This window comes from Nipponia nippon, unplaced genomic scaffold (assembly GCF_047370975.1).
Source record: "Nipponia nippon isolate SJK-2023a ecotype South Korea unplaced genomic scaffold, ASM4737097v1 scaffold_4, whole genome shotgun sequence".
In the NCBI taxonomy this organism is placed as follows: Eukaryota; Metazoa; Chordata; class Aves; order Pelecaniformes; family Threskiornithidae; genus Nipponia; species Nipponia nippon.
Window position 1 is genome coordinate 52,134,486 of NW_028262358.1, and position 68,790 is coordinate 52,203,275.

General features: G+C 45.2%; 5 protein-coding genes and 1 non-coding gene across 17 annotated transcripts; 2 read left to right on the plus strand and 4 right to left on the minus strand.

Annotated features, from left to right (window-relative positions):
• Positions 1–387: 387 nt before the first annotated feature.
• On the minus strand, positions 388–1,387 carry MAS1 (MAS1 proto-oncogene, G protein-coupled receptor). Its single transcript, XM_009466331.2, has one exon. The coding sequence runs from the start codon at positions 1,385–1,387 to the stop codon at positions 398–400; it is 990 nt and encodes a 329-aa protein (XP_009464606.1). The 3' UTR covers positions 388–397.
• A 24,025-nt stretch (positions 1,388–25,412) lies between these two features.
• Positions 25,413–37,714, minus strand: PNLDC1 (PARN like ribonuclease domain containing exonuclease 1). 11 transcript variants are annotated; one of them, XM_087776594.1, is made up of 19 exons: positions 37,593–37,714; positions 37,088–37,145; positions 36,898–36,971; positions 35,899–35,932; positions 35,651–35,774; positions 34,842–34,930; positions 34,451–34,551; positions 33,113–33,192; positions 31,973–32,110; positions 30,968–31,037; positions 30,627–30,712; positions 30,344–30,399; positions 29,194–29,258; positions 28,012–28,065; positions 27,752–27,794; positions 27,080–27,179; positions 26,415–26,590; positions 26,144–26,242; positions 25,413–25,573 (listed from the first exon to the last, which is right to left on the minus strand). In XM_087776594.1, exons 1-19 carry the CDS (start codon positions 37,666–37,668, stop codon positions 25,501–25,503), a joined length of 1,596 nt encoding a protein of 531 aa, XP_087632720.1. In that variant the 5' UTR covers positions 37,669–37,714; the 3' UTR covers positions 25,413–25,500. The 11 variants fall into 11 exon arrangements, 9 of the variants coding, with proteins under 9 accessions (XP_087632720.1, XP_087632719.1, XP_087632718.1 ...); XM_087776593.1 differs by having other exon boundaries at positions 29,194–29,261; XM_087776592.1 differs by having other exon boundaries at positions 36,898–36,989.
• A 761-nt stretch (positions 37,715–38,475) lies between these two features.
• Positions 38,476–41,504, minus strand: MRPL18 (mitochondrial ribosomal protein L18). The gene is made up of 4 exons (XM_087774981.1): positions 41,128–41,504; positions 40,234–40,414; positions 38,945–39,179; positions 38,476–38,678 (listed from the first exon to the last, which is right to left on the minus strand). Exons 1-4 carry the CDS (start codon positions 41,192–41,194, stop codon positions 38,607–38,609), a joined length of 555 nt encoding a protein of 184 aa, XP_087631107.1. The 5' UTR covers positions 41,195–41,504; the 3' UTR covers positions 38,476–38,606.
• Positions 41,505–42,024: 520 nt separating this feature from the next.
• Positions 42,025–51,444, plus strand: TCP1 (t-complex 1). 2 transcript variants are annotated; one of them, XM_087774978.1, is made up of 12 exons: positions 42,025–42,336; positions 43,912–43,997; positions 44,775–44,903; positions 45,493–45,590; positions 45,946–46,056; positions 46,737–46,918; positions 47,555–47,681; positions 48,003–48,178; positions 48,913–49,036; positions 50,227–50,419; positions 50,733–50,896; positions 51,143–51,444. In XM_087774978.1, exons 1-12 carry the CDS (start codon positions 42,045–42,047, stop codon positions 51,354–51,356), a joined length of 1,896 nt encoding a protein of 631 aa, XP_087631104.1. In that variant the 5' UTR covers positions 42,025–42,044; the 3' UTR covers positions 51,357–51,444. The 2 variants fall into 2 exon arrangements, with proteins under 2 accessions (XP_087631104.1, XP_087631105.1); XM_087774979.1 differs by lacking the exons at positions 42,025–42,336; positions 43,912–43,997; positions 44,775–44,903 and having other exon boundaries at positions 45,493–45,631.
• LOC148053301 (small nucleolar RNA SNORA29) lies at positions 43,199–43,334 on the plus strand. The gene has a single exon (XR_015709045.1). It is a non-coding gene; the product is annotated as a small nucleolar RNA SNORA29 (small nucleolar RNA).
• A 180-nt stretch (positions 51,445–51,624) lies between the features above and the next one.
• Positions 51,625–60,252, minus strand: ACAT2 (acetyl-CoA acetyltransferase 2). Its single transcript, XM_087774980.1, has 9 exons — positions 60,098–60,252; positions 59,861–59,995; positions 58,472–58,653; positions 57,378–57,495; positions 56,462–56,605; positions 55,347–55,469; positions 54,455–54,609; positions 52,403–52,513; positions 51,625–51,866 (listed from the first exon to the last, which is right to left on the minus strand). The coding sequence occupies exons 1-9, from the start codon at positions 60,144–60,146 to the stop codon at positions 51,699–51,701; spliced, it is 1,185 nt and encodes a 394-aa protein (XP_087631106.1). The 5' UTR covers positions 60,147–60,252; the 3' UTR covers positions 51,625–51,698.
• Positions 60,253–68,790: the final 8,538 nt, after the last annotated feature.

Below are 68,790 nucleotides of genomic sequence, written 5' to 3' on the forward strand. Positions count from 1 at the left end.
TAGTGGGTTTGACTTTTAAAAATGTGAATACACACAGGCCCTGATGACTTCAATAGCATTTATGGGTGCTCAGTGCTTGTATAAATGTCACACTATTTATAACATATTTCTGTGTCCTTTTTTTATATTCTCTGTTGGCCTGTCTCTTTTCCACTGTGGTATCTTTGACTGACATAGTCACATCAGGATGTAGCATGTGTTTGAATAATTAAGAAAATACAAATAAAAGTTATCTTTATTCTAGTCCATATTTTTCCATTGCTCAACCACCAAAGATAACAGTACCATTTCACCACTGCTTTTTACATTCTATGGAAGAAAAATACTTTTAGTTTTGCAGTGGTTTATTAAACCTTCCAAGTCCAATTATTTGCCCCTAGAGTTTCCCCTCTAAGCTTTAGAAAATTGTTTCAGCTATATCCAAACTCATGCCAACTTCCTGGCTTCTCGGCCGCAACCCATCAGCGAGTGCTCTACTAAGAACCACTTTGAGGCTCTCCTTGAACCTCTTCTTCTTGCTGCTTCCTACGAAGAAGTAAACGAGGGGGTTGATGCTACTGTTAACGGTGGAGAGAACAACGGTGACGTGGTTCTGCTGGCTGAGCAAAGATGACCAGTGGTGGTAATTCAGAAGATACAGCAGCCTCATAGGCATGGCAAAGATGAGGAAGACAATGACTGTGGCCACAATGATGATGTAGAGCTTTGACGAATGAGGTCTCAGGGAGTTACGATGAATCCTGATAACCAAGATCAGGCTGGACAGAATCATTAGAGGAATGAAGATCATGAAAGTCAGGATCCACGTGAAGATGAGCAGTGCTTGGCAATGGTTGCCATCATCGAATTGTTCCTTTGTTGAATCATCTTTGCATGTTAAGTATTCAGCTACTGTCATCAGAAAAGACAGAGTCCACAGAATTGCACACACAATTGCCGATTGGTGCTGTGACCGGTGGCATCGGTACCAGATGGGATAAACAATAGACAAACACCTCTCAATACTGATGGCTGTCAGGAGATAGAGACCAGTATTATATCCAAGAAGGAAGACAATAGATAGTGTGGTGGTTATATAATAGTAAAAACCATATGCGAATCCAAAACCAGCAATGTACTCAATTGACAGAATAAATGTACAAAGCAGTAAGGAGATGTCAGCAATGGACAGGTGTGTGATGTACGCAGTGAATGGGTTTCTTTTGATCTGGAAGCAGAGGCACCAGAGGACAATTCCATTTTCACAAAAACCCAGGAAGGAGATGATCATAATTACCCAAAGTGGGGTCAATATCTCCCAGACCCTTTCCTGTGTAGAAATGTTTCTGTGCATTGAGATGTTCTCTGTGCCTTCGCTGGGATGAAACGTTATGTTTGACCCATCCATGGGGAAAGCTCAAGTTTGGATAGCACAGCTCTTCCTTCTGTAAATATGTATAAAAATATACTGTGAGCATTGTGTGCTCCTCCCCTCCCCTTTTTCTTTCTGTTTTGTGGACCCTATTTTCTGGTCATATCTGAAAGCCTTAGCAAAAAGAAAACCAGCTTTGATGTACTGATGCTAGCTGAAACCCACTTGGGACTACTCTTGGCAATGTTAAAGATTGCTAAGCCCATCATGCTAGCAGAAATCCCGAGCTTTCTTCTCTACGGGGTTCAGCATATGAGTACTAAACCACAGCTAAAGAGATACCCTCAAAGAGCTCTTGAACAAGCAACGTCTCCATCACATTGCAATGTTTCATGATATAGTGGTCACAGATAGCATTGGCTGTTCTTGTTAGAGCTCTAGATTGTTCCCAGACAGGTCTATTCAGCTCCTGTTGAAGCTAATGACATTAATTTTAAGTTAAACATATGTATTTCAAGTTAATTTGGCTCATAAGTTTTTTGTTTAAAAAAAAAAATTGATACCAACATCTCTTGTCCAGGAAGGGCTTTAATTAAGTAAGTAATAATAGTATGTAGTTACTCAGCATTGTATTCCCTCTGAGTACAGAGCTGGAGGGAAAGCAAAATGCCACTGTTATGAGACAGTCATTTTTGACCACCGTTAACTGCCATTTATCCTAGCATAACATAATTTAACCATGTTTACACACTCTGAACACTTAGCGCAACTGCAATATCCTGCAAACATTACAAATCGAACCCATCACAAAGAGAAGTAGTTGTTCAGGTTCCCTGTCATGGTTATAATGGTTATAACTGTAGTTTTGCTGAGTTATGGAACAACTTCTCCTTTTGTATGTCTTCTATCTCATAACAGAGAATTAGCAGCATTGGTTTCAGCAGATTTTCATATGAATATTTCATGCCCCCTTCCCTGTTAACTTCCCGGCTGCCCCTGTGATAATACAGAGTCACATTCAGGACCCTTGCTGATTTACTGATGTTAACAGAGACTAACTGTTGGCAGTAAGCTTGCCCAGCTGACTTGGTTCATCCATATAAGCAGCCTTGTTCATTAGCATGCCATAATGGGAGTTTACCAGTATCCTCAAGCAGTTCAGAACATCAAATGCAAAGTAAAGAAGTTTTACTGGGGCTGACTTTTGCAATGATTATTTAAACAGAGCCATTCACCCCAGTCATAAATTTTCTCTCATGAGCCCTGGGTTTCCTGGGTTCAAAATAGCTTCTTAAGGCACAATATCACAGTCTAAAAAAGAGCATTCAGTAAACAACCTGGGAAGCCTCAGGGCTTTCTGGCATTTAAATCTGCACAAAAATGTTAATGATGATCCGACCTGGATGTTGACCATGCCACCGTCTGACACTCAGTCGGAGGGAACAAACAGCATAGCTGGAAATGTGGTAGAGAAGTGAGTGTAAATGCAACAAGTAAATTCAGTGACCAGAATGAGCGGCAAGCCTCCCAAAAGCAGTGTTCTGCAAAAACTGCAGAGGGAAGGTGCTCAAACACTGTGCTGCTGGAAGTGTAGTAAAGCTCCACAGGAGAAAAACAGAGGAGAAGCTGTCTACTTCAAGTGTTAAAACAAATAGGAAAGGAAAAGAACAGTTCAAAAAGACTCAAGAAAGTTCTTCATTGATATCTCTGTATAAATGTAGTATTTCTTTCCGGAGAGTAAAACGAAGAGGAAAAAGTTCTGGACTTACTAAGGTCATTCCCACGTGAGAGCATTCAGAGATGAGAATGGAAAGAGTCCTCTCCTTCCAGATACATCCATGGTCTGTTCAGATTTCCCTGAAGCTGTTGAAGAACTTCCTTGAAGAAGCTGGAGGTTACCTTCTCCAACCATTTGCCTTTGGTAAGGAGGGGGAGCAAATAGTGACTCCGACCATGACTCTCTCAAAAAGAAGTGTGCGGTTCTCCCATTGCTCCAAATGTCTGAGGCATGCCAAGCAAAGGGCCCCAGGCTCATCATCTGAGGCTGTGCTTCAAATGGCATCACTCAGCAACTGACAAGTCATCTAGCTGAAAGCCTGGGAGTTAACTCGTGTGGGAACTGAATGGCAGTATATGGAAAGTTGTCCTGAGCTGCTACAATACCAAGAGACATAGTTTAAACAAACAAACATGAAGTGAGTAGGAAATCTATTTGGGGATGATAAGATCTGAAGAAGGAAAAATCTCAAATGTAGAACTGTGCCACCAAATGCCATCTATAATAATACAAGTCGATTCGTAAATTTGTCTTATATTTTTTAACATGAGAAAACAAGAAAGCAAGAAAGACTGAGAGGGGGAATGAAACAAAAGAAAGAAAGAGAGAAAAAAAGAGAAAAAAGATAGAAGGTGAGAAAACAAGAAAGAGAAGGAAAGAGAAAGAAAAGAAAGAGGAAGGAAAGAAAACTAATTCACAGCACAAAGAAAACAGACAGAAAGAAAAAAACCACAGAGCAAAGAAAATAGCCACATCATTGTGTTAGTCTCATACATCCATTCCTCTTGGTAAAAACTGTATCATGAGATTATTCTACCAAAAGACCCCAGTCATGCGAAGTGAAAATCTGTTCTTGAGATTTAAACAGTCTCCCCTGAAAAGTTCAAACAGGCCTAGGAACAGATAAACTCTTTGAAAAGTCCCCTGAGGATGTCCCCTGCTTTTGCCCCAAGTATTAGGTTGTTTTTATATTCAGATATTAGCAGAACAAACATTCTTAGCCAAAAAAGGAGAGAGTTTGCTTGGTCTTCTCCTTTAGATGTTTCACTAGAACTACCAAATCCCCAAACGGGAGAAACTACTAACTAATGTGAGAAATAAATGACCCCAAAGGGAGGGTCAGAATAAAGTTAGGAAAGAAACAGAGTGAAATAAAAACAACTTCTAATTGCTTTTGTTGGCTTAAGAGGTAATCCACCTTACGTTCAACAGCTATGGGACCAAAAATTTCAAGCTACCTCTGAAAAAGAAAAAAACTTGTTCCTTTCCCATAAATGCATATGAGATATGCATATGAGTAATGAGAAGCATCATTGTTGGAACACGTTAACATTTCAAGATTGACCAGGCACTTGGGTTCGTAGTCCACTCAGTCTGCTGTGCAAACACAATCCAAAATCAGGGATGCCCTGGCCCATGAACCACAGGACGGGTGGTTCATGACACCTCTCACACACACACAGCATCTCCTTCATGACTGGTCCCTGGGGCACCATCAGTCATCATCTGCGTGGCCAGGGCAGCAGAGCGAAGCCTGGTTTTGAGGGGAACAGTTCACAAACATGGCTTATCCTTGGTGACTTCAGGAGTAACAGGAAGGTTGAACAGCACAGGGGGACCCTGCGCCTGCTGACCATTGGAGTGTTTACATCAGATGCTGCCAAGAGACGGAGTGGCTATTTCTGAATCAGTTTAACTATTCAGACATTGAACAAGAGGACTACAATAACGAAGCGTGGAACCTCAACAGATCTTGGGACTAGAAATTAGTATCGACAATAAAGACATAATGGACGATAAAGATACTCTGTTAATTTCAATCTAAACCAAATATACAGCAAGATGTGACATGAATGATAATTTACCCTAAAAAATTTCTCTCATACACTAACATGGTGGGACAGAGCAGCCTTGCTCTGTAAATTGAATGTACTACCACTTTTCAAATATCCTGTATGGATGAAGCTAGCAGTGTTACCTTTTTATCATTTTGCTTTGAGCCTTTGAATAATTTCGTGTTCTTTTATCTCCAATTCCTGGAAGCAGAAGGCAACCTGTAAAGAACTTACAATTCATTCATTAAACAAAACTCAACAACCTAGGATTTATAAACCAAATTAGAGGGGTTTACATGGTTGATGCAGGTGCCAGTATTTAAAAGAACCTCTGTGTACCTGAGAGTCAGATCTCCTAATTATATGCTTACATGAGCCATGACAAAAACGCCTAAGGGGTGAGCTTTGGCAGCACTTTCAGGCAGTGCAATTTTTTCCTGATGGTGATTCAGTCATTACCACTTTCCAGCTGAAATTCATTCCATAATTACTCAGCTCAAACAAAGGTTAGGAGTTGGGCCTAGGTTTCAGAGGAGTGTGAACTGAAGAGCTGGGCTCAAACAACTAACAGAGGGCTGAGGGGCACACTGGAAAACTGAGAGGTTGTAAGATGACCAAAGCCCAAACAGAGGGCTCTAGGGTGCCATGGAGAGCCAACAGAGGACTCTGGGGCACACGGGGGACAAACACACGGGTCCTAAGTGTCTTAAGATCCATTAAGGCTCGCAGATACTACAAGAGCCAGAATGACTTATGGTTACTCCTCAATAGGTGATATGAGAATATCATTAAAGGAGGAGTTAAGCTTAGGGTTAAGGTTACCCTAACCCAAAACGCACTACAGAACTTGCTAGACAAGAACTTGCTAGACATCTTTTATCCTAGTCATATCAGCCATCCTCCTAGTGTATGCCCAGTTCCCTAAAGGGTGGTAATTGATGGATTGTTTTACAGGCAACAGGCATGAGAGCTGGATTTATTGTTGGCTTCTGCAAAGCAAGGTGAAAGTATGTGTCACCAGCAAGGGATGATCTGTTCATAGTTAAAAGTAAGGTTATGGTAGGAGTTAAGATTAAAGAAAACAGAAGATAAAGGCTAAGAAGACTTAAGTCCAGAATCAGGGTTAGGATGAAGACTCCTTGGTGGCTCCTCAGTTGTTATAAGGCCAGTTGTAAAATCCTGTTAATGGCAATCACAGGATTGTGTTTTTATGAGAACGGTATGGAATAGCAGGCTCCAAAAGCAAGGATTACTGCTTAATCCTGAAATCCTACTGAGAGATTTTGGCAACTAAAGTTTCTAGGCGTGAATTAATCAATCATATTTTTTCTGGGTGGTTAAGACCCACTGCAATGAAAGTGGATTCAGGGCCTATGGCAGAGGGCCTGAAAACTAGGTGTACTCTGAGAACCTGTGAAGAACATTATCTGAGGTAAGAATAAGGGTGGCTAGTGCAAGATGGGCGGTTTATGGTTACCGGTGGGACCATATGGGCCCCTAAAATAGTTTGGTAAAGCTATTTTCAGATTACTTTTCTATTCTTTGTCAGAGATGGTTTTGGATGATTCATGTATTTTAGGTTCTGCTCTGAAATGGCTGATGAGAAAAGGGTAGTTAAGAGCAAACAGAAAGCTAGGGGTAGACGGGCACAGAAATGGTGTGCAGGGCTCTGGAAATCTCTGGAAGCAAAGTGAGGTGTCTGGCTCATTACCGCGTGGCCCAGACTGGTGGCAGGTTAGAGGCATTGTTTACATGTAACTTCACGGCCCGACTGTCACATGAGCATGGGAGGATTTGGAGATGTTCCTGCTCCTGGCTTGAGCCGCAGCTTCATTTTTCCCACCCACCCAGCTCCGGGTGGCATGCCGGGGCTCGGCACTCGGGGCGATGCCATGCGGCAGGAGGAGCGGAGCTCCGGCTCCGCAGCACCGGGGTGAGGTGTGTGCTGCCCGGGCACGTTTCTGCCAGGGCGGGAGGACAACTCCAAGCTGGCTCCATTTGTGCAACCCCACAAGCAGAGGGGAAATCGGCCAGTCTGTGTGTATGTTCCTGCTCTCTGCCTGCCTCCCGCCAAGTCATGGAGAGGGGGAACCTGGGCCTTAATGAAGTACAGAGCAGCTATCTTCTTTCTTCAAAAACCAGCCTCACATCTTCCTGTACTCCGATCCGCTCTTGGTTACACTTCGCCTATCTGAGTCTTCAGTCATTAGCAGTCAGTCCCCTGCAAAGCCTCACCAACATTTTGTTCCCTATCTCCCTCTTCATGAGAAATCGCCATGAGTCCTTCACAAAACCTTGCTTATTCAGAGAGCTCCTATCTTCAGCCACACTGAATGTGAGGAGGTCTCCTCTATCCTTGGGTTTCAGAGGCTCTTCAACTGTCTGCAGATCTACCCTTTAGTCCTAACATGCGTAGCAGGTGGCAGCTCTTACCTGGGGGACAGTGGGGTCTGTCCGCAGCAGAAATCTACCCTTGCTAAAGTCATTTTGAGTCTTATTTCCCTCTGGGGCCAGCCACCGATGGCACAAATGCTAGCACCAAACCCAGCATCGTCACACATCAGAAGAGAAAATACACTGCACCTGCCTGCTGGCAGCCCCACCAGCTACCAAGCATTAGGGCCACCACTGCTAGGTAGCGTAAGAAAATACAGGAAACAGTATTTTTATTCTACATTTTCATTTTATACATGTAAGACAATACAGGAAACCATTGGCGAGAGAATAGGATAAGAATGGAAGTAATAAATTGGCATATATGATTAACTAGTATAGGCAGTTTAGACCATTTTAGCTTTAGTTGTGCAAAGCAGAAGTTACAGGATTAGAAAATGAGAGACGCATGACAGAGATGAGTCAGAGGTTTCCATGATAAAAGGTTAGACGAAAAAGTTTGAGTGCCAAGTAGCCAGTAAATTTAGGTTTTACTTTGTTTAGGTTGAGATAAGATGGTGTGGTTATATCCAGTTACCTCATATAGACTAAGACATTTTGTATTACTGGTAAAGATAATGAGAGAAGGGTCTGGTACCATTGTGCTCTATCCTTCAACCTGTGTTGTTTCTGGAGGTTCCAATCAACAGATGTCCAAATCCTTCTTGAAACAGAGTTGCTGGTCAGACTAAGTTATGTGAAGTGCCTGCACTAGTAAGAAAGACTGCCCTGAAATAATCTTTACTCCTGATTCTACTAATCTGCCTGTCTTCTTTCTTTTACCCCTCTTTTTATTTTTATTCTATATCACATATTCATCATTTACATGCATTTTCAACCTATCACAGAAGTTAGCCATTATTCTTTATTTGCTCTCTGCACTGCAGGAACAGGTGGTTAAGTAAAATCCTTGATGCTTGTTACTGTGAAACCTTAGTCTCTTTGGTTGCGTTCACTGAACACTCATGATTTTTCAGCTGAAGTCTGGTGGTCCACCTATCTCCCTGCGCTCTGCTCCTACACAGAAGAGAAATATCTACGGTGCTGAGGATCCCTTGCATTGGAAAATTATTTAAAAGGATGATAACTGCTGTATGGAGGCACCAGTACTTCAAAAAAACAAGGTAGATGACATACATAGGAATTGTTGACAGCCTTTTCTGAACACTCTTGGGACTCAGCCAGGATAGATCCGTGACTCCTTAGGGCAACACCTTTACAAGTAATCTAATGGCATGCTTGCAAATGTAACTACTGTGTATGGATGTAATTAGATAATAAGCAGTAAACAAACAGAGCTTTGTAGTGACGTGACTGAAAGAGCTGTGTATTGCTATATGATGCTGGGATTTAATAAAGGAATTTCCATCTGAACTGTGAAAGTGGTCTAAAAGTCCATGGATTAATTCAGTATTTTAAAATAAAAATTTCATTGTGGATATCACATTGTGGCTCTGCAGGGAAACTGTAGCCCAGTTTTCTCACGTCTCATTTCTTCTTTATTGGATTGAACCTCCCACAGTGCATGGTGGAATAGGACTCTGTAATACAACCCTCTTCTCTCTTGCTGTCCGATTGGGAGCCTGACTGACAGAGATGAACCAGAGCACAGTACATAAAAACATCATTTCAGAAGGGAAATAATTCTTTCTACTTCAGGATTTTTCCCAAATGTTGAATTTTTAAAATGAATAATCTCAAGTAGCCAAACATTTTCCTTTGAGTAAACTTTTTCTATTATTTTAAAACGCCTCTAATACTAGTCTCTTTCCAAAGACAAAATATAGACTCAGAGATAATTTGTATTTTTCAAGGTGATCCAGCTTGAACACAAGTGCAAAACAAGCTTATGCAGTAGGTTTACTGCATAAAGCCAGAAGGTCACTGAATGAAAACACTGAACTGTCTGTCTCTTCTGTCAAGCGTAAATACCTGGAGTGGATCTAGAATCCTAAAATATCAAAAAAAAAGCCATTATATTTTCTGCAAAAGGGTATTTTTAAAGTGTAGCAAGAGTACAAAACAATGATTCTGAGGGTCGAAATTATGAGGCCTGTGTTTATTCTGTCTCAGACTTCCTCATCCTCGTCAAAATTCCTCCTCTGCAAAATGGGAGTAACATGGGAGCGCTGGGAGGATAACTTCAAATCTGAGATGCTTAGCTAGCATAGTAATATAAATATTAAAAAATACAAGGAATTCACCTACTACTTCAACCTCACTAACACAATAAGAAGAGAGTTTGATTCTATTACAGTAAAAACAAGTGGTCTTGGCTTTTTTTATTTTTCCACCTTTTCCAACTTTCTCTTTTGTACCTGTGACAGAAATGGGATGAGATGCTTAGCTGTGGTAAGTCATCACAAAGCCATGGAAATCGGTGTCAGTAAACCAGGTAACAGTTCAGCCCCTGCACATGAACATGAACAGCACATGCTCTTGAGGACTCCAGGTTCAGGATTTCTAGCTCCCACAGTGATGTGCTGGCAGATCTTGCCAAAGCTTCAGCACGAACATCTATATTGGCTGTGTCATCAGTTTGCTTCCAGGAACAGTATTGACTTGTCCCCTTCTATTCGTAGGTTGGTTTGGTAACAGCATTGCTCTGCAGAGTTGAGATAGCACAAAATAAGTTAGGTAGTGAACAACAACCAACTGAATTGCAGCTGGAGATAAAGAAACTGAAGTTCTGCATTTTTTAGGAATTCCACTTCTTCCTGCATCAAAACGTCAGGTTCCTTCTTCCTCTGAGGTGGAGAGGTTAAAGACACCACCGCATTCTCCCTCCCCTTAACAGAGACTTCCAGCAAGAAAAATGTGTTCAGACTCACTTGAAGTCTCAGTCTTTTGTTAAGAAAAAATATTTTCCTCAGAATTTACATGCTCCAGGGACTATTGCTGCCTCTATTCCCTGCTGAACACATTTCCTAGGACTATGGTTTTTCTTCCTTGTCATGCTTTCCGTTTATTTTTTGATGTCAAGGACACATGATTTTTCTTGCCTTCTGAGGAACACACCAGCATTTCTATGTGGCTCTTGGCCATGCAATATGTGCTGCTGGCCACAGTGGAGCCAGCCGCAGGAAGGGCTTCAGGGCATGTCCCAGGTGGGCAGTCGTGTCTGCTTCTGCACCCATGGTGGGATGGAGTGGGGCTGAGCTGGCTGTGCAAAGGAGAGCCAGGGTAGCACAGAGATGTTCAGGTTACCACCAGCCCCCTAGCCAACACAGTCCCAGGAAAAACCGTGGGATATAGCCCTGGCAAGGAAGCACTTAACTGCACTTTAACTGCTCACGAGGCACTTGGGTTAGAAAGCTAGAGGGTTGGCAGTGCTGTATCATCTGTCCTGTTTCTCTGCCTCACTGTCCTATATTTTTTTCTCCCAGTTCCTGGCCTAATCTTTTAATACCTTGTTGTGGTTTACATGCACCCACGTTCCCGCTGATAGGAATATACATTCTCATTTAGGAGCAGAGTTTACATGCGTGACTCAAGGCACACTTAATACCCATAACAGATTCAGTTTTCTCCACCTACGTTGTCATGCAGACTGTTCTGCTGTGGTACAAAGAAATCAGACTCTGATCTGAGAGATATTCTCAGCAAAGCTATTTCCTTAATACTCCTCCATATATGGATAGATGGAAGGAGATAACGAGGTGTCAGTCACAGAGCTAGACAGCACCTCCTCGTCAGGCTGAATGTACCAATACTCCAGATGACTGTATAGTATATCATATGCATAATATTTATACACATACACATATCTTGCCAAAATTAAACTCATTACTTTCCCGGGTGAAGAAAGGCTTAGATTCTGGTGTTGTTTTTTTGGGGACAGGGATGGGGGAAGAAAGAATCAGTAGGAGACTAGAATATAGCTGATGGAGTAGAAACCATATTAGTCCAAAGAAAAAAAGCAAGTGAAGAGATTAGTAAAATAACTAGATGGACTGTATCTCTTTCTTTCACTGGAAAGTTTTGGAGACATTGTGATGGCCAAAGACTAAAACCAGAGCTGTCTTTTGACACCATGTGGAGATCGAGTGCCATCCTTCAGAGCTGCCCGGTGACTCCAGGGACAGAGTCCTGAAACAGCGCCAGAGGGGTGATAGGCTGCCCCCTCCTTTTCACATAAATGCTATACTGGAATTAATAGGGGAGGAGCAGAACTGCAAAAGCACAGAGCAAGGAAATGGTCTCAAAGCGGTCAGCCGCCAGCAGGTCACCCCTGTTCTGGGCCAGCAGTGCCCCGTTGGCCCTGCAGACGAGGCGCAGACATCCAGCGCCAGCGCTGAGCCGCCGTGGCATCCTTGGTGTTCAGTACCTGCCCTGCCTGCTACCGCCGCGGCTTGCCTTGGTGCCGGGGACCATGCAGATGAATGAATTTCTGAAGCTGGTGCTAAAGGGTCTACCAGCAGTCATACCCCTTCACAATGATGATGAGGGAGGTCATGGCACTCACCCTCTCCTGCCTCCATATGCTGGCGATGATCTGTGCATGATGGGGAGCTCCAGGAGAGCCATGGAGACAGTGGCTGGTTACCCCAAGAGCCACACACATGTCAGGACAACGAGGCAGTGGAGTTCATCCCTCACGTGGCCGAGGAGTCACTGGAGTCCGTGTCTCTTGGATCACGATGGTTGGTTTGATGACTGCGCTGTGACAGAGGAGGCAATATGGGAGGATGCTGGCGAGGACCTGTAAACATGCATGTTTTGATCCTATCACCTGTGATAGTCTCCATGTGCATCTACTAATCCTGTTTTGGCGGAGTTGAACTACAATACAGAATTTGTTAGTCCAACAACAGGGAATGAGCCCTGGGCTATAGGGTGCTTCCGGATGCCAGCTAACTAGTTTTACAGGGGTTTCTTGCATCTTCTCAGCTACTTAAGCAAGCTGGTATGTGTACCTGAGGATAGGATCAGGGTGGAGCCTCTGAATAGGAAGGCTTTGTATGGTGTCCAAACCACTAACTCTTCTGAAAGGCAAGCTCAATTGGCATGAGTGCATGGCTTAAATCACATCACCTAGATTCAAGCCTGTGTTCAGGCACTTTATTCAATCAAGGCTTAAATGCCTCAGTCTTCAAATTTTCATCAGCTGGGAAGAAACAGCTGAGGGGGTGGCACTGTCTGTCCCATAATTGCAAATGCAAATCTTTCTCGTGATGATCATTAAACAGTAGGTGTGGGTTTCCTGAAAGCATGTCGTGCCAGGCAAAACAAGGCCAGGCTTTTCAAGCATTCATCCCTTTGTGTCAGTGGTGAAACAGACTTCCCCAGTGAAAACATGTGATTGAGTAAGCCTGATTATACCTCCTGGCTTCCAAAAACAGGCCTTTATGTTAATGCAACAGGAGATACATTCTCTGCCCTAATTCACAGCCGAGAGCACTCCCTGACTGCAGTAACCGGCACGATCTTCCAGAGTGACAACACTCATATTTTCGCTTGTTCCTCACATATGTTAAATAAACCCATGTATCACAAGCAGATCAGCCCCTTGTATCACTCTCGGACATGGCCATTGTAGCACCATGGGGCGAATTACGTGTTTGTGCTTTGAAAAGCGTTTCTTTCCATACAAAACATTGCATAAGAGTCAAAATCCTTCTGGAATAGGCACAGGTGGCCCCTCCCTTCCAGGGTCATTTCTTTCTCACATGCCAAAGCCAAGCTGTTTCTCTCAGATGAGGATTTGGAAACACTTCTGGGGAAAGGAAGGGAAGCATTTCCTTTTTGGGCCTCTGCCCTGGTCCCTTCTACTCTTGGATAACTTCACAATCTGATGGATGTAGAAGCCAGAGATACCCTCCTGGGGCTAGGCAAAGGCCTGAGCTGCCAAATCATCTGTTTGACAGCTGATTTGAAAACAAACAGACCTTAAAATAGTATTTCTGCCATTGCATTGGCTTCAAACTTTCAGCCGTGCGTTGAATTGGACCAGGCAAAGGGAGCAGAATAAGCAGTGCTAAAATGACTGTTGTGCCTCCTTTGTCTCCATATTACTCCAATGTCCACAGCTCTTTTTTTTTATTTCCTCTCTTCTTCCTTTATGCCTGTGTCTTGATTATTTTTTTCGCTCTGCCCTTTCTCTCATCACCTATGTGCTCTGCAGCTCTTGCTTGAGATGTTAACTTCCTTCTTGTGACCACTTGAAGTGCCAGACAAGGCTTGAGAGACTGGGAAAATGAAAAGAGAAGAACGATGGAAAGCAAAAAAGCTCTAAGGAACGAAGTCATGTGGCTTTTTCCTTTACTTCAGTGCCGACAGAGCCCTCGAAGAATGAGTAAAACTAGTATGGAGAGCGCGCATCTTCAGTATCTCCCTGTGACATCCCATCATTGCATTTCTACCCAGCAGGTCTCCATGCTCAGTCTAATCATAACCTGCTTCATGCCTTTCTCCTGTCACACCACCAGCAATAAAAGCTCTTCTTTCTCTACGCACTCATTCCAAAACCACCCGCTGGCTCCAGGGGGCTGCCTTCACCCCCTCTTACAGTGTGCTCCTTCTACCTCAACCAGACGATTTATTTTTGTCCAATTGTTTACATGAAGTCTTTATTTGGTACAGGTCTTCCAGGACACAGACATACACGAAACAGGGAATCTCAGAAGTTTCTTCACTTTCCTAACTTAGGCAGAAAAGAAAACCTTCTCTTTCATCTTAACCCTTTAGATTCACTGAGCATTGAGGAAATGCTGCCTTTTTGGAGGCTTTGTGCTGTCCCTCCGGTTAAGACATCAACCCTGGAGCTTGTCCGAGCGCCCACGGTGACCTGCCTTGGCTTTGCCTTTCGCTCTTCCTCCCACACGGCTCATCTACAGACCGTGGGACATCGCTAACCCTCTTGGCGAAGGAGTCATGAGCTGGATTAGCCGGCGTTCCCCTTGCCACCAGCACGGTGGCTGCCACTGAACGTGTGCAATTCTTCACATGCACAACTACCCATTTTCCACAAAAATTAGAATGCTGGCATTATTCAAGATAAATGTAATTATTTTTAAGCAGGTATCTTAAACATTTTAATTACCGCAGGAGCTCCCATTGAAAACTCCAACAAAGCTCGCCCCTTGGCTTGACTGGGAACAGGACCCAGCCTGAAACTTGCTTGAATCTTGACTTAGTTTTTTGTTCTGAAAAACTGAGGAAAACTGCCTGTGAAGCACATTTTTTTCCCTCCAGTTAGGAAACGACATGGTTACTTATGCCAGACATTATCTAAAAGTGTCAGACTGCCTTGGCCTGGCTGACAAGACTGTACCACCTCTAGCATGACAGTGTATCTGGGCTGGAAACTGATCTGGTTGGCAGAGGACCACAGTTTCTGGACAAGCTGGGAGAAGAATGGGCAGAAAATCTCAAATACTTCTAGGAAGGAGTATGGTCAGCTTAAATATGGGATTTTTTTTTTTTAATGTAATAACAAGAAATTGGGCTTTGGAAAGTAAAAGCTCCCTTCTAGTCCTGCGTTCCCAGTTACTTCAGCACACTAATGATCTCACTTCAGTTTAGTGCGAAAAAAAATCTGTATATTCTGCTTTGCATCTGTTCTGCTCTTGGGAATTCTGGATTCGAGCACTGTGTCTGCAGCAGTGGTACTAATAAAGTCTGCTTATTTAGCTTCAATCTAGTTCATGGGTATGTCTGGGACTTTCCATTCCTGTATGACCAGTGGAGCCTTCAGCATCCCATTTGCTTTGTTTTGCAAGTCTTGCAAGCAAGAGAATTGTCTGAGAAGGAAGGCAGCCATCTCCTGCGATTCCCTGGAGGCCAGGGCAGCCTTAAACAATTGCAATAGCAAGTGTACACCCTTGTGCTCACGGTTCCTCCTTCAAGGGAGCCGAAAAAGCATGTGAGGCTGCCACAAGGCTCACGTTGTGCCACAGCAAGGATGACATGGGGATGGTAGGTGTGGGCGCTGTAAGCGTAAAACAAGAGTCTTAGCAAATGCCTCCTGGCCTGCTTTGCTTACGAAAGAAGAAAAGTAATTTAATTGTAATAGTGGTTGGCTTATTGTTTTAAATCAATGACATATAATAGTCAAATTTTTCTGAGTCTTTTTAGTTAATGGAGTATACAAAGAAGTATTTAAACAGCCTAAAGAGTTTTTGCCATTTCATTCAAAACTCAGAGATCAAATGCACCAGAATAAAGATTTCATCCCAAACTTAAAAATCTTTTTTTTTTCCAGTTTTCATAGTCTCATTTTTAAAGAGCAATGGTAGGCTTTTATTCTTATTTATATACTTTTAAAAAACCCCTGGGCATTCCCTGTTAGCTCTCTAAAAGCAGACTGATAAGGCGGTGCTTCGCCTTTGTTGACAGGAGATAACTCAGGGCGCACTGGGGAGGGTCACGGTGACAGAGCTGAGTACCCAGCCCTTCCTTACAACAGCCGTATTGAGGCTGTGTCTCGAGGCAAGGAGACGCAGCCTCAGGGAGCACCAGCCTATAAAACAAACAAGTTCTCCCCTTTTCTGTTGGATATAGAGAATGATTGATATCAGCACACCAGAGCTGGAGGGATCAGTGTTGCATCCCCGGTTAGATCCTTGGAGACAAATTACAACAAAGAAGTTCATGACTCATGGAAAATGTAGGCCCTAGTCCCACAAACCGTTGAACATTATCAGCTGTTATTACCGTGTATGGGGTAGAAGATGCTTGGTACTTTGTGCTTAGTACTGTTACTTGGTACTTTTTTCCCAAGCGTATATAAATATGAGAAAACTACACGAGGTAGCAAAAGGCTCAAGATCAAATGATACCATGAGTTATGTATATATACTTGTATATATTTAGGTATTAACACAATGCATTAATTGCCATTTTAACACAGAGGGACACAAATAATTTTGATCAATGACTTTGTGTGCTCTGAAGAATTACAAACTTTTCAGTTACATAAACAAGACTTTATCTAGCTGTGGTGATTTTTTTCTTTGATGATAGTTATGATTTTATCAGATTGGTTTCCATGAAAAGTACTTAGTAGCTGACGAAGCGCATTATAATACAGATAATTTGCTAACATGGTCACATTTGCTAGGTCTTTATCACAAGAGGAGAAGCATCCTTCGTTGCTTTGGGGCTCTGGATTCCTAATACTTATCTGCAAAAATAAGATCAGTAGGCCCATAGCATATTTTTTTTCTAGTGATTTCTTTGCATGCAGTAGTATTTAGAAGAGAATCTCTGTTGTGCCATCAGCTCAATACTGTCAGCTTGCACATTTGCATAACTTGCAGAATTTTATTTATAACCTTTGCACAAGTCCTCTCCAACGAGCAACTTTCTCTCTGCAAGAAACTATTTTTCCCTTCCCATTTTCCTGCCTGAGCTGAGATCCTTGTAACCCTGCTGTAACGGGGAACACGAAATCACTCAGTAAAACAGCTGTGATAGAATATGCAGTACAAAATACATATTGGCTTTAACTCTGAGGTGTTTGATAAACCCATTTCTCCTTTGGTGAAGTAATTTGTCTAATTAAAGTAACACTCAGAGACTATTCTGTTCCTAATATGTTGGACTCATGAGAAATTAAGTTGTTTGCGATCTCCCTGAATTATAATACCTATGAACTTTTGAACTATTTGATAATAAGATGATGATATTTTTCCATCAGCTTCAGTAATGTGGACTGATGGCAGAACATCCCCCGCTTGCTGAGAAAACAGCTCTCTGTTCAAGTGACACCACGACAGAGTTAAACACTGTGTTGTCCCTCATTACAGACCCATCAAAGCCTAATGAGACCGAATCCAAGGGCTGAAAAGACAGCATGTTATTTCTGAAGGCAGTCTTTGTCAGGTGAGTGCTTCCCACCACCACTTTGGGATTCAGTGGGAATGGTATCATCCTCAGGTTTCTGTGCTCCAGGATGAAGAGGAGCAAATTTACCCTGTATGTCCTAAGTCTGGCCATCGCTGATGTGACCTCCGTGCCAACACTAATGGACCTGCAGTCACCTGCAGTTTCAGGGGAGCTTCTCAGCTATCTTGACTAGGTGCTGCACATCGTTTTCTCTGCTGGGTACAATGCTGGTCCCTTCCTTTTGACAGCTGCCAGTGCAGTGCGATGCCTGAGGGTCCTGTCCCCCACACAGCACTGGCACAGTCAGCCTGAGCCCCTCTCATCCCACATATGTGCTCTTCTTCGGGGCCTGTCCTGCCTGCTCAGTGGGGTGGGGGATTTCCCTAAATGAAAGACCCACAAGCTCTGCTCACTGAGGGCTCTGGGAGGAGCAATGCAATAATTATCTTCACTTCGGTCATTAATTGCCTCATTTTCACCCCTCTCGTGGTTCTCCCCCGTTTGATCTTGTTCATCACTGTCCAAAAGAGGCCTCCACAGCAGGGTCCCCGAGTGAGGCTTGTCCCCACCATTGTTGTCACCGTCACGGCATTCCTCATCTTTGCCGTGCCTGTCAGACTCGCAAGCACTGTGAAATGCAGCCTTCCTACATTGCTATTCTTTGGGCTCATTTACATTTCTGCTTCATTTAACATCACCAACAGAGTGCAAACCCCCCGGTCTCCTCCTGTGTCGAGGGACAGAGGAGATGAGACTCAGAGAAGCCATTCAGAGAGCACTTCAGAGAGCCTTAAAGGATGGGAGCGGGAGGGCAAGGTGAGAGCAGAAAGAGAGACAGGACGGGTTGGAAACCCAGTTCAGTTACAAGACCCTCTTGAGGGGATGCACTCTGTAGGTGGACGAGTTTTTCAGACTTGTGAACACTGTAAAGACAGCGAGTCACTACGTGAGATTACCGAGGAAGACTTTGCAGTCTTCAGCACAAGCAGATTTGAAGGGGAGGTGAAACAAGCAGCAGGCAGTGGGGTCAGACCTGTGGTGTGACAAAAACAGAACATTTTTCCATTGGCAAAGAAAAGCAGGTTTTGAAAAGTAAAGTGAACTCTCCATACTTTTTTCCCCAAAATTGCCCAATTTTTGTGGTGAAAACTCCATTTGTAGGTGAATTTGGGATTTCTTGAAAAAAACCCCACTAAATCCTCAAAACTTTAATGAGACAGAGCATTTCACATCTCAAAAAATGGAATGCAAGAGGCTACAGGATGGGAAGCTGCCACTCGGGTATTGCAGGAGTAAGGAGTGAAGGAAGCAAAAAAACGTTCAAACAACCACCCTACCGGGTAGGCACCCTTCCCCTGACTAGAAAATTAAAATCACACAGGGTCCCTGCCAGAGTGATTCGAGGGAAATTTTCTCTCAGCCCCCCGACTGAACAAGCGCCTGAGCAGACTCAAGGGGGCAGGGAAACCAGCTGCAGCGCAGAGGGCCGCGGATGGGCAGGCTGCCCAACGCCGGGGCACCGGCACGGGTCCAGGCTGGCTCTGGTGCCCGTGGAGAGCTGGGTGCAGAAGGGGGCAACCGTGGCTGTATTCAGCTGGCCCGGGACACCTGCCTGGAGAGTAGCAGGAAAGAAACACTGACACTTGGTGCAGGTTGCCAGCTCCTCACATTGGCTGCTGCAGCCCTCTTGCCCATCTCTGGCAAGGTGGGCTGGGTGGGCTTTGTGCTGGTGTGGCAGATTAGAGGGCGAATGTGCAAAACCCTGAGAGAAGTGGTAACCTTCAGCGAGGAGGAAATGACGTGCAGGTGACGGTGCCAAAATCTCCGGCCTTGGGCTGGAGCCGTTTCACCGTGCAGATCAGCAGTAGCAAACCCTTTCACATCACCTCCAGCTCCCAGTCACCTATTCCTGCGCGTCTTCTCCAAATCCAACTTCTCCCAGCCCCTCTCCCCTGCTGAGGAGAGGCAAAGCCCGTCTCTCTCCCGTGCTTGCTGACCCTGGGACCTGGTAGGGGCCAACAACTGGGAGGAAAGGGTGGGACCAGGGTCCTCTTGTACTCTTGCCTTGCCAGCAGTGAGGCTGCTAAACCTGGCACATGTGCCAGGAGTTCATGACCACTGCTCTAGCACAAATACTAGTAAAAATAGCTGACAGGCAAGCACATCCTCCTTGGGAACTGCCTTCAGCAAGGGGATGGAGCGGTGCTTTGTGCAGCAGCAGCCCTGCCTCCTGCTCGATGTGACCCCACCATGGGCCAGCAGCCGCCAACAGGCACGATTTGTTCCTCACGGTGCCTCCTCCAGCAGTAACACCACTGGAAGCACGCAGGTGAAGGAGGCTAAGCTCAGTAGGGAGTGGGTGAGGAATCAGAGGTGCCAGTCAGACTGTACAAGTATTTGGGAGTCTAAAGATAGCCACAGGTGCCTATGGGATTAGGAAGAGCTCTGGTTGTGTTTCTGTTCCCCATCGCCTTGCTCTTCTCTTGTCCTAAGTTATGGTACATGTAGGATATTCATCGATTCAAGCTGTGGACCAAGAGCATCCCCCCTCCACAGGGATTCCTCTGGCTGCAGCCAGCCCCAGGACACCCCTCGCTGAGCAGCCAGCCCCAGCCCATCCCCTGGAGGCTGCCCAGCTGCTGGAGGCTGCAGGACCACAGGGGAGGCCCAGGAGCCCAGCACGTCTCCTATGGCATCGGTTCCCATGACCCAGAGGCCCTACGGAACAATTGCATCAAGCTGCTTCAGTCCTGCATCCCAGGGGAGGGGGCAAGTATCGAGCACTGCAGGCAGCTGTGGGAGCCTGTGGGTTTGCAAATCCTCATATTTATGTAGGAATGGCAAAGTCCGTTGTACGCGTTTCATGCACAGGACAGATGAGTTCCAGTGGGTGAGTGAATGACTGCCTGTTTTGGTCACGCTGGCTGCACTTGTAAGCAAACAGTTTGTTAAACAATGAGAAATTATAGACAGCGTGACCTTTGGTAACCAAAAGCTGAAGGCAAAGCAGAAATTTCTAGCAGCATCTTTTAGAGCAAGCTCAAAACATGCCACAGCTCTGTCTGATCACTAGTGCCAAGTTTTATGGGACAAATAAAATAGTTTGCATTACTTCAAAATACAGAATGAGGATTGCCAGTTACTCTTCCGCTGCTTAGAAACCCAGGTGAACTCCAGGGGTGTCAGTGGGTTGGACCAGGTCCAGACTTAGAACTACTTTAGGATTTCCTCAATTTGTGTGTGCCTAGGTGGTATTGATAACCCATTTTCATGTTTTAAACAGCGCTTTTTTTTTTCATTTTAACTGGATGTGTTTCTGCCAGGACACCATGTGTTTCTCCTGCATCATAACCATTACCTCTTGCAGATTTCCATCTCATAGGTGTTTTAAAAGTAAGCCTAACTTACGGCACTGGCATTAGGTTCTTTGCCAACAGACTTGCTTTTGCCATTTTCTTTTAAAGCTTGGCTGCAGAAGGTCTTGTATAGGTCTATGGGTTCACACGCTTGCTCCAGAAACAGGAGACCCAGTGTCAATCACTCCTGTGTCTGGAGGGGGCCCTTGGCTGTCCTACGCAGGGTGGAGGGGGTGCAGGAGCCCCATCTCCATCTTGCCTTTGGTGAAACATTTGTCTGTTCATCTCTACATGCTCACCTGGCTGGCGAGAAGTTGCAAGAGGATTTGACTGCTCACCTGTTTGTTAGGATGCCGATAGAAAAGGTACATTTGAATCCCCCCATGCCAAGGATCCGGGTCTCATTCCCCTGCGCAAGCTGCAGCACAGGGGCCTGAATGCCAGGCAGGAGCACTGCTGCGTGCAGTACCTGTGCTTAAAAGCGAGCAACCCTGGCCCAGGTATCCCTCAGAGCTGGGGCTGCCCCGTGCTCTTTCCCTGAAAGTGAGCCCGAAGGTGGGCACAGAATACTTGAAGTACTGGTTTTGTTAAAACTGGTTAAAACCACAAACTTGAACAAGGTAGTTTCTGCAGCAAGAGAAAGCATAGATGAGCTGGGTGAGACACTGGGCATAAACTCTCCCTCATCCCCCATGCAACCTGACAGTACAACTCTTCTTCACTTTTCATGGCCTCCTGCCTTGCAACGAACTCGCAGCTCCTCAGGGACTTCTGGAAGAAAATCTTCCTTTCCATCACCTCTGCCTGCATATGTTCTTCTTCCAGTCTCCATCCTGGCTGAGCCTCCCCTTTCTGCCTGCCCCAGCCTGTGCCCCACAGCCACCCCCGGCCATCTTCTGTCCCATGAGCTCCACATGTCTCTGGGGGCACAGGTAGGGCTTGGAGGCGGCTTGCCTCCCTCCCCGCTGCTCAGCCACAGCCTTTGTAACAAAATAGGCAGTGCTTACAGACACCCGCATGGGTAGCTCTCCACCAGCGCTCCTGGGGATGCGTGGGCTAGCCCCGATGGCAGCTCTGCGAGCCAGCCATCTCAGCTGCAGCTGTTCCCACCACAAGGCATGTCACACCTCCAGCACAGCTCTAATCCCTCGCTTTTGGGCTCCTCCAGCAAACCAAGAGATACAGAGATTTGTGCTCTCCCCAGCATGGCCGGTCTGTATCTCCTAACACACCTGCCTTACAGATGGCACTGGGCCCACACAACGCTTCCCTTCCGAGGGTCCCTTGTGTCAGGCTGGGTATAATCACCCCCTTCCCTTAAGCATAAGGGCTGTTGGAAGAAGTATGGCCACGGCATTTCATGCACTGCCCCCTCAATTACTCTTCTGGGGGGGATTCTCCAGTGGTGGAGACTACAGCAACCAGTGGAGAGGGGCTGTTGGAAAAAGCTGTGGGAAAATGAGAGATAAAACCAGAAAAGAAAAGTCAGATCTGCTGCTGCATATGGAGAACACCACAAAAATATGTTAATGGAGCAGTTGTACAGCAGGGTTTTCCTGTGTTTAAGGCATACAGAAATTTCCTCAGTCACTACATCAGCACACAAAGCTCTGACCCAGCTGCGGTGCTGCGGTACAGGCAGAGCCGTTCTGGCTTGTTGGGCTGCCGCGCATCACGGGGGTGCGCGATGCTGGCACTTAGCACCGGGCTGCTTCACTTGATTCGTCCAGCAAGACTTTTGCAACCTCACCATTCCAAGATGCACCAAGGTTTTCAGCTATGATGTATTTTGAATGAATGCATAATATTAAGAAGAATCATTGATTCACACCATTAGAAAATATAGGAGTATATAAAATTTTCTTCTATATAAAAAGAATACCTTGACTTTTAAGAGAGGTAAATCCTGCTCTCCTCCAATGGCAGTGTATATCTGTCATATCACCACTGAAGCCACTAGCAGTAAGAACGATGTTTTAAGGAATATTTAGAGGTAGTTTTGCCTTTTCCGTGTAATAAACCATAGGCATTTTCGCACAATTGAACAGTGTTGGTTTGTTTTTTTTTTTTCAAAATTAATGATAAAAATAAAATTTCTCAGCAACAGTCTGGTGTGACAGTATTTTAATCTGAAAGAATGCTGAGCTTCTCCATTGCAAGGCTTCCACTCTGGGTGTTGAGCAACAGGAGGTGCCTTGAGAGGCTTCCCACCAGTGTAGAGATGTTATCTCGAAAAACACATATTTAATCTTGAACATGTTAAAAAAAAAAAAAGTCAATGTATCAAAAATCAAATTGTTCCTGGAAATAGCATATTCTGATCTGCAATGCTCCATTTGCAGGGCTATACTTTTAATGCGCACCTTCACAACTTGGCTTCTAACATCTTGTTTCATTGAGGGATGGAATTGTCCTTTCAAGCCTTAGCGCTGAAGTACAACTTTCTGATAGCGCTGAGAAGCAGGTGTGCTGTAACTGCTGCTAGGGACTTTGCTGTGGTTTTACCACTGTCTTAGGGAGAGGGGTTTGATTTTCCGAGCTGCCAGCCCCCAGAGCCCCTCAGCCACGTGCCTCTTCAGAGCCAGAGTTACGAGGCAGGTTGCACCACCTTGAATTGGCTTCACAAGAATCAAAAGTACCCCCCGCTTCTTGCGGAAGACACGCAGGAACAGGCATAACCTGAGCTACTTCTGATACTTCCAACTTCACTTACTAACACTGCCCTAGTCTGGAGCAAAAGGGACAGCTGAGGTGGGAACGGCCAGATTGGCATGGGCAGGGAGATTTTGTCTTGACCTACAGCCGCTCCGAAAAGCTCGTAAATCTGTTCCCACAGCTAAAAGTTGCTGCTCTGATTTGTTAGACTAGCCCCCAGCTAACTCATTTCATGGGAATTGACTGCTAGTACATCTGATTGATGTCTTTAAAAGGCTCTGAGCAGCGAGTGACCCTAGGTTATTACAGACAGGCAACTTGCTTCTGTAAATTCTCCCCTAAGAGGGAGATCGGAATATACTCAACCTGCTCTCATTTCTTCCTCATGTAGTTACCCTGCATGTAAACTTAACTGATTTATAGGAGGAATATCTAGTAGATCTGCAGCAATTGTTATTTATAATGCAGGAAAGCCAAATCTCTTGATTCACTACACGATGTTGCTGCGCGAGGCATGTCTGTCCCTTGGAAAGGGAGAAGGCATGGTCAGACCCGTGGGCTATTTCTCAAAAATGGGTGAAAGTATCTCTGCTTTCTTCCATGGGAAAGCGTGTTTCTCTAGAGGGTGAACCAAGAGAGAGAATAGTACTGCAGTGAACTTATTCAGTATTTGTCCGTGGGCCACTCGGAAAAGAAAATGGGAGGAAGGGAACAAAATTTAAAGATGGAACAATTTCTTTGTTCCTTCAGAGTGCGTGCTCCCTTAAAAACTGCTGTGCTTCTGAAAGGTAACAGCATCTACATCTTCGTGATCCCCAAACCGTAAAGATTAGACGCAAGTGAGGCGGCACCTCCTCACGTTTAAGTAGCTAGCTGAATCCGGACCCCAGAGAACAAGGGCACTATCCAGATCATAAGCCAAGAAGAGTGTTTTTATGGGAAAATACATGCTACTGCAGGTAACACCCAGTGAAAATTTTCCCAAGCCTACCCAACGCACACAGCCTGTGCTCTCCTTGACACAAGGAGGGTGTCTAATGACACTGAAAGACAAAAACAACAGTACAGATTAAACAAGGAGATACTTACACTGGTATTTGATACTTACACTGTGACAGAGAACCCCGTCACTGAAAGGGTTACCAAAAAAAGTCATCAAGAAGTCAGTTACTTGCCTGGCTAGGAGCTGGCTTATGAAACAAGAGCTGCAAACCACAGGCTGCGCAGAAGAGAACCACATCTGACGATGCACTGCCCTTTCCCCCCGCAGAGCCGCGAAGCCGCAGGCTGTTAGTAGCGGAGGGCGCATGATCCTCAGGCCCACCGCAACACCGTGCTGCTGCGCTGAGGTCCCCTGCAGCGACTCCCATTTCGGAGTCAATTACAGGCAGGTTCTACCTATTAGATGATCGTGGGCCCCATCCAGGTAGGTCTGGCTGATGAAATCCAGGGACCATTATTTGGAAACCATGGATCAACAGGTTGTTTTTAAGAAGAGAAGGAAATGAATGAAGAAAAATTTCTGAGACCACAGTCCCTGGCCTGGCAAACACTCCAGCTATATCAGAGAAACTGATCAACAAAGCATGCCTCATGATATTTCTGGATAAAGGACTGCTCACGTGCTGCGCGCTGGAAGCAAACAAACGCTTGCCAACTCGCCTGACCCGTGTGTATTCTACAAATTGGAAGCTGATAAATTCCACCTATCTGTGCCTATCCTCAGCTCCGCTGCCTCTGAAAAGACGCCTGCACGACACTGACAGCACAGCAAATTATTTACTGTTCCCCAGAATCCTTCATGAGCCCCAAGAGTGGTTTCGCCATCAACTCTGCCCATTCTCATTTGGTAAACAGTGACATTTCCCCAGCTTTACAACTGAAGCTAAAAATAGCCTCTTTCATTTCGTAACTTCCCAAACTTCATCAGAAATGTGTTCTATGCAGCAGCACAAGCACTGGGAACAAACTGGGTTTATGAATAGCTGTGAAGAACCAACAGAGGATCCAAGTAAATTAGGCATCGAAACAACCGTCTCTCTCTCTTCAGGAGGGAACTGTGCTTTGGACAGATTACAAAATACCACAAATGGGAAACCAACACATCCCCTTTAAAAACACATTTCCAAGAAAGCAATTAAAAACACTATTCATAGCTTTTTTTTTTTTTGCTCAGTTTATTGAATGAAATGAAACAAAACAAAACATAGACAAACACAAAAAATAAGGTCTGCATTCCTCGTGTCTCATCGGGAAGGCAGTCCTTTAGAATGAACAGCAAGGCGCTCCTCCGAGTACAAAGGCCAAGAGAGACCACAGTGCCACAATACCGGAGACTCTAAAGGGCGAGAATAATAAAACGCTGTTAGGCTACTTATATTCAGGGCTTAATTTTCTCCTTATTGAGCACTGAGGTTCTTTTCCAAACTGTGTCAGGCCAGAAATTCGCCCTTCATGAGCATTGCTGTCACAGCCTCGAGAGAGCGGTGCGCTTTGAATCTGGAATTCTCTCCTACTACAGAGCTTTCGACTCTGCTGTAGGAAAAAAACCCACATCCATCCCACGCCTTGGAGACTCTGCCTCTCTCTCCTCAAGCTTATTAGAGCTATCACTACAGCTCATCAAGATAACCCTCTGCCTGTTATGATAGCACATACGTAGTTTTGTGCTCTCCATGGGGTAACATTCCCCAGTTAATGGGGATCACGGCTAAAGTCCCGTTGCCCAGGGCGGAAAGCTCACAAGTAGCCACCCAGCAGCTGGCAAGCGAACCTGCTTCTGCAGCCCTTGTTCTCCTGGAGGGCCGGCAGACAGAGGCGGCCGAAGCGCGGCAGACTGCCGCCGGGACAGGCCCGCACCCCCAGAGGAACGCCTTTCCCCTTCCCGTTCCCCATCTCCCCGACTCACTGCAGCAGGCAGTTCACTCGCGGGGAGTGCCTCCAGTGGCGATAGAGGGAAACCCGCAGGTGAGGGTGGTGCTTGTAATCTCGCAGAACGCGCCTGACGCTGTAAGGAAAGCCGACGTCATGAGCCCCGGCTGGCGGGCTGCTTACAGCATCCCACAGCTCGGGGCAGGAATCTCTTTATCTAAGAGCTGTCACAGCAGAGGGGGCGTGGGGTGAAGACTTGGATCAAAGAGGATCAAGGGACAAAAAAGTAAGACTTTCCGGTCACTTACTGCTTGTATTTATTGGAGAGCAGAATGAACTGGTTCTTTGAAAGCCATCTGACGTCAAAGCGACAGAGCGCTTTAAACTCTTGGTAAATCTGCCTTTCATTCAGCCCTGGCCAGCCTCGGACATGGACAACCAAGAGAGGGGGACGTTGGCAGGGAGCATCTTCCCCAGAAAAATTCTGGAAAACGTACAATACCGAGACATATCTGAGTTCGGAAATACTACAGAAGAACTACTAACATCATCAGAAAATATGCAAAACGTGACACATAAATAAGACAGGTTGTACAACACAACTGTTGGTGTAAAATTATTTTTCTTTTGTCCCAAGATTCTTCTAAAAATGAATCATAAAAGCAAACTGTCACGATTACCATGGAGAAGCCACCAGAGAAACAGCAAGCTCTCTTGCAGAGCAGAGAGAAATAGGGCAACATACACTGACTAATGCCATCTTACAGGATAACAACATTAAGACATTTCACAAAGTAGAAATTCAATTCATTTGCTATTTTGAAAGGTCAATTGTGTCATTTGTACGATGGCAACTTCTGCCAAGGTGGGCCCAGGCACTGGTGGATTTTTCTCCTCTAATGAAACCATCATCAACTAGGCTACTGACCTACGCACCCCACAAACTGGTCACAGACCTGCAATTCATACGCACAATGCTTGAAACACCACCTCGGATGAAATTCACTTTGTTCACATACTCGGCTAACACGGTGAGATACTGAGAGAAAGAAGGATGAGCCTCCACTGCATCGCTACATCAGAAAACAAAATGGAACAAAGTTTTGTTTCTCCAGCACTCCACTGCTGCACAGTGCCTCTGGAGCACAGAGCTCCTGAAGAAGCTCTTTAACTAGTGACAAAATAGGTATTTCAGATCTTGGTATTTTCTACAGCAGTCGAAAAGCTGCAAGCAAAAGGAAGGGATTTGAACAGTTGCCTCTTAGGAACTTAACTGAAGGCACTGAATCACAGAGATTTCAAAAATGGAAACTAATGGAAAATGATTTGACCCTTACCCAAGTGAACTGAACTTGAGAGAGCTTGTTCAAGGATAAAGGAGTCACAATGCCATTTCCCAACCTCTGAGCCATCGCATGGCCCCTGATTTCATTTTTAAAATGTCAGCTTTGACATAAAGCTACTACTTTCAGATTTATAAAATAAAAATCTAATTAGAACAGTGACATTTCCAATAACACTTTCTCTTATCCAAAAGGAAGGCCAGCCTGCAAAACAAAAAGTCAGCCAGAGCAAACTGACGACTGTTTTCCATAGGATCCATCCATGTAATGCAATTTTCAGTAAACATTTAAACATCACTCACTCTGTGGATCTGCACAGTAGCAAATGAGCTGACTTCAGAAGAACTAGAAGGAGGAATAATGAGGTGGCATTAGAACAAAGCTAAAGAAACATAAACTAAACAAATGGAAAGCAAAAACTCACTAAAGTGCAGCTAAGTTACTAAGAGCAACAGACTGTATAGAAACAAACATTTCTTAGCATCAGATAGAGCTACAGAGCAGGAGAGGAATTGCCAAGTCCCTATGCAAACTCTGAAGAAGTGTTTAAGAAGCATTTTACCTGAACCACAGAGAAATGCATCATAGCCTGCCTCGTGAGGAGATTTCTTCTCAGCTGTAGGTGTCCGAGAAAATCAAAAAGGAGTAAACACCTTTAGCATGCTGTGGAAACTGCTCCACTGCAGAATCCTAACATTCATAAGAACCATTGTTCTGTTTTGGAGTTTTCCCCCTCCCCAGTCAGCTCTGTTTCCTTCCTCACCCTGAAACCTTTAGACCCTACAGGAATGCCTATGCTTCTACCATGCATTTTAAAACGATACCAACAAAAACAGTGATAGGTTAACGGTTGGACTTTCATTACTTAAGTAATTAATTCTAATTAATTCTGAAATTCTAATTCTGTTAGAACAGGCTGCCCAGGGAAGTGGTTGAGTCTCCATCCCTGGAGGTATTTAAAAGACGGGTAGAGGTGGTGCTTAAGGACATGGTTTAGTGGTGGACTTGGCAGTGCTAAGGTTAACAGTTGGACTCAATGATCTTAAGGGTCTTTTCCAACCTTAACGATTCTATGATTCTAAAAAGGCAGCAGTTATACAAATGGCTGAAAAGCTTAGCGAGATTCACGTTAAAAAATTTTAACTTTCATGAGGATCTAAACCAAACTGTGTTATATACATTATTGATGGTATGGAAACCATTTCAAAACACAGGAGGCCCTGTGCTGCAGGACACCGTGCTGCCAGGAGAAGCCAGGAACCGTCTGCCTCGCAGCCAGTATCACACCAGGTACTGAACACAACCTCCTGCACACACAGCACCACTAACCCTGCACACAAGCCACCGAGCTCCTGCTACTTTCTGGGACCGCCCTGCCACGAGCTCCCACTATTTTCCATTCTAGGACCGCTGTTTCCCAACTCCCCTTGCCCCTTTCAAGGGCTTCCGACTCTTCACAGCCCCAAGTCGGGCTCAGTTTAGCCCAACTTAGTGTAAATGCCATTTGTGCTAGCAGCACGATGCAAACCTGCCCTGCATTACCCTCAGCAGCTACCAGGGACATGCAGAACACGTGATGTTTTGGAAGCCCAGGCTTTCGGCCTGGACAAGAACGTGTGTCGGCAGCTCTGTGCAAATTCAGGAGACCCACTGGCACTCAGTCATGCTTTGCATGTGGACATCCACAGAGTAAAACAAAACCCTTTTTTGCTACCCAACTTTGAAGAATTCCTTAAGAACATACCGTATCTTGAGCAGTCACTTGCAAGAGCTATCACTGGGCACGTTGGATCTTTGGGATTTAGGTTGCTGCTGAAGAAAAGTGGATGTGTAAGAGTTTTGTCTTTCCTCATTATGTTAGAGACAGGTTACTGTTCTCTAGTGACCTGTGGCTTCATTTCAGAAAAAGCTACTGAAGACTTTAAAAGGAACTTTGGTAGTATTCTATGAAAGGCTAAGATACTTAGCTGAATAATATCTACCAGTTTTCTTCCTGAAAACTAACACCTAAATACTTCCTCAGTCTCTTCCCCCAATCAAACCTTCTAAGCAGGAAGTCTGCTCTAATTGCATACAAAAATATGTGACTAGAACTAAAAACCGATGGAAAACTCCAAGGAAAGGGGTTGACTAGGTGGTTCTATTTGAATGGGGAACTCCAGAGGATAGATTAATAAACAGATACCCATGGAATGACTGAAATAAAAGAAAGAAAAAACAAGCATAAAAACTTGTGAGAATCTGCAGTCTGAAATTGCTAAAACAAATGAAACCACCCAGAATCCTAGTAGTTTTTATAAGCACTAATTTTGCATCTCCTTCTTGAGAGTAGGGGGCGAGGGGAAGAGGCAAAATTTTCCTTTTCTTCACAAAACTGACATGAAAACAATTTACCCAGAAAAGCAACATAAAAAAAAAAAAAAAAAAAGAGAACTCTACCACATCACGGCTAAGCTCACGAGATACGATATCTACTCATGTGCTCCATTTGAACATTGTATTTAGTTACTGCTTTGGGCTCGGTGCAGCTCTTTCTTGGGATCTCGCATTTGAAACTAGGGTGTATTTTCACTGAGAACTGAAACTCACTCATAACACGCTATAAGCAACATACAACTCTAAAGTTGTATGCCAGGCTGTCTGCAAGCCAAACTTCTGACCAATGAAGTAATGGTGGTACAATACAAGAAGTGACTTAGAACAAATAATTTACCGCACAATTACTTTTATAAGAAAGATGAGCAAATCTTTTGCTCTTAAATTTAGAAAGACAAGAAACCAGCTGAAAAACATTTGGGAGGAGGGCAAGTATGAACATATGAAATGACTGACTTTGAAATATCTTTCCCAAGAAAACAAAGGGATTGCTGAAGGCTTTATAGCCCACCACGTACCTGCACAAAACCGCATACACCTCCAAAAGATTAGATACTCGAGGAAATGGACATTTCTATAAAAGAAGAACATGTTAGGAAACCAACCAAGACAGACCGCGTGGTAAGTGAGCTCATTTACTGGTACTGATGATTCATGAAGTGAGATCTAAAATCAGAATGTCTCAAGGCAACACTGAGAAGTGGTCACAGTTCTGTAACCACAGGGCAATGAGGAAAGATATCGTCTCTTTTGGGTGAAAGACGAGCTTTAACTCCAAACAAAAAGACCTTTGCATCTCACCTTCCAGATGGATTTTGTTACAGTCTTGGTGTCTATGAGGACAGGAAACAGGTGGTGAATGTTCCTTTTAAACTCCTCATAGCTTTCTGAAAGCAAAACACACGTGGAGAAAGACATCGTAAAACTGAGGAAAAGCCAATGGTATTTCAAAGGAATAAGAAAGAGAGGTGAAGTCAGAGGAACGATGCACTGCTCCAGCAGTTGGAGCTCAGAAGAGGCAACTAGCACTGCCGCTTGCTAAGCACTGGGGGTGGCTGGGGCGGCGAATGACCGCTGTGCTTACTGTCCCATCCCCATTGCAAAGGCAGCAGCCTGGGGACAGCAGCTACGTACAGCATTACCTGGAAGGGGCTTGTAGAACTTGTCATGAAGATGCATCAGGTCCATAAGCATGTTGTGTCCCACCAGGGGCTACAGGAAGAATATAAACATAACAGCCCATTGGAGCATAGTTTTGAAGAGAGCTCAGAGATAACCAGTTTTAGGCATGCTCAACAGCTGTAATCCTTTCCTCCGGTGGACAGCATCCACACGCGCTCACCCAAAAGTCATTCAGGCTGCAAAGCTCACAGGACGACTGCTTTCAGGAAATCAGACTTGTGGACTCTCTGAGGAGGGTATTTTTTCAGCAGCATTCTAGTTTGAGTGGACCTAAGGAGCTAGGTGGATTTTCAGTTCAGCTGAACACTGGTAAAATCTTCCAGCGATCAGATCTATAGGCTCACTCACAAGGGGAGGGAGAGCCTTTGCCTGCACATCACCCATAGTCTTCTGAAGCTGAAATTCATTCAATAATCTGCATACAGAACATAAGAATTTCCACACATAATCAGCCCAATGGTCCATATGGTCCAATAAAGTGGTCTGTCATGTGCTGAAAAGCGTAACTTGCCCAAAAGGCAAGAATCTGCTCAGCTTTCTTAGATGGTGACTCATGCTGTGTAACACAACGATTTTCAACATTGCAGACTCCTGCGTTTTCTCAAGTGACGTAAGAAACACATTGCAGAATGGGTTCTGGCTCCCTCTCCCCTGGCCGCACTTGGTTTGCACAAGTAATAGAAAAGTAACACAGGGAAATCTAGTGTTTGGATCTGTAATTCTGAGCATGTTTTGTGAGTGGGACCTAGTCAGTAAGAAGATGTAACGTTTAACATTCATTTTTTCTAACCATGACTGCAATGTAAGAATTCATCTCAGTTTTACTGACAACTAAACAGGATGATCACACTGAATGAGTTGAGTCATTTAATATAAATTACTACTTTATCTTTCATCATCCCTCTGCATCCAGTGCAGCAAACCAAAAAGAGATGAAAAATGAGAGTAGGGACGAGGCATTTTACCTTCTTGGCTTTAACAAGTGTCTGGAAGAGGTTGGTGAAGCCCCGGGCAGACAGGAGAATGAACTCCTCCTGGCAGTGGTCATAAGGAGAGTTCTCCAGAACCTGACGATGCTGCGGACTCACTTTTTTCACCATTACCTGAAAAGAACGGTCACTGGGTATCTCAACCTCCTATGCTAGTTGTATCTACGTTGCTTACTGGGGTTCAGTAATGCCGAGGACAAGTTCAGCTCCTAGGCTATGAAGGATGGAGAAACACTGCATCCCCTGGGACCTCAGGACTGTCTCACTTCTTTTCCATATGGACATCAGTGCTCCAGTAACAAGAGACCTGCTCTAAGGGTGTCTTATTAATGCTTCTCTTGTTAAAAGGATGGTTCCTACCCCAGTTTTTTTGGAGCACAAATGAACGTAATTCAATTTCACTTGACAAAAATATGGTAAGTTCATGGCACCGAAAAACAGAAACAAACAGCCATCACACAAACAGAGTCCCCAAAGGCTATGCTTCAGGTGAGAAGGCTGGGTAAATCTGTCACTCTGTTGACATTAGTTATCAGACCAACATAGTACTAATGTAAAAAAAAAAAAAAAAAAAAAGACTTCTGTAATCTGCTTCTAACCAACTGACTGGTATCATACGCATGTTTTGAGAAATCCACAGCCAGAGGTTTAATTCAGAAAATATTGCACCAAATGTAAAATAGCAATAGCAAAACAGCAAGCCATGTAACAGAGTAAAAGTCTTCAAAGCAACTACATGGCAAAAGTCGGCAAAGGAAAACCACAAAAAAAGGCTAAAAACTGTACATTCTTGCGGAGGTATTGAAGGAGAGATCTAACAAAGTCTGGAGACACAGAGAGGGTCCCACCAGAAGCGCCTCAAGGACAAGCACTTCCAGCTCCAGGTATTTTGTGGCTACAGGACAAACAGAAACCAAAGTCACTCAGTCTTCTGGATCCCTTTTCTTGGGATCTCACAATCAACACTTCCCAGAACATTCCTTTGTCATTGTCTTCTCCTCCTCCTGGACCCTACCATTAGAAGTACAAGCAACATTTCAGAGTCCCTGCAAGAATGCCAGTCCTATCTGTCTAGATAGAAACCCTCTTTTCAAAAGGTCCACATTTCCACCTCACCTTCTTGTCTCCAAGAGGCTGTGTCCAAACATTTTGGAGAGCCTGTCTCAGAACCAGCTGAACTTCAAACATCTGATAGCCTGAGGGGAAAAAAAAAAAAAAAAATAGCAAAAACTTCAGAGATGCAGACAAGCCTATTTAGGAAAACACATTTTTTTCTAGACCAAAGGACTGACCACATGTTTCTCCCTCAGTGTACAGAAAATACTCCTGAATGTATGATCTTGGTACACTACCATACACGATGATTACGGGGGGCGGGGGGGTGGGAACACAAAAAAAAAAAAAACAACCAAAAAAAAAAAAGTCACAGTGAGAATTTCAGGCAAATAAGCTTTTGTGAGGACATAGAGGAAAGGAAAAGACTAATTGAAGAGTGAGGAAGGCTACTACTCTGAAAAAGACTGTCTGTGGGTTTTGGAAGGTTTCAGAGCAATACACCCAGAAGCCAAGCACAGATGAGAGGCACCAATGCATTTTCCCCCACAGCTGGTAAGGAACTAACACAGTCCTCTTCTAAACAGCATGCAAAAAGACATAATCAGTCTTAAATAAATGTCTGTCCTGTCACAGGTGCTCACCATTGCCAGACCCTACTGAAATATCAGTAGCGTATAGCTGACTAGCAGATACAAAACACAGCACGCTCCCCACCCCCTCTATTTCACACTCTGCAAAAAAGCATCAACAGACAAAGCCTTAAATACTTTCTGTCCTTCCTAACCTTTTCTGTATTTTATTCCCTGACCTAAAGGATTAAGACTTGGTTTCTGTGATACAAACTATTCTCTACTACAATTCCCTGTCCCTCAACTCCTCCAAAGCACAGAAAATTCCTCGGCTCTGCTATAGTGCTCCCAAAAGCTAACGCAGGTGGTACGTGGCCTGTTTATCCCCACTGGCATATATATGTGTCTCCATGGGGCTCCTTGTTGCTCCACATGAGAAGAAACAAACTCTGAAAGGAGGCCTGCCTTTCCCTTCTCCAAGGGGAAGAACACAAAAATCACCCAGGATTTAAAACAAGTCAAAAGTTGTCCTGATCCAGAGCAACTGCATATTCTCCAGTTGCTGCTACAGAATCCACTTGCACTACAGAAAGACCCACCACCCCAACGGAGCAGAAAAGCAGAATCCAGAGACGAACGCCTGACAGGAACTGAGGCACAGACAGGGGCAAGGAGTTGTAATGGCAGGATGGGCACAGATGCTTTCACTCTCAACAGAGCAGTTTAACAGAACAGGCAGCAAAGGACCGTAGCAGCCCCAGAGGTTCAGGAGCATTGATGAAGCCACTCAGAGCCCACAGGTGCCTAAGGGAGGCACCCCGTTTCATACCATTCAGATCCTGCAGAATCATAGTCTCCTCTTCCTCTGCTGCAGCTATCCAACAGGTCACTTCATCAATAGCCTTCTTCAGCACATCCCTGTCCAGGGCACTAAAGCAGGATCAGGGGGAAAGAGGTAGAGTGAGAGAAAACTCTTTACAGATGGAGCCTTGTGCCTTGCTGTGGGAATGCAAAAGCATCACTTCCCAGCCTTCACCCATCTCTCCAGATTGTATCCTGTGATCTCAGTCTTCCTTCAGACAGACCACAGCATGCTGGAACAGCTGACGGCAAGGCATTCAGACCAATAGGCTTTAACATTTCTACAAAATGTGATCTGAGTGAAGGTGAGCTGTCAATACTGTCAGTACTGAGGGTCCACCTCTCTGAATAGCACTCACCTGCTGACCTTCCAGCTGCCCGCTAAGAGATGCTGGCTAAGGATCTTCTCCTGTACCTCATTCATGTATGGAATTCCATCTTTGAGAAACTGATGGGGAAAAAAAAAAATGCCCGGTTGGTTACTCTCCCCTGGACTTTCTTGCAGCAAATTAGAGAATAGCAGGTTAGCCAGGTCCAAAACCAGCATACACTTGGAATATGCCGGTGTTCCTCATTGTCAGAATATCCTCTTCAAAAATACAAACTGTAAGGTAATCCAAGATGCATTCTTACATAAAGAAAGACGTGTTTATGTATGGAGGAAAGAAAAGGATTTTTGTCAACTGTAATCAATTTTTTTGCTCTGCTTTCATCTTCCTTTAATGAGATACATCAAGTGTCAAGATACCACGACACTTCCTGTCCAAAACTGCTCAACAGTGCTCTTACATGACGGCATAGCCTGAATTTTATGGGAAACATGGCAATAAGCAAGATGCGGGTAAACTGAGACTTTCCCACCTTCATGGCTAGTAGAGACTCCCACTGGGGTCTGTTTAGTAACTCCTCAGCTCACTAGAGACAGGTTTTCTTTTTTTGAGGTGGGGAAATCTGTCTTAGGCTGACAAAGATGTGGTTATTGCCTCTACAGCAGTTCAGAAAAACCAGCACTCGCTCTCCCTGTTTATAGTGAACCACATGATGCATTCATACTTTAGCAAGATGCTGTTTACCCCAGAAATGTAGCATTTAGGGATATTAATCCTAATTTGTCCTGTAATTGCACAGACTTCCTCTGTTCTAGATTTCTGGCAGAGAGATTACGTACCTTATTGTAGTCAAAGCCATAATGAGACAGGAACTGAATGCTACATGCAGAGAGGGTGAATTCGACATCCGTAACTCCCAATGTTGACGGAAAGAGAAAAAAGTTGTATGAATGCACCACATACCTACAATGAAAAGAAAAATCTCTCTAGAGGATAATTACAAGAAATAACTCCTCCCAAGAGAATTCTGCATTAACATCTCAACTGCACTGTCTTCATTGTAACAGAAAACTGCTTTTTTACTTACTTGTTTGAATTTTCATTTGAGAATATTGCCAGCCCTGCAAGAGAGAGAAACCTCCGCTGAAGTGGCAATATTTAGCTGGATGTCTACAGATACTGTGAAAATTAGATAAGGGATGTGGGGATCCCCCGATGGAGTACATGTTTTCTGCTCGCTAATGCCACAGTGCAAATCTTAACAGCAACTGCCAGGCCACTCCCCAGCTCCCTGTGAGCTGAACAGGGACAAGCTTTTAGTGCTAAGTGGGAAAAGGAGTCAAGTCTGATCAAACAGCAAATAGACTGAGCAATGGGTGAGAAGAGGTGAGCCGGTCACGAGAATCTCCAACTATGCATACACAGGTCTGCGAGTCCAACTACACTACAAAAACATTTGGAAGGAGCTAGGCACCACAGAGGACTGAAATATGTTTTTTTACTACTTAGGTTCTTTTTTTTCTATTAATCTCTAAGAAGCACATTAGGATCTTACATAGCCTAAGGCTTTGAGTAATATTTTAAACAGTTTTGGAGCTGGTTTCTTAACCTCTAACTGGTTGTTAACTGTCAACAGCCCTCCACCACAGGCCCTTTCTTGTGTTGATTTTTTTTCTTATTTTAGGAATATCAGAAATACTGGCTTTCATTTTCCTCTGATAGTCCCTTTAGTCATACACTATATCAAATGACATAGCCTCAAATAGGAGCTGCTGTTGTCTACTTCTTGCTTGCATCCCTTGTTTTAAAAGCCCTGTATTTGTACCTGCAATCTTTAAATATGAACAGCTTTAGACCCATAAAGAGTACACGGCCCACCTGACTTTACGTTTACTTAAAATATTAAAAAGTTGATAGTATTAAAGATCAGAGGGGAAAAAAAGAAGAAAAAACCTACCACAGCAAGCAAATGTCTCTGTAACAAGTGAATTAAGACCAGAGCTACCTGCAGGGCCTGCCAGCTGGCAACAGGCCAGTTGCCACTAAGACTTCCAGAGATTATTTTCTCTGTCAGGACAACACTTACCAAGCTGAGTAACAGTGAAGCGCTGAACGCTCTGCCTGGCCTTCAGGTACCGCTCTGCAGGGGAATCAAACAGGCTGTGAACAAAACCAGAACTGGGGGAAGGGGAAACGAGAGGGTTTGCAACGCACAGCTTGTTCTCACACAGCTAGAGCAGCAAGTCTCCCTCGCGTTTCAAGTCCAACAGCTTTACCTGGGCTCGTTATTTTGTGGGAAAGTTGAATGTAAGCCAGTAAACTCCATATCAAGGGCTGTTGAGGTGGAAAGAACACAGAAACATCTGAACTACGAAGCACGCATTTCACCAGCATCAGGACAAGGATCCCTGAAATACCGCTCTTCACCGTAACCTCTGTGTCAAACCCACCGGCAGCCAGCCCAAGAGAAAAGGCGGCCGACTGCTGCCGAGGAGAAGCCGCTGCTCCCTCACCCCTCTGGCGGGGCGAGGACGGGACCCACGCCCACACGCAGCCCCCCCGGCAGGGGCCCGCCTCACCCTCTGGCGTATCTCGTGTGTGTCCCCAAAACTAGCACCCTGAGCCCCCAGCCCAGGCCAGCACCGCAGCGAGGGCTCGCTTTCCAACCTCTGCTGCCTGTTTTACACCCCCCGTGTCTCAGCCTGCGCTGTCGGAGCGCAGAGCGGCGCCATTATCCACTAAAGTACACCTCAGTGCCCCGCCGCTGCGGCCGCCGCTCACCCAGGAAGGCGGCGCGGCGGACGCGGCCCCGCAGGCGCGGCAGGCGCCGCGGGAAGGCGGCCGCCCCCACCTCCATGGCGGCCCCGGCCCCTGCCCCGGCCCACAACCCCGGCCCGCCGCGCCTGCGCGCCCCGTCGGTGGGGGCGGCTCCTGCGCGGCCTTACAAAAAATGAAGAAGGCGGAGCCCGGCGGGAGCGGGCGGCGACCCGAGCGCGGGGGTTCGGGCGCGAAACGCCAGCGGTGCGCTGGCGCCGAGGGCAGAGGCGGCTCGCGTCGCGCGCCTTCGCCCTCTGGAAATAAACGCCAGCCAACGGCTAGCGCGGCCTGGCGGCTGTTGCCTGTTATGACACAGCACCAGCTGCTAGGGAACAAGTCAGTAAAATCCTGGGAATTTTTAGGAACGACGCCAGCTGGGCGCTGAGGCTTTGGGACGTTCCCCAGAGGGGGCGGCGGCACAGCGCGGCACCCGCGCAGGCCTCTCCGGGCAGGGCCGCGGAGCGAGGGCTCGGGCCGCGCGCCCCCTGCGGCCCGCGCTCGTGCGGCTTCCCGCCGAGGCCCGCGAGGCTCGAGGGGCTCAGGGTCGCGAGAAAGCTGCCGAGATAAACTTTTTACCAAGTTCAGCACGTAAGGGTATTACACCTCTAAACGTCCACGTAGTGGCGGCATTTTGCTAAATTAGACTGGCCGCGTGCACGGATCGAGCATTTCAAAGAGCTCAGGTTAGAACAAACACAAAATCAAACATAAAAAATGAAATATACTTTAAAAGTATTGAACTCTGAAGTAAATTCTGTTAAGTCTGTCAGGCTGAACTATAACAGTTTATTCTAGCCTTAAAAGAAGGTGCTGGTGATTTTAGAATCAAGAATGTGACGCACTTCCATGCATTTGAAAATACTTTATTATAAGATGCCATTTTCCAACTTTTCCGAGCTCTGGACCCTCACTGTGCCGGTACACACGCCTGAAGACGTGACGGTTGTTCCTTGGAAAGCTTTCCCAACGGTCTCCGCCTCACTGATAGATTCTTCGTGGCTCACGCAGAACAACACCGCCCTCCTCCATAGCCTTTTCGAATTCCTGAATCTTGTTTAAAGGAGAGAGAGACACGACTGAGTACAAAGAAAAGCCATCAGCACCGACAGATCAGCGGGGACACGTTACGTGGAGGGGCAGAGGTTAACGGCCTCACTGAAGCACAACGCCAGGAACGGCAGCTTGTCAAAGCCACCCTTTTGAGCGTGGCAAGAAGGGATTGTCAAGCCACGTAAGAAAGCTAATGGTGAAGAGGACTAAAATTAATGCTTAAAAAGGAGAAAAGGCCAAACGAGCATCAGGAGACGGGTACTTGCCGAGTCACAACGGCGTTCCCAGGGGATAACAGCTTTAAAGTTCACAAAGTTGATTCCTGCTTCCAGACAGCGCTGCGCCATTACGCGGCCAAGGTTTCTGCACGCTGTTACTCCCTTGGGACTGTAAAGGTGTCTCTTTATGGCCCACTCTCGGGTAGAGGCAGATACCACAACGTCCCCATTGCAGCGCTCAACAAAGGCTTCTACGTAATGCTGTGTCCGCTCAAGCCGTAACCTGAGCGAAGGAAAGAAAGAACGTGGGATTACGATGTCTCTGCCCGATGTAAAGAGAAAACACGTTCAAATGCTTAAATGCATAAGTGACTCACTTTAAATAAAACAATGTACTGGAGCTATTAATGCAATAATGATTTCTTGATATTGCTTTTGTTATCTTACCTAGGTTTTTGCTTACTTTATTAGGACATAAGCTAGGACTCATTTCACCAGTTCAACAGAGTGAAATTCCAAGAGCAACTCTTCACCCGCTGGGCAGGTGACAGTCCTGCGCTGCCTCAGGCCAGCACTCGCTCCAAACCAAGCACCGTGCACCCGCACAGCGCGGTACGGGTGCTTATGGACTAGGTCAGGGGAACTGCTCCAGCAGAAGCGTGTCCTTAGGGTTGCTATGCAGTCTCTTAAAGGCTTCTGCTTACGCAGCAGGTGACAATTTGTCAGGATCGGCAAGTGATCAAGCAGTACTTCATAAGCCGTAACACACACCCACACAGCATTAGCAGCAACTATTTTCTACTGCACTGAGACAATATCAGATTTCCAGGTATGAACAAACTGGGCGTGTTTCTCCAATCAAGAACAAAATAATGAATCCCCAGCTTAAAATGAACTTATTTGCCAGAGGACAAGCAAGCAGCATTTTCTGAAAAAAAAAAAACAAACCAAAACAACCCCCCCCCCCCCAAACAAAAAAAAACCCCAAACAAACAAAAAAAGCCAACCAAAACAAAAAAAAAAGACTATTACAGTGCCTCATATAAAACAATAATGCATGGTCAGCACAGGACTAGGAGAATCCTAAGTTAAACAGCAGTTGCTTAAGCAATATTACTGCTACCTTAACAATAGATGGAAAGATCTTCAACGCATATGCTAACTTTCATGTGATGCTAGCCTACTGTTCTCTGAACACAGAAGATACCTGTTAATTAAGAACAACTAAGGGGGCCACTGATGTACAACCCAAAAAGCGCATTTTGTAGAAATTCCACCTGGTGGGTTTCTTTATTTCTTTTGGAGTTTTCATTTCTGCTGGTGACTTTCTGACTCACCTATGCCAGAATTCACGCTTTGGCCATGTTGTCTTCCAGCCACGCTCCTTCCTAGCCAGGGCCAACTGCTCCAAGTTCCGAGGATTCCTGTTAGTGAAGTCTGGGGCAACAACCTCATTTTCGTTTGTGTCCACTTCTGTCTCAGTTTTAAGATTGGTTGTAGTTGATGCAAAACAAAGACCTTGAGAGAAAGCAGGAAATAGAACCCCACAAAGTTAAAAAAATAGAATGCAGACAGTAGAACAAATACAATACCAAATGATGTAGCTTGTAAAAGTCGGCAAGGCAAAAATTTTTTTTTTTTTTTAAACACCAAATAGGTGGATTACCACAGCTCAACCTGTTCCTCCAATTTATGAGGTGGACTGTAAGCTAAAAGTGAAAAGTATATTAAATTTTAACTGTGGTTCAAGACCCGTCCATACCATACACATTCAAGCATGACTGGAAGATCCCTAGGATAGGGAAACAGTGAAAGTGAACTACACAAGGAACCAATGGCCATGCTACCAAATAAGAAGTTAAAAATCCTCGATCCCGGCAGCGTAGTCGTCACTAACGATGCTAGCAAACACGAATTTGGAGGTAGGCTTCCAAACTCACTCTGCTACACAACTTTTCGCTCCAGAGAGGCTGCGGAACCTCTCACCGAGGCTGAGACCTTGCCAGGCCGCCCGCCCCGGCCGCAGGCGCACCAGCGGCGCCCCCCTCCCACAGCAGCGCGAACGGCCGTTACAAGCGGGCGCCGGGCACAGACCGTGACCTGCGCCCTGCGGAGCAGCCCCGCCGCGACAGCCGGCCGCCGGATCACCCCGGGAGAGGAGAGCTCACCTCACGCGGAGCCCCCCAGCCGGGAAAGGCCGGCACGGCGAGCCGCGGAGGGACTGAGCTTACCCGCTCCGCGTGCCTGGAGCCTGCCGGCCGCCAGCAGCAGCAGACAGCGGCGGCTGCTCAGCGCCATGGGGAACCGGTGCCCGCCACGGCCTCGGGCGGCAGTCACCTCCCCTCCGCTCAGGGGCACCCGGGCGCCGCCATCTTGGCGAGGGCGGCACTTCCCCCGGAAGCCGGCCGCGAGAGGACTTCCGCCGGGCGTTGATGGCGTCACGTGGGAGCGCCCAGCACCCCTGGCGCGGCCGCGGTGGGGGAGCCGCTCCCGCTCCGCCGGACGGGCGCCCCGCGGGGAGGGCCCCCGGCAAGGGCGTGCTTGTGCCCGCCGTGGCGCACAGAGCAAAGCAGGGAACGCCGCCCCGGCTCGGAGAGCCTCCTCATTTTTTTTTTCCCCCGTGGAAAAAGGGCGCGAGGAGATACCGTTCCGCAGGGAGCGGGGCTGCGTTTCCCGGGACGGGGTCTAAGGGAGAGGGAGCCGAGGCCAGGAAGCGGACCGGGGCGCAGGGCAAGGCGGGGAGGTGGGCTTCCGTCCTCTCCTGGCGCCTGTCACAGCGGCGGGACAGCGCCCAGAGCCGCTGCAGGAACTGCCTGCCGTTACCAAAAGCGCAACTGGTTCTTTTGCCGTGCAGACTGCGGACCTACCCCTACCGAATCAGGCACCAGCGGCGCCGGGGAGGGTGCGATACCGCCTCCCCCGCGGCAGCGGCTGCTGAGCCACCCGTCCCGCTCCCCAGTTCCCCTCCGCGCTCGCAAACTCCCCACCGCTTGCGGGGGAACCCCCCGCCCCCGCTGCCGCTGCCGCGCCCCTGAGCGGGGAGGGAGGGAGGGAGGGAGGGAGGCAGCGCGCCTGCGCGCCAGCCCCGCTCCCTTCTAGAAGCTGCTGGAAGCCCTCCTGCCCCTCCCGCCGCGTGGCGCCTTTGTTCATGCGCACGCACCAATCGCGGCTTGAGGCGGGGCCGTACCGCGCCCCTGGATTGGGCAGCCAGGGCGTGGCCCCGCCCCTCGGGCGCGCGGGGCTGTCCCCCGTCCCTCCGCCCCCTCCCGGGGGGGTGTGTACCCAGCGTTCCCTGCGGCCCGCTGGCCATTCCGCGGCTCCGCGCGCTGCTTGCTCTGTCCCTCTCGCGCCGCGGCTGGGCGGGAAGATGGCGGCGATGGAGGGGCCCCTGGCGGTCTTCGGCGAGCGGACCAGCGGCGACACGATCCGCACGCAAAACGGTAACGGCCGCGCGCTGCCGGCGGGGGCCCGATGAGCGGTGGGGGGAGGGGCAGAAAGGAGGTAACATGGCGCGGCCGTTACCGCCGCCATGTGCTTACCCGCCTCTGCCCCCACCCGGGAGGGGCCGCGCCCTGCCGCCAGCGTTCTTCGGTCCCGGGCCGCTGGGAGCCGTTGGGCGGGCCGCTGCCGCCGGGAGGGAGGGCGGGCTGCGCTGCTCCTTTTCCACAGCCTCCCCGAGGAGGAGAGGGGCTCGCGCGGTCCCGCGCTGCTCCCGCGGCTCTCGGTGGCGAAGCGATCCCGCGTCCCTCCACCTTCCTTGGTAGAAGCGCACAGCGGGGAGGAGGGCGGCTGCTGGCTGGAGGTGGTCCCGCTTCCACCCCGAGCTCGTAGGGCGTGAGCGCAAGGCCTGCAGGGTGGCCTCGGGGGGAAGGGGCGGCTGGGGAAGCTTCCTGCTGCCCAGCACAGGGAGATAACCTGTTTCCGAAAGTGGTGCCCCCCTCAAGATGAGTGTCTTTAACTGTGGTTGTCAAAAACGCTCCACGTTTCTCAAGATTTTATCCTGAGTCTTGGGGGAAAAAAGCTGCAAATGCCGAGTCTGTCTCAATTTCTGAGTAGGTAAAAGACAAAGGCAGAAGCTGAAGACCTGCTTCCTGGTGAACGTGAGAGTCGTGCGGTTCTGATGATACTTTAGGCAGAACAGTTAGAATGAGAATTACCTGAATCTACGACTGAGATACATGATAACGGCGACTTTGACGATACAACGGTTCTTTCTTTCAGAAAGTTGCCGTTACTCCTCTAAAACAGAACAAAAAAAAAAGTTACATTTTCAAGTTCAAAGTGAAGGTCTGAGTTGTCACTATTCCCATTTTTCTACCACTTTTTCAATTTCCAGATTAAGTGGCTATGCTTGTGGGATAGAGAAAAACTTGCCACGGTCTGAAGGAAAAGATTGATTGTATCTTTTTCCTTTATGAAGTTGGCAGAACATCCTTTAAAGAAGCCACTGTGTTAGAGGTTTCGTGTTACTTTACTAGTGACTAAAAGGTCACTTTTGACTTTCTTGACTTAGTTCCAGAACAGGTGTTTTGTTTCAGTCACAGACCTAAGCGGGAGGGCAAAAAGATGTGTTACAAATTGATATATGGTGATACCATTGTTCTCTGTCTGCCTAGAACTGAGCAGTAGATGAGGGGGAAGTTGCATGGCATGACTGGCTGCTGCCAAAAGAAACAGTGCTACCAATCTCTGCTAAGCTAGCACTGCTGCTCTTCTGACCTCAGTGGTGTCCTCCATCTTACCAAGCCCGTAGAAAAAGATTCTTTTTCTGACTGGTTAGTTTTGCCAGATTAGTTAGCTGAACCAGCTTGGAGGGAAGTGAGGTTTGGCACAGATTGTATTTTTTAGTAGCAGCAAGCCATTACTAGCTTAGCTAGGCTGAAACCTAATCCTAGATTAGGTCGCTTTATCTCAAGTTTCTGAATCGCAGGTTCTTGGTGCGTTTTCTTGTAAACCTGAATTGCCCTGAAGTTGGAAAGATAAAACTGTTTTTCTTTCTTCTTTCATTTATTCAGTTACTGCTGCATCTGCTATTGCCAACATCGTGAAGAGTTCTCTTGGGCCAGTTGGTCTGGATAAGATGTTGGTGGATGATATTGGTGTAAGTAAGCTTTCTGTAAAGTGTCATTCCCGTGTGAAAGTGCTTCCACTTACTGTGCTTCATAGGTCTAATGTGCGCATACCTGTTTTTTTCCGTGGTTCTGAGAGGGGGTAGGAGGAGAACTGTGGTAAAATTGAGCATCAGGTAACATGTGATACATCATTTTAGTTTAATCTAGTACTGTAGTTTATGTGGCACAGTTGTCTCCTTTCTACATGTAAGTTCTTGTCACCACTGACAAGTATTGGTCAAATTCACAGGAATGAATATCACCATTAAAGTTAGGCCTTGTGGGGATGTTGGCTTGTGTATTGTGGTCTCTGCATTAGGAGGAATAACAACTAATTCAAATAATCCCATAACAATTTTAAAGCTATATTCTATATTTCATACTTTAAAATATTTCAAGGAAATGAGGAAAGTTTGCCATTTGACAGGCTGCTGTAATAAAATACTGTATTAGAGGGTAGTCACTGCACTACTACTAATCTGGTACATGCAAAACGTTTGATGAGTTTCTGTAACGTAAAGACTTTTCCGATAAAAAGAAAGTGCAGATTCTGCACTGGTAACTTTTCTGTTGTTAGAATGGGACTCCTGGTTAAGAAGAAGCAGTAAATATTTGGTATAAATAGTTATTTTATGGGCGTTTGCAAAGAATAATTAACTTACATTTGCATAAACATTTTGAAACACAACAGTAAAAACATAATAGAATCATTTAGGTTCTATTAATAGAACTATACCTCGTATTAACATTTGATTTCTGAAAATTAGGATGTGACCATTACTAATGATGGTGCAACCATTCTGAAACTGCTGGAAGTGGAACACCCTGCTGCAAAAGTTCTTTGTGAGCTGGCAGACTTGCAAGACAAAGAAGTTGGTGATGGGACAACCTCAGTGGTACGTAGAAAGTTTTACAGGCGGCTACACCAAGAGTCAGCGTTCCATTATCACAGTACAGCTTTTGCTTTATCCGTTATGAATCGTGATGTAATGTGAATCAACTATACAGCATGAAAAGCCTTGTGGTTGACTGAACATAAACAGTTTTTTGAAGTAGGTTACAGAATAAAGAAATCAGACTTGCAGTTTTTTAGAGATGCTACTTTGTTTATGCAACTGGTCCTCTGGAATAGAATTCGCTTACTGCAATTCCATTATTTACTTTTTCCTTTCTTCAAGGTTGAGGATACGTTCTGAGTTAAGATTCTTAATTTTTAACAACCACGAGAAGTTAAAATGTTAGAACTAACAAGGATACTGAGTGTGGAAAACTTGCTTGAGACTTCTGACAACGGGGGGGGGGGGACGGGGATCTAGGTAGCTTTTACCTAATATCAGAAACTATTTATAATTCTAGGTTGCGAGTACTTGTTTCCACTGAGTACACATTGGACAACTATATGTGATTCTACTTTCCACTTAGTGGCAACAGGTAGTTATTTTGCTTGTATGGAGTACATGTATTTAGTGTTTGTATTTCAAACAGGTAATTATTGCTGCAGAACTTCTAAAAAATGCAGATGAACTAGTGAAACAGAAAATTCATCCTACCTCCATTATTGGTGGATACCGACTTGCTTGCAAGTAAGAAACTAATACAGTTGAAGTGCATTGCATTTTTTAAGGTACAATAACTGCATGCTTTTTGTTTATTTCCATATTTGTGACTGCATTAATTCACACTTCTTGGTGCAAAGTGGATACAGCGTTTTGGTTTGCGTGTGTATTTTGGGCTTTGTTGGTTTTGGGTTTTGTTTGGTTTTTTAGTTTATTTTGAATTTCTCTAGTCTCACATAAAAATGTTACTTTACTGTCCTAGAAGACGAATTGATTTCATCCCTGTGTTTTTTGAGATAACATTTAGAAGGGCTGAAAACATGTAAGATTTTTGTCTTTGGGGGGGTGGAATTTTTTACCACTATTTGTCTTTATTCTACAGGGAAGCAGTTCGCTACATCAATGAAAATCTTATTATTAACACAGATGAATTGGGCAGGGAGTGCCTAATTAATGCTGCTAAAACATCAATGTCCTCTAAAATTATAGGAATGTATCCTTTAACTTGATCACGTTATTTAAGTGAGAGTGATTGACTGGAGAGCTTGAGTAGCTAGGCTACTTTCCTATGCAGCAGTTTTTATGAATGGGGTATAGTATTCAAGCTGTCTTTTTTATAACAAGGGTGTGAAAAACGTTTCACAGATATTATCTGGCATGGGAAAACATGTTCAGATGCGTTGAATTTATTTAAATCTGGTTAGGCACATCACAGTAGCTTTAACAGTGTATGGTTTCCTTATGACATGTTAGTGACACTAGATAAGGAATTGTGTGAATGGAAGAATGCCTTACAGAAGTCAAGTATCTGGGGAGTGAAACTAGAGGAAAGAAGGTTGCATTTTACTCCACAGTCATAGAAAAATCTTCATTTTTAGCCTTTGTGCTAACAAGAGAATGCAGACTGTATTTTTGTTAAGGAACAAAAGGTGCATAAAATGCAAGCATCACACTAGCCTGTCCTAATTTTCTTACCAGTGTTTCAGCTTTAAGAATTACTTGTTCCTTTAAGGGAATGGTAAAGAAAGCTAGCACTTCTATACCTTTCTGGAGTTCTTTTTTTGGAAGCGGTTTTTGACACTTAGTTTGGGCACTGTCAGTGACTTTTTTTTTTTTTTTTCTTAAGCATAATACTAGTTTTCTTCTGCAGTTTTAACCTTAACAGCATTTTAGTGATGGTGATTTCTTTGCTAATATGGTGGTGGATGCTGCACTGGCAGTTAAATACACAGACCAGAAGGGTCAGGCTCGGTATCCAATCAACTCAGTTAATGTTTTGAAGGCACATGGCCGCAGCCAAAAAGAGAGCATACTTGTGAACGGTTACGCTCTGAACTGCGTGGTGGGCTCACAGGGTAAGAACATGCTATGCTTTGTAAAGCTTTTGTGTGAACTCAGTCCTCTTAGTCTTTCTGCATGGATCTTCTTACTTGAGTGCATTAGTTGCAAATCGTGTGGGTTTTCAATTCCAGAACAATTAAACAAGAACACACAAAAAACTTACCACTTCACCAGTGGTTTCTAGGCTAGGGTCTGCCAGCTACTAGTGATCCACAAAGTGTCGGTAAGTTACTGTAGTTTCTCTAGCTCACTATCAGCATGGTAACGCTGTCATCTTACGGAACATAAGCACCTCTCTTGTGAGCAGCCGATGTCAGGCTTGTAGGGAACCGTTACATTTAGCAGAGCTGTGTTGTGATTAGGTAACCTAAAGGATGTGGGACTGAAGGGTCAGATTTCCATGGTCGTTCACGTTTTGGGGATGGGGTCTGTAAAAAGGTAACAGGTTATAGTAGAGATTTTTTTAAAAAAATTCTCTCTTTGAAAGTTTTTGTTAGCATCTTTCTGTACTAGGGCAGAACTGGAGGCAGAGAAGCAAACCAAATAGGAATCTGAAATGTGGAAATAGCATTAGTTTTAATCTCTAGTGCTAACTTGGTGTTCTGTTAACTCAGTGTGACACAATCCTTTTTCTTGTTCTCTCTCGTCAGGTATGACCAAGAGAATAGTTAATGCAAAGATTGCATGCCTTGACTTCAGCCTGCAGAAAGCAAAAATGAAGCTTGGTGTTCAGGTTGTTATCTCAGACCCTGAGAAACTGGACCAGATAAGGCAGAGGTGTGTGGAAGCTTGAGTAACTGAGACAGTGGGGTTTCACAGGCTTGTTTTGGTCTCTTCGGTTGAGGTGGCTCGATGTAATTTTGACTGAGTGTAAGAGGTGAAAATGTTTTAAATGTTAACATTTCCCAACAATACCAAATATTAGTGGTAACAGTCTTCACTTCTGGAGGCAGAACTAGTATTAAGTGAGTTTTTGAGAAATCCAGGTGTGTTTGTGCAATGGTTCTTTCTCCTTGCCGAGCTTAGCATTAAGATTTCAGGAAATGGGTTGACAGAATCTGATTGCAGACTTTCATAACTTTGACTTTATCCTTGCAGAGAATCAGATATCACCAAAGAAAGGATCCAGAAGATTTTGGCCACTGGTGCCAATGTTATTCTCACCACTGGAGGTATTGATGATATGTGTCTGAAATACTTTGTTGATGCTGGTGCTATGGCAGTACGAAGAGTTGTAAAAAAGGACCTTAAGCGGATTGCTAAGGCATCGGGAGGTAGGTATATATAAAAATATCTTTTTTTTTTAAGTAAAAGCTGTCGTTAGGGTATTAGTAACTAATTTTCAAAACATGGCTTCTTAATGTGCAAGCTGTGCAAGGAGAGGATGAGTAGAGCTGAGCCACTCTTGTTAGGATTTAACTTTACTTTTGCTTTTACGTGATCATTCTGTCAAAGTAGATGCGTACCGTAAGAGTTGACTGCTGAAGATCTACAGTGGGGGGAAAAAAAAAAAGCTGCCTTGCACTGGGAAGACTGTCATCTTGTGGAAATGGCAGCCAGAATCTGTATTTATTTAGGAGTCTTTATTAAGCACAGATTCATAAGCCTCTGTCTAGAGACGTGTGTTAAGTACCTTGTTTAGGCAGTTAAAGACAAATTAAGCATTCCTAAATCATTAAATACATATTGGAAAAAATTCTGGTCCTATGCAGATTTTATCTGTCAATTGTTAAATTTGCAAGAAACCATTTTCGTTACGGTGAAGCACAGGAACTTGTACTAGCTGTGAAAAAGTAAGTGCTGTAAAAGTTGAGCAAAAAGAGCGGTATTGGTTATAAACTGCGCAATATTGAATTGCTACCTAAGAATTAGAAGTGCAAATCTACTTAGGCTGCTTTTATTTCTGTTTCCAATTTCTGTTTTTCTTTCTGTATGCCTGTTCTGGGAAGTTGGCAAAGGATGTGCTGGAATTGAATGCTAATTTCACTTTTTTGTTTGTTTGTTAAAGCAACCATATGTTCAACCCTTGCAAACCTTGAAGGTGAGGAGAGTTTTGAGGCATTAATGCTGGGACAGGCAGAAGAAGTGATTCAAGAGAGAATCTGTGATGATGAGCTGATTTTAATCAAAAAGTAAGGATGGTTTTTAAAATACTCAGTTTTGTGTACGCTTTCTCCCAAGTTTGAGAGAAAATCCCTTTTATTTACTTCCATGCTCTCTCAGTGGTGTGAGTAGTTCCACACATGGGGAAGAGTGTGCAAGTCCACTGCAAGCTCGAGGTGAAAGTATCAGTGCTTAATCTCTTCTGCTGGGGCTGGACACCTGCTTCATCAACCATAATGTGAGACAGTCAGAGTGCTAGATAGACTTTACTTCAAATTTTGTTTAGAAACAAATTTTTCTAACGTTTACAATAACATTCTGTTAAATTGCTAGAGACATTATTACAGCATTCGTATCACATTCCTTTACCTGGCTTTTAGCCATAGAGTCACTCTGGATTCCCCTTACAGACGGTAAAGGGAAATAGGTACCATCTGAGTAATTTCATCTGAAGAAGGAGGTGCAAGCTAGACCTTACCATTTATTTATAGTGGAAGACAGGATTAACTTGTGCTGGTTTCGTTGAATCAGTCGTCTGCATGGCAGTATAAAGTGGACCACGTTGTTAAAAGGGTAATTTTTTTAAAATATTTTTTTTTTTTTTAGTTTGGGGTTTTTTTTAATGGGTAAGAAGAGCAACAATTATTAACTGTCCACACTCATGGTGTTTTCCCTTGAAGTTTTTAGTATGCCACCGCTGTCTGGTACCTGAAGACTTGAGTGTCAGTTTGTTTAACAAGAACACACCTTGGCTATTAACTTTTCCACTGCTTCAGTATCCCTTCTCAGTGTTCACCTTCCTGGTGAATGAAATATTCTGACCACGGCACTTGCGCGGCAGTTACATGACTGCTTATACGGTAATGTTGGCAGTCGTTAGCTCACTTGATGGCTATGCAAAAGAGAACCTCCCTAGTATCTGATTACATTTTCCCCTTCTTTGATGGGAAAACATCTTGTCTGTCATACTTCTGTCAGGTAGCTTTCTCTGAAAGACTAAACTCAGAGTAGGTTCTTGTATATTAGAACTTAAAAGAGTGACTTACTAAGTTACAATGTACATATCCTGCAAGGGTGCGTGACAACGTTAAGATTTTCTTTTAAAGGGTGAAAGAATTCGGCTCAACTGAACTTGGCTTTAGAAGAAAAAATTCCGAAAGAAGAGTTTTAACATGTATTCTGTTCAACATGGCTGACTTCTGACTCCTTTTTTCCATAGTACAAAGGCTCGTACTTCAGCATCGATTATCTTACGAGGAGCTAATGACTTCATGTGTGATGAAATGGAACGATCGATACACGATGCCCTCTGTGTTGTTAAAAGGGTATTGGAATCCAAGTCTGTTGTCCCAGGTGGTGGTGCTGTAGAGGCAGCGCTTTCAATATATCTTGAAAATTACGCAACCAGCATGGTAAGTCTTGCACAAAGAAGTCACGGTGTGTACGTGTTAAACTAGGATAATGTGAATTTCCAAGCATTTATTTTATTCTACGAGAAGTTGGTTCCGTGGTTCATGAAAACCTTATCACCTTATAGAATGGAAGATGCTTTTTTAAAATGGAGGATACTAGTTACTCTTTCTCTGATTACGGTATATATTTCTTTGGCCTAAAACTAGGTTTTGCATGAGAAAACCCCCACCTACTATTGACACTCTCGATCGTGGCTGTATTTTTTCTTATTTTGTTGCAGCAATTGGTTGAAAAACTTTTTCCTCTTCCTAGGGATCACGTGAGCAACTTGCAATAGCAGAATTTGCAAGATCCCTCTTAATAATTCCAAATACATTGGCAGTAAATGCCGCTCAAGATGCAACAGATCTCGTTGCGAAGCTGAGAGCATTCCACAACGAGGCTCAAGTTAACCCAGATCGCAAAAATCTGAAATGGCAAGTATCTGCCTGTAGGAAGGCTATTAAAAGTGCAGTGGGTTGGTGACCGAGACGGAAAATTTTTCTGCCAGTTTACTGCCGTGATTTGCATGTAAAACAAGGGTGTAGGTTATCACTGACTTCTTTCCCTGCCTTTCAGTCCTGTGTCTGTGTCACTGGGACCTAGCAGTAGTTAAACGGCATACTCCCAGCTATATTTCTACTTTTTCTACCTCTCCATCTGACACTGTTTCTTCTTTCCAGGATTGGTCTCGACTTGATCAATGGAAAACCTCGCGATAACAAGCAAGCCGGTGTCTTTGAACCAACCATGGTCAAAACTAAGAGCCTAAAGTTTGCAACAGAAGCTGCAATTACTATTCTTCGAATCGATGATCTTATTAAACTGCACCCTGAAACTAAAGAAGAGAGAGGGTGCTATGAGGATGCAGTTCACTCTGGAGCACTTGAAGAATAACTTAGGTTTTATTTATGTTTGTCTAACTTACACCTCCCACTCTTGTAACTAAAATGTTAATAAAACTAGTGGTTGAATGCTGCTGCTATTTTCTTGTGAACAGATTAATTTGTGAAAGTAAGATTGGTCCTGGCATTGAGAATTTAAGCTCTAGCGTGTGTTAAAAACTAGAGTGCCTGCAGTCACTGCTAATCTTGTTGTCACAGCAATCATCGAGTGGCAAAAAGCAATGGAGTAAGCTTATTTAATTCTAGGCAAAACAAAAAAGTAAGCTCCACGATTAGAAGTTTATTAGTGAACTGTTTCAAAGCTAGTTAGCACTAGCTAGTCAGCCATTCGCATTCATCTCTCGACGCACATGGCTATTCCCATTCCTCCTCCTATACAGAGAGCAGCAACACCGCGCTTTCCACCTGTTCGTTCCAGTGCGTGTAGAAGAGTAACGAGGATGCGACAGCCAGAGGCACCAAGAGGGTGGCCAAGAGCAATAGCTCCACCTTGGATATTAATCTAAACAAAAAAAAAAAACACAACAAACAAAAGTCAAGTTAAGAAATCATTTAACTAGCTTAGTTGAGTTTCAACATGAGTGACTTCACTGGACAGAGTCTTGGATTGTGAATAAGCCTGAGCCTGCTACCACCATTTCAAGGAGAAATTGAAAATGGATGCAACAGCTGTTATCATTAGTACTTCTTCTGAAAGGGGACCATCTTTACTCTGAGGATAATTGAGGTGAATTGAGGGAGGGGGAGAGTAATACCCGCACTTTTTGCTGTCACTGGAAGGACACGGTGGCAAATACGCTCCCAGCAGCCAGTTCGGAGTCTGAAGTTAACTCCACGTGCGCTCGGGCCGTTCCCTTGCATTGTGCGTGCGCCCGCTGTAGCGCAGTCGCAGCCTGGTCAGCCGGGAAACGGCGTGCCTGCTGGCAACGCCAGCCTGCCGCAGAGCAGCGCAAGGAGGTGCCTGCTGGGGTCCCCCTCTTTGCTCGGGGCAACATTACAGAAGGCAAACTAATTAACGGCTGCAAACGTACTCGTTACCTTTTCTGGATTTACTTTCAGTTCTTTTGCTATTGCAACAGATAGCGATGCAAAGGCTTCGTTAATTTCAAACAGGTCAACTTGTTCCAGAGTCCAGCTGGCTTTCTCGATCTGAGAAGACAAAATAAACTGAGGCTTTATTATCTCTCAGGTTTTCCTCTGCACCAGAGGAAGCTTTTAATAAGGCTTAAATTGGGTGATTTGAAGCCACCTCTTCTAAAAAGTTGAAGGAACTAAATTTTGTTTTTATAGCGAGGGTTGAAGACAGAATTCTTGAAGACAACAGACAAAATTTCAATGTCAGCAGAAGTCAGTACGATGTGCTATAACATGCCGGCTGCTCTTAAAAAATCTTGACTGATTTTACACATGTAGCGGTGGCGTTGCAATTGTGGGAATCAAACCATACGTGGTGCCCTTAATAGAGCAAGCACCGTTTTCAAAAGTAGGTCTTAACTGATTAAGAGCAAGTTTTTCAGGACATAAGCCTGATTCCATTAGAGATTGAAGCTTCTCACAGGCAGCTGTTTTGGGAGATTGTCTCTCATGTTTTCACTTGAGAAACTCCTGTGCAATTACCTACTTGGGTGCAGGCTTAGGCACGTTTCACGTATTCATATTCACATTCTTCCTTCCATTCGCTCTGTTTCTCACAGCAGTGCTTTAGCAGCAGAATCATCTGCAGCAATGATGTTTCACAACCAGCTGGCCAGGCCAGCACGTCTCCAAGGCTATAGTCAAGGAGGAGGGCCTCCTTCTACTAGATGTTACAGAGACAGTGCGGAAACCCTTCACCTTCCGGGAAAAGTCTTGTCTTTTAAAGATTTACTCTGTTGTTGCAACGTTAAAATGCACGGCCTGGTCGTTCTCTCACTATAAAGTGCTACTATGAACTCTGAAGAGAGAAACTGATAATATATGGAGGATGTGAAGTATTTGATAATATACATTACAAAGTTTACATCAAGAAGTAGTGTGCCTTTTTTCAGAGTACCTATAACATTATAGGTACTGTTAAATACAGCTTGTCTGTCCTACAATTTAAACTCAAAATGTGTATTGTTTATACATTTATAGCATTCTTGATTTAAAAGAACAGTTTGAGATCCGATAAGAAAAAGCTTCAGCATTACAGTTCTGATTTTCCCGTTAAACGCCACAGAGCTTGGGTGAGTTCAAGTTCGGCTTCTGCATTGCTGGGACATTCAGAGACAAACAAAACAAGGCCTTGACACAGTATAAATAAAACTAAGAAGGAATACTAAAGCAAATCTATCCTTATCAGCTGTACAAGAGCTCTTTCCACGCTCCGTTTTAGCAAATAATCAGCTGGGGTTGCCACGGGCTAAGTCTGTAGTAGCAAGCAACGTGGTACCGTAGGAGCTGCTCACTTAGGGTGTTTTATTTGAGATCCTCGTCCTGTGGACTGAACACAGCCTGTCAGTGGGCGCAATAACGGTCTTAGCACACGAGGTGCGGTTCCGGCACGCACCTTCTTGTTTAGTTTCATCTGAAAGGAATCCAGTTTGCATGCTGCAACCCACGCGCAGGGCAAACCAAAACACAGAAGGCGCCATCACATCTGCTAATGCCGGTGCACTCACTGGCCCTTCTGTCAGTGTTGTGCTGTTGCAAAAACAGCCAGGCAGCGATCTGAAAATGAACCTGGCCAGGCGCAGCATCAGAACCATACCGTGGCAGAGACAAATCATCCTCAAATGAGGTTAGCATACACACCCGTGAAATCTGATCTTTAGCCTCCTAGGTTATCAGGTGGCCTTTCACAAACCTGACTAGTTTATGTTCTAAACTCCATTCATACACCTATACATTTTTTTTTTTTCCCCAACAAGTAGGCACTAGCCTGGTAGTACTAGAAATCTTAATCTTATATACTCTCCGCTATTTTAAGTCTTGTTTTCACTTAATTAAATTCTTCTACTGAGTTTTCCTTAGAATATAGAAAAACCAAGACATGGCCTGAAAATGAAAAGTGATTACAAACAAGAGTTTTTAAATAACAGATACATAGATAGATAGATAATTACTTACAGCTTTCTTTATTGCTGAAATGGGCCCTACTCCCATGATAGATGGATCTACACCTGTCTGAGCCCAAGATACAATCTGAGCCAAAGGCGTAAGACCTCTCCTAGCAGCTTCCGATCTCTTCATTAGAATTACAGCTGCAGCTCCATCATTTATACCTGTGGAACGACAAACAACTTTTATGTATTTCTTGGGTTTTATGGCTTTTACTGTACCACCTTTTCCTGCTTGCATAAGTTCACCATTCAGGCAAAACAAAAGATCACAAATCTTTTATCGGTTTAGGTCAGTATTTTTTTCGGATCAGCCAAGTCTGACCTCCAACACGAACACTTAAAATGGGTAACGTATCTCGAGTGCTGTAAATGTGACAGGTTTGCGATGTCTATTCAGAAAGCAGCAAGTGGAAGAGTTGGGACACAATCTGAAAAAGGAGCACATCAGATCTGTTAGGTGGACTGCGGAAGAGGCAGCATAAGGACCAACCAAGAAGTTTCAAAGTGGCCTGTGGCAGGAGAGCAACATTTTCAAACATGAATTGTTAAGTTTTCCTTTGTCCAGACCCACAGTATTAGAAACCACCAGACAGCTAGTTTTAAAGAGAGGATGTAGTTTCTCTTTCTTCCAGCCTATCAGATACTGCTGTTACTGTCCAAACACTTGTATTGCTTCACAGACAGCAAGGAAAAAAAAAAAAAAAAAGACAACTCATCTGTAAAGAAATCCTCCACCACAGTTATATTTGAGTTCTACTTATGTTGTCAAACGCATTCCCATTTTCTGCAAAATATATTCAGCAGTAACCACGTGGCAGCCGGCCCCTCGCAGAGACCCTGCCTCGAGCCACAAGCAGCTGCTGTTCTTTCCCATTTCAGTTTTAGCCAGATGGACCAACCTGAAGCATTAGCTGCTGTTACTGTCCCAGTTCCGTCTGTCAGGAAACACGGTTTTAACTTTGCCACAGTCTCCAAGTTGCTCCCGTGTCGAGGGTGCTCATCTGTTTTAACTTCTATAGGACCTGAAAAACAGGGCGTTATGCTCACAGGAGGGTCTAATCGCACACACTTGTCTCAATCAGAAATGTGGCGCAAACAACAGGCTGAGGGGGAATATAGGCCGTATTCCTTTCAACCAGCAAGCCGTTCTGTTGGAAGCAGCTTCCAACTCAGTGCAATTTGTTAAAGCTCCCTCCAGCATCTTCTAGCAGGACAGACAGCTGGGGCTCCTGAGACAAACACTGACAACTAAAATACTGTCTAGCTGTACAAAAGCAGATCTTGTTCTTGCTATTCCTCTTCTTGCAAAGAGTAGTCAAGTGTCATCAACTGGCATCAGGAAAGCCCTTCATCAGTTTGTAACGGGCCTAACACCAGAACTTTTCCCACAGGGTCGATTCAAAGCAAATGTTGAAGAACTGATTCTTGATCTCTGTTTGGAAAATTCAGTTTTTGCATTCACCTCACAAGGAGCTGGGGGAATTCCCCTGCTCTAGAACAGACCTTTTGCTCAAGCACCGTTATAGGTCTGTTTATATCCCTAACAGACGTAAAGAGAAACACACCTAATACATGTAACCTGATCCAGTTAATTAACTAGAAACCCTAATTATTGTCACTGTGTATTTTACTAGTTGGGCAAGGTTTGCCAGATCAACGTGACTGTTTTAAGTTTGGTGCAGCAGGAGTCTAACAAAGAGAAAATACTGATTTTGGTACCATATCCGAGCCTATGTTAAGTCAGCGGTTTGGCTGAGTAGTAATTACATCCCCAATAAAACAGATAGTAGTAGCATTTGCAGAGAGCTGCCTTTAGATATTCCACATTTGCATTGTTTCTCTCTTATTTCAAAAAATAGCCACGGGAAGTCAACAAAGAGAGCAACAGGCTACACGCTTACAGAACAGCTTACAGAAAAGGCTGTGTAACTGGGAAACCATCCACTGACCACAGCAGTCATAGAGAAAACAGGTTTTTCTTTAAAATCAGTTCTCATTATCCATTCACACCTACCTTTTTTAGAAGGTACAAGAACAGGAACAATTTCTTTCGTAAAATAGCCAGCTTTCTGTGCTGCCTCTGCCCTGTTTTGTGACTGTACAGCAAGTTGGTCTTGTTCCCCTCTGCTGACTTGCCACTGATTGGCCACGTTTTCAGCTGAAATAAGAACAAAATGCAAATTGCCATCAGGAAATGCTAAAATTCTAAGTTGTAGAATTGTAAGCACAAAGGTAGTCATCAATGTTTGCTGTAGCAAGCAGCTAAGCTTGTTGAACAGTTTTCATTCCGATTTCCTCATTTTGTTTGCTTATGATTCTCTGTTTTCTTTTGAGGGTGAAAATTTCTGCGCAGAATCTCCTCTCAAATGGTATATCACGTTACATACAAATGCAAGCAAGCTTTTCTAGTTTATTGCTTCTCTGAATTATTATGCTCAGATCTCTCTACAGCTACTTCAGAGGAGGGAACGGTTCTGAAGTTAGTCTGTTTCATAAGCAGGGTCTGAAAAAGCAGTTGGCTGACCATCCCATCCAGCATGCAATAACCTGAAGCTGCAGAACCATGTGTATCCACAGTACACTTTACGGTATTCCCCCCCACTGTAAATCTGTGCTGCTGAATGCTTCAGTTACATACAGGGATTATTTTATTTTTCCTGAAGTTAAATTAAATTGCTCAGATGCAAAAGAGGTGCAGTGAGATTAGCTCAGACAGAAAAAAAACAAAACAGTAGCTTTACAAACGAAGCAGACAATGCCTTCAATGCCTTTCATTATTAGGGATTTCTTTTTTTTTTTTTTTCACAACTAAAACTTAAAGAGAGCTTGAAACACCTTATTTGAAACTTCAGATTTCTGAAATTTTGTATCAGTGAATTCTTCCCCCTTCCTCAGTTAACCGTTTCATTTTCTGGACTGTCACCACTTACCTGTTATACCCATGTGATACTGATAAAAAGCATCTGTAAGGCCATCAAGGATTATAGTGTCCTGCAAGGAAGCTTCTCCCATTTTCACCCCAGCTCGCATGTGAATTACATGAGGAGCCTGAAAGAAGGTATTTCAAAAGGAGTTAGATGTTTTAAATCTCCAGTCCACAATACAGCCAGACAGCTGAGAGACAGACCCCTGCCTTGCAGCTGCAGGTAGCTATCCCGAATCCCAGCAGCCTCCCCAGCTGCCCGCTCCGTCTCTCCCTCCGGAGTCTGCCAGCTGGCATGCTCTGTTTGGCCTGTGCATTTCCCTGGCAGCAGATGACCAAGCACCAAATGTTTTCTCTCCACACATCAAATCACTCGTACCTGGGGCCATACGGCCATGGGTCCCCCATCCTACCGGTCTGCTCTAGGTGGCTCCCGATGGCACCCCGCTGCCAGCCAACGCCAACATCGCTCTCAGCGCAGGCAGCTAGCGAGCCCCAGTAGAAGAGGCCACTGCCTTGTTAGGGATCATATCGCCAGCCCAGCGCCATTCCTCGATACAGCCTCAAACTGAAAACCTTGAAATGAAAGCCCTTTGCTTCCTTTCCAAGCTTAAATTGCTTGGTGAACAATAACGTTTCCCGTTATTCCTTCTCTGGGCTTCTCGCAACACAAAAAAAACTGTCTATTGCCAGCTGTCACAAGCAAATAATTCACCACAACCAGCCTAGATGGGAATTTAAATGGAATTTTAAATGTGGTGTGTGTTTGCATGGCACCTTTTCAGTAGCTACAGTATCAGGCCTTTCAGTAGCTACAGTATCAGGCCTTTTTTTTTTTAAAAAAAAAAAAAAAAAAAAAAAAAGCTCCTGAAGTCAATTGTTGCATGTGTGAATTCATTCTCATTTTTTAAAAAAAAAAAAAAAAAAAAAGCTCCTGAAGTCAATTGTTGCATGTGTGAATTCATTCCCAAATGCAGAAACTGAAACTCCTCTTTCAACCTGCCAGGAGAGGATTAGCCTAGAAATACAGTGTTTCAACATAGCTAAATGCTGTTTGCTCCCAGTAAGTCGGCACAATGCAAGTGCAATCATTCGCTTTACCTTGCTCATACTTTCCATGCCTCCTGCGACCACGATGCTGGAGTCTCCCGTCAGTATGGACTGAGCAGCCAGGCATACCGCTTTCAGGCCTGACCCGCAGATCATCTGGCAGCTCCAGGCGGGCACAGAGTAAGGGATTCCCGCAGCAACACTCGCCTGCCGGACGGGGTTCTGGCCGGCACCTGCAGGAACAGGCAGCATTTTCCCTTTGTTCTTAAAAAAACAAATGTCAGCCTTGTCACATTTGACAACAGGTACCCCAAATCCACCAAAATTTAGAGCTCGCTTCTGTTTTCAGTTGGTAGACAGAGAAGTTCCCAGAAGTAATCTGTAAACAGGAGCTCAGTTACCTCTTTCATTTATATTTAAAATATCTGCGAGATCAGGGACTTGACACTGATAGTTTTATATCCGCAACTCTGCTTTTGATGGCAGGTCAGATGAAACACCAGCTTCAAATTAGCGCTAGCCTGTTGTAGGTGTGTAAGATGAGAGCTCATTTAAATTGCTACTCGCTGAAGGGTTTCTTTTCGACATCTTCTGTACATCGCCAGCAGATAACTTCCCCTAAAAGTTCCTATGGAAACCAAAAGCACAATTATGCAAGGACAGTCGCGCAAGCTTCCATTCTGTGTTGTAATCCTGATGGGAAAGAATAGGAGCACTCTATTCAAAGGAAACATTCTTCATCTGCATCTCCCCAGACCAAAGTAATGCCAGCTCTTTGTATGTAAAGAAATGGAGGAGGAGAGCACGTCATTCAGGGAGCTAAAAATAAACAAGAATCTGGATCACCTTTAAGTAAGCCAAAAATATTTATTTCCTTTATTTTAAAATACAAACCTGCCCTATGGCTCCGCTGGTTAAACATTAGCCTGGAAAAAGCAGAGGACTGTTTTAAAACAAACAATTCCCCATCAGCCACATTTTCATTAAATCAAAATATTTCTCCCCAAGCAAGAGGCCGGTCGGTCTTGCAGACAAACGCACGTGCAGGCCTCGCTCGTAAAATCTCCGCGCTATCGTTACTTACGACGTTGATTTACGAGAGATGACCAGCGTGAGAAAAGGGATGAAGAAGAAGAAAAGCAACTGACTTCCACAGGCAGTCTTAGCTGCCTCGGGGATTTACAAACCCCAGCCCATCCCCCCCCCCACCCCCCCACCACCCAGCCGTGGGTTTGGTCACCCGGGGCGTGGAAAAGCGGCCAGGCCGCCGCTCCAGTCCTTTGTTAGCGAACGCCGTGCTTCACGGCAAGGAACAGCGCTCCGCCGCCCGAGCCCCGCGCCGTTTCAATGGGGCACCCGAGGCGGCAGGAGAGCCCGCCAGCACCGCCCGGCCCCGGCCCCGGCCGCGGGAGCAGAGCCCCGCCGCCGCCGCCCGCCTACCTGCGGCGAGGACGTGCCCCAGCACCACCTCCGACACCTCCGCGGGGGCCAGCCCGGCCCGCCGCAGCACCTCGCGGATGACGGCGGCGCCCAGCTCGTGCGCCGGCAGCGCGGCCAGCCCGCCGTTGAAGGAGCCTGGGCGGACACAGAGGGAGAGAGCTCAGCGCCGGCACCGGGGGCACCCGGCCCGGGGAGGGGGGCACCCGCCGTCGGGCCCGGCCCGGCCCGGCCCCTCACCGACGGCGGTCCTGGCGGCGGAGACGAAGACGACGGGGTCCGTGCTCATGGCGGCGGCGGCGGCTGTGAGCGGCGGCGGGAGGCGGCAGCCGCGGCCGGGGCGAGCGGGGAGCCGGCGGCGGGGCCGCCCCTCGCGTGTTGCCGGTCCCGCCCCTCGCCTGCCGCCCGGCGGGGCGGGCCGCTGCCGGCAGCGGGGCGGGCGGAGGGAGCCCGCAGGGCTGATTGGCGGCCGCCTCCCTGGGGCGAGCGGGCAGGCGGGCCGGCCGGCGGCGGGGGTAGGGGCGGCCGGCGGCGGGGGTAGGGGCGGCTCCGGCCCCCGCCCCGCCGCCGGCGGTGAGCGCAGCGGCCCTGCCGCCTCCGCTGCCGGGCCTCCGGCAACCGCCCTCTCCCCCGTCCCGGCAACGCACCGGCTCTGCTCAGCGCCCTGGGCCAACTCCTGCCAATTCTCGGTTTGCTTTTTTAGAAAAGAAAGCGGGCGGACCAGGTGCTCTGTTACTCTGCGGAGGCCGTAGGCAGTGCGTTCGTTTCCGAGATCTGCGCGAGCGGAACCCCACAGAACAGAACAGAACAGTCATTTAAAGCAGTCGGTAACAAAATGGCCTGTCAGGCTTTGGTCTGCTCAGCGACAGGTACTGACACCCGGCGGTTACCCACACCTGCCTTTTGTTTGTTTGTTTGTTAATTTAACAGAAGCCTACCATACCTATACTTTTTTATATGTGCTCTGCCGCTGGCCTGCCCAGGGCCTGCCTCGGTGCGGGGGGCTGCTGGCGGGCCGCCCCCCGCGGGAGGCCGGGGCAGCCGCGGGGAGGCGGCGTTGGGAGCGGGAGCTCCCCGGCAGCCGGGAGGGCGGAGGCTGGAACGCGGGGGGGGGGGGCGGGAGGCGGCGGCGGCCGCGGGCCTTGGCCCGGCAGGCAGGCGGGCAGGAGTGTTTGTCTGTGGGGAAAGGTAGCTGGGAAGCCCAGAGATGCGGGGTGGGGAGCAACAATATTAAGACATTTGGGGGAAGAAGAGACAGAGTAAAGGGAGGAACCAGTAAGTCAAAGAAAGTAACTGCAGTAAAAAAAAAAAAAAAAAAAGAGAGATGGGCTGAAATCACTCATCTGTCTTGCAGCCCAGACCTTCAGCCCTTATTCCCTCCCGTGCTGCGTCCTCTGCTGACTCGTGCACAATGAAGTTGCAACTGAAGGCCAAGAGGATGGTTAGGTAATGTTCTGTTGCTCCTGCCTTCGCTAGAGTATCAGCAAAGTTGGGGGAATATATCTTTTACCAGCATAGTAAAATTTCCTCCCTTTTTTTTGGAGGGGGGGGGAAGGAGGAATTAAGTCCCAGAAAAGCAGATAGTGTGAGATGACAAACGTATAAGACAGTGGATGCACCAATACCCCTGTGATCACATTCTGCATGTTGGTTAACCTGAACTTGGTGGTATTAAATCAGCATGCATAAAATGTATCTGAACCCTCTGTGGGGAAACACTGAAGAACGGGAGCAATACAATACCGGAGTTGGATTCCTCTGGCTCCTACCAGTTTTTGCTTCACAATGTAAAAAGCATTACTAGATAGGAGAAAACCCCACTTCAGCTATGGAAAGCAAGACTGTTAGCCTGGATTTCACCAATCACTGTTAAACCATGCTGGTCAGAGTAACTCCAACACTCAAAATAGGTTTCTCCTTTTAGATATTTCAGTCCAACTGAAGGATAAGGCCAAAGGAGGGAACCACGTGTCATAAGACTTCTTCAGTTACTTTGCGGTTTCCAGCTTTTGGCAAGAGAAGAATCCCCCCAGGTGTCTTCAGGAAAGATTTTCTCTGGAAAATCCCGTGGGCAGCTAAATCCTTAGGTGGACCAATCTACCAGTCTCCTAAGGATGCATTAATTGGCAACGGGTGCACACATGCTACAGCTTTTCTTTAATGATGTTGTGCACTCAAGGCAGCTGATAACACTAACAAAGACCTCAGATTAAATCTGGATGGGAAAAACATGTTTGGTGTCTTTTCAAAAGACTCATCAGTAAGTAACTAGTAGATCTACCCTACAAGCAAAACTCATGAATATATGATTTTAAGTAATACAGAGTGATTGTTTTAGAAAAATATTGTACAGTTCCTGAGCAACCCTATACAACTGGATGTAGTTTCTGCATCTTTTCAAAATTCAGTAGAGGATGAGTAATATAGCTGTATGAGGGCAGCACCAAGTAACCTAGTTTATCAACTGTACCATATACCAATACGTCATTCTTAATGTAATATTTGACTGATTACAACTTAAGGTCATCAATGCAAATACAAAATCAATAATGTCAGATGAGCTCAGATTAACACTAAATGTTAGCAGGTGTGCAAAGTCCAAAAACGACAATACACCTGAAGTAAGCCTTACAGACAGGATTCCCTTGTATTTAAAACTACACACATCCCCCATAAATACTGAGTCGAACATGAAGTGGGGCTTCAGCCCCTTCCCTCCCCACACTCCGCCTCTGGTCTGCTAACAGGCGGCAAGAGGTTGAACGTGAAGCAGGCCCAGGGCCTTCAAGCCAGTTCATCCCAGTGCGCCGACCTGCTGCACCTTTGCTCTCGGCCCCAAACGGCAGAACTGTTTTGCAACTCAACACGAGTGACGGACCAGGCTGCAACGTTGGGCCACCCTGAAACGACAAAAGATGAATGAGTTTTATCTTGGTATCTTTATCGGACTTGCAGTACCTTATTTAACTCTGCTTGGACGGTGTCCAGGATTGAGATCCAAATGCATAAAAGGGACACGTAAAGGAACAAAATAACGTAGCAATTGCACAAAGGCAAATAATTATGAAACGTGTGGTACAGATCAAAGTTAAGTTATTTAAATGTAGGAAAAAAAAATATTAAACATGACTAGGAAGCTGTGTTTTTAAATTCAGTGTAGTTAATGAGCAGCATGATACTCCATAGCAAACTACTGCCCTATGCTGGTACATTTTACTATTTCTTAGAAATCTAAGCTCTGGGAAATGAAGTCAGTAAAAATTAGGACGTCAATTCAGAACAGAGAGCTTACTTGCTATCAGTAAAAGAGTAAGGCTATGTTGCGCAAAGTTTATTTATTACCTTTCTATGAACACAGTGAAATGGACTGTGCCTTGTGTGAAATACTCAAAGTGCAAAGATTCTGGCATTTTCATTTGGTAATGGTGGTTCAGTTTTTTTAGAAATAGGCTACAATTTAGAGCATTTCAGTGTTCACTAATTTACTCTTCCGCTAAAAATTGTTTTCTATATTTAACCTTTACAAAGATCAGTGTTGTTACCAAAATGTGAAACCCTTGCTTTTTACCATAAATCTGATACTTGGTCAGTGAATATTTACAAAAATGCTTTTGTTGGGGATGTGAGTTTGATAAAAAATAAGCTGCACCTTTTATAGGCAAAAAAATTGCAAAGAACAATTACTTTAAATTCATAAATCTTGACAAATCATTCTATAATTTAAAAAAAAAAAAACTTAATTTTACAACTTCCTTGTAACAGGAAATTCTCTAGTCTTTAAAATCTTATACACAAATAATGGTACCAATATCTGCTTTGTTGGGATCCTTACAGAAAAAAATGCACATGGGATACCTTAGGGAAGATGTGGCTCCTCTCCTTCCCTGCCGATGTTGCCTTGCATCATTCCATACCATACAGCCAGAAGAAACTGGTGTGCTCCTCTGGTCACTCGCGGAGATACAACATTGTTCACGTCCTCATCGGTGTTCGGTTGATCCGCAGTTGTGTGGGAACACTCACAGCAATGAAATAAGCAAATCCCAGCGTGTTCCCATGATCAAGACGTAAGCTTGAAGCTGAGGCAATCCATCTTCATATTTTGTGAAACTGGCCCTTTACTGTAGGATATGGTACTTATGGCACTTAAATTTAATGTCAAATAATTGGCCAACATTTGGGACTTCTGTTACGAATAGTGATAAGAGTATCCTGCTTTTCCTTATTTCTCTTTTGTTTTTTCTTCTTTGCCAGCAGCATGGAACACACTTCATTGCTTTTGCAGGAGTGTACGCTAAAACCGGTGTCTTCAAAGATGGGAGTCAAACCTTGTCACAGTAATTATGTAAGACACCCCATAATCCTTAATATTTTGGGGGTCCATAGTTCTCATCTGAAAGCATTTAAGAGGCATTCACCCTGTAGATACAGGTTTTCTGTGCTTTGTCTGTGGTTGAAATGACTTTTATTCCCGATAGGGAATAGCAATTTTTCTTTGGTTGGTCTAAGCAAAAAGTCAGCTCTTTGACAGAAGAACAGCAAGGTCGCCCTTTTTTTCTCCTTAAAAAAATTAAATCAGCTACCGAAACAAGTAAGCTCAACAAGAAGCATCATCTCATGAAAACCGGGGCCTTTTTCACTTAGGAAAAATCTGAGGAAGCCTTTCCCTTTCTCCACATACTGTGGCATTGTGTCAGGATATATAGGGTGCTCAGGCTTGCTGGGCACCTTTAGGACCTTTCTCAGCTCTAGAAACACAATTCTTTCTTTTTCCAAGTTTTCTTACCATTGGACTCAGTTGTCTACGGGTAAGTTCAGCACATAAGTACGCCTCAAAGAACAAACTGTTTTCCCAGCGAGGATGAGATTCACATTTTCTAAAATTCCTCAGCCTCAAACTCCAACCTGACTGATTGGGTCCTTGGAAATCAAGCTCCTGATAGGCAAAAAATGTTCCTGGCTGGGTTAAGAGCAATCTGTGTTTTCCTTGAATCTATTTTTGTCAGGGAAAGCTCATAATCCAATCAGTGTTTAATAAAAAATGCTGTCTTCCTCTCAAACAGAAAAACCTTTGCATTATTAAAACCATCATGGCCTTTCTATGGCTTAAAAAAAGGTATAGTAAGTACCTGGGTTTATATCCTTAGCAACTATATGCACACTGCTTCTTCAAATGCAAGCTTGCAGCGTTTATCAAGCACCCCAAAACTGAATTTAACTTGAGTCATCATTTGGCTGTAATTATATCTTGATTGTCAGTCAGGGGATGTCTGCAGGAGAGGCTCTGGAGTTCACACACCGCTGCAGTTAGCCCCTAACAGGAACAAAGTCCCTGACCGCTGTGTTTCACACCACAATTCACAGGTGCGCAGTAGCATCGCAAGTGCTGCCATCTTAGAGGCAAGAGTTGCAAATCAAATTGGGTCTGTGGAGCTGTACGTTATGATACTGCTGATTTTATATGCTTTCATGGAGTCTTATATATCTAAAAAAATAATAAACAATTACTGGTCATTAAAAGACAAGTCCTTATAAGAGCTTTCTGAAGAAGTTCTAGTTACTTCTTGCTTTAAAAATGGAAGAAAAATATGTGATAATTCCAGTAAGATCCTTAAAAAGGTCTTATCAGGGGATATAAAGAAAGCATTAAGCTTGCAGCCTAGTGTTGAGGAAGCTTCTGTAAGAGAGGGATAGTTCATGGATGTCAAATTTGGGCTTTTTGCTGCCCAGGTCTTTAGCTAGTAGTTACCTGAAGGACCCCTCTGTATTGCTTTCTTCACAGTGCAGCAATCCATACATTTTATCTTCCCCCCACACCTGTAGGCTACAGCAGTCTTTTCTAGTGCCCCCCAGGAGCTCACCCTCTGCTCCAGCAGCAGACGTACCGCAGTTTCGCCTTCCTCCATCTCATGTCCTTCCAAGTCAAGGACAACCTTTGCAAGAGCTGATTAGCCTTTCTTTAGTTCCTGATATTTTAAGGTCCTTTAGAATGCTAAGAAATGTACATAACAGTACTGCAAACATTTTTTTTTCTTCTGAACAACACTTTATCTCGCTTTTTTCCCATTTCCTAGCTTTCCTCACCTGCAGACTATTATTTTGTGAGTCCCTTACACTAGTAAGCAGTTTTCCTTAAAGCCTGCATTTCCCACACTGTGGTGTTTCACCCGCCCCTCACCATTCAGCCACAAAAAAACAGGGGAAACCACCCTCACGGTCCCCAAGCTGTGAGCTCCGCAGCGCTCCCCCCGTGCCGCGGGGGGCAGAGGCCCACGCGAAGGCGTGACAGACTGCGAACAGAAAAGTAAGGCAAAAAAAAAGGTGACAAACAGCATCCCTCTAAGTTTAGGAGCATCTTAAGTGTTTGCGCTGTTCCAGCTGGCTTCCATCCAAAACCAAGGGGCAAAAAGGAAACCCAGAACTGAGCAGGTAAAAACAATTACAAGGCTTCCAGTCAATCAATACATAAGTTAATGAACGACACACTGTCATTAAGGGAACCTAAACCGGGATGAGACAATACGAACAGATTTAAAAGAAAAATGAGAACTGCTTCCATTAATATCCCCTGAGCAGGCCCTGGGCCTGAAAGCGGCGCTAGGAAGAGCAGAGGCAGTGGTGTGGGAGTGCAGGGGGTTTACTCTTAACACCAAACGACGGTCTCGTCAGGACATTATTCTGCTTTTTTTAATTAACTTTTCCATCAAAGCCAAATGTAGAAGAGAAAGGGTCTGCAACAATTTTACCATACAATTCACACGACCTCTTAAACAGAGACAGAAACACAATGAAACTTGATGATACGTGCAGTGGTTATTTTCACCTTAAACACATATATTTCTTGTATATATATTACGGCAAGCTGTACTGTCCACACAGTCATAATCTGGTTCCTATTTCATCTTATCATTATAGATGAATCAACATCTGAATTTTGCTTTTTTGTTGGTGCTTGGACAGATCGTTAAGTGCCCGCTCATCTGAGGACAAACAATGCTGCTGGGGGTTATGCTAGCACCTATTTGAAAAGCAAATTTACTCCCATTATCACGTTGTAAACACAACCCAATGCAGGTGTCAACATGTTTATTCCAGTAGCCTTAAAATATCCCAGGTTAGTTCTCACTGTGTTAGGTGATGTGCAAAGAGAATAAAAGACTATTTCAGTTAAATGTCCTTTTCCCAAAAGTATCGGAAGTCTGGTTAACAAATTGCTGCTCCTATTTTCTCAAACAAAAAATTTAAGTGTAGGCTGATAACACAGGTGTTAATTTGAAGGGGCAGAAAGAAGGCAGGCCAGAATATAAACCTCTACAGACTGATTCCTCTTACCTCTAGATGTCTCTCGCTGGCTGCCTCTGGCTCAGCTAGCACATTTCCCACAAACGTAATCTATGCTTCTAAAGATAAGTTTTAAATAACTAAGTGCTGACAAAGGGTAAAAAAAGTGCAGGAATATTTTCTACATGCTCATGAACACAAACAACAGGCACTGGTGGAAGGTTTGAGGCCCTGCACCTTACGGTGTATCTGAGCTAGACCCTTATCTGTACTATTAAAAAGACACAAGGGAGGCCTGGTTTCTGAACATAATAAATAGGCAAACTCCAGGCAAATATTGGGAGATCTGGTGTTTAAATCACCACTGATACACAGAAAACGTTAGACAATTTATATAGAGAATAGAAATACACACAACAGAAACAGCCTTAAGTACAGCTCTGCATCCCTTTTATAGGGAAAGTTTCCATTTCTTGTCCTATATGGCTTATAAGCATTTTTAGTATTGTAATGTTTATATTTGTGCATGAGGAAATCGAGTCCATTTGTTCATATTAAGGACTAGCCTGGTATTTCAGCACCTAGTCCATGCTACCATATCCTGTGGTGGCTTCATCTGTTAATTAGTATCTTGAAAGCTTACACCAAATACCTGCAAGGTATTTTCGGAGGAAACCAGAGGCAGGAGCAGGAAACCCAGCACAGGAATCACAGCCTATCTTTTTCAGTTTGAAAGTAAGAGTTCAAAGGCATTAATTCAAGCCCTCTGTCCTTGTGGTCACTAATCACACAATCCTTACCCTTTTTTGGGTATCCATGCCAAATCACTTGAAGCATGGCACGGGTTTCAAAAGGTTTCAAGTTCTCACTGAAAATCCATGTGTCTATTATATATGCAGACACACACAGAGGTATGGGGACACGTACATTAGAATCTGTTCTGTAGCAAACACAGTCTTTCTGCTACCAGTAACAGAGTCAGGCAAGCAGATTTCTGGAGCATCTTCAATGGTGATGTAGAGAGCGACAATCAACTCTGCCTGCACAACCCAGCTAACAGACTAATTTAGCCTACAGAAGCTTTATGACTTTGCTAGCAAGAGGGGAACGTATTTACTTGTCTCAATAACATTGCTTGAGAAATCAAGATGGTATATAAAAGATAAATTTGATTTTAAAGTAGCAGCTCAGTGCTAGACTGCAATTAAGGACAAATAGTATGCTTTATTTTTCCCAAATGCTGAAACTGAAGTTTAATTTCTTTGGAAGCTGCTGGAACGTAACTATCTTTTCTTTCACTGTCGACTGATGACACTGACTTGCACCGATACCGCCGAGCTCGGTTTAACCGAGTGAAAACGACCATTCCCCGACCTGGCAGACGGGCAGAGAGCCCCAGAAGTCAGGCTGGGAGCCCCGGCGCCCATCGTGCCCGTTATTAACTGCTGCGCGCAGTTCTCCTTTCTAGAGAAGCTATCTTTTCCGTCAGCCTTCCGAGAGGGCGCCAAGCGGGTTTCCCAGGCGCTCCCCCCCGGGGCTCCCGCCGCTCCCCGTCAGACGGTTTCACGGGCGAGGCCGCGGCGGAGGCGCAGGCTGAGGCGGGAGGAAGCGGCAACGGCGCCTCCCGCCGGCAGAGTTCGCGCAGCGCCCGT

What these genes read in the sequence shown, in the direction of transcription:
- MAS1 (XM_009466331.2), bottom strand. Translation starts at nt 1,387, where the DNA reads ATGGATGGGTCAAACATAACGTTTCATCCCAGCGAAGGCACAGAGAAC.
- PNLDC1 (XM_087776591.1), bottom strand. Translation starts at nt 37,668, where the DNA reads ATGGAGGTGGGGGCGGCCGCCTTCCCGCGGCGCCTGCCGCGCCTGCGG. An exon ending in ATGGCTTTGACTACAATAAG is followed by an intron (nt 34,931 to 35,650) that starts GTACGTAATCTC and finishes TTTCCCCATCAG; the next exon opens with TTTCTCAAAGATGGAATTCC. An exon ending in CTACTGTGCAGATCCACAGA is followed by an intron (nt 27,180 to 27,751) that starts GTGAGTGATGTT and finishes TTTCTGATGTAG; the next exon opens with CGATGCAGTGGAGGCTCATC.
- MRPL18 (XM_087774981.1), bottom strand. Translation starts at nt 41,194, where the DNA reads ATGGCGCTGAGCAGCCGCCGCTGTCTGCTGCTGCTGGCGGCCGGCAGG. An exon ending in AAGCGTGAATTCTGGCATAG is followed by an intron (nt 39,180 to 40,233) that starts GTGAGTCAGAAA and finishes TCCTTCGCTCAG; the next exon opens with GTTACGGCTTGAGCGGACAC. An exon ending in GGGAACGCCGTTGTGACTCG is followed by an intron (nt 38,679 to 38,944) that starts GCAAGTACCCGT and finishes CCTTTAAACAAG; the next exon opens with ATTCAGGAATTCGAAAAGGC.
- TCP1 (XM_087774978.1), top strand. Translation starts at nt 42,045, where the DNA reads ATGCGCACGCACCAATCGCGGCTTGAGGCGGGGCCGTACCGCGCCCCT. An exon ending in CACGATCCGCACGCAAAACG is followed by an intron (nt 42,337 to 43,911) that starts GTAACGGCCGCG and finishes TCATTTATTCAG; the next exon opens with TTACTGCTGCATCTGCTATT. An exon ending in CTGGACCAGATAAGGCAGAG is followed by an intron (nt 47,682 to 48,002) that starts GTGTGTGGAAGC and finishes TTATCCTTGCAG; the next exon opens with AGAATCAGATATCACCAAAG.
- ACAT2 (XM_087774980.1), bottom strand. Translation starts at nt 60,146, where the DNA reads ATGAGCACGGACCCCGTCGTCTTCGTCTCCGCCGCCAGGACCGCCGTC. An exon ending in AACAGCAGCTAATGCTTCAG is followed by an intron (nt 54,610 to 55,346) that starts GTTGGTCCATCT and finishes GTCGTTCCACAG; the next exon opens with GTATAAATGATGGAGCTGCA. An exon ending in TTTCAGCAATAAAGAAAGCT is followed by an intron (nt 52,514 to 54,454) that starts GTAAGTAATTAT and finishes TTGTCTTCTCAG; the next exon opens with ATCGAGAAAGCCAGCTGGAC.